At 34.7% G+C, this 72089-nt stretch overlaps 5 protein-coding genes across 6 annotated transcripts; 2 read left to right on the top strand and 3 right to left on the bottom strand.

Annotated features, from left to right (window-relative positions):
• Positions 1 to 3969: 3969 nt before the first annotated feature.
• Positions 3970 to 8845, top strand: LOC130950627 (aspartyl protease APCB1). Its single transcript, XM_057879179.1, has 9 exons — positions 3970 to 4662; positions 5194 to 5311; positions 5533 to 5765; positions 5875 to 6105; positions 6562 to 6712; positions 6812 to 6897; positions 7216 to 7330; positions 7414 to 7486; positions 8506 to 8845. Exons 1-9 carry the CDS (start codon positions 4073 to 4075, stop codon positions 8634 to 8636), a joined length of 1728 nt encoding a protein of 575 aa, XP_057735162.1. The 5' UTR covers positions 3970 to 4072; the 3' UTR covers positions 8637 to 8845.
• An 843-nt stretch (positions 8846 to 9688) lies between these two features.
• Positions 9689 to 12457, top strand: LOC130951645 (lysine-specific histone demethylase 1 homolog 1). Its single transcript, XM_057880342.1, has one exon. The coding sequence runs from the start codon at positions 9859 to 9861 to the stop codon at positions 12259 to 12261; it is 2403 nt and encodes an 800-aa protein (XP_057736325.1). The 5' UTR covers positions 9689 to 9858; the 3' UTR covers positions 12262 to 12457.
• A 2928-nt stretch (positions 12458 to 15385) lies between these two features.
• LOC130948681 (protein phosphatase PP2A regulatory subunit A) lies at positions 15386 to 22202 on the bottom strand. The gene is made up of 13 exons (XM_057877522.1): positions 21996 to 22202; positions 21327 to 21754; positions 20588 to 20834; positions 20287 to 20399; positions 19176 to 19255; positions 18861 to 19002; positions 18668 to 18748; positions 17793 to 17897; positions 17497 to 17679; positions 16770 to 16862; positions 16178 to 16317; positions 16035 to 16101; positions 15386 to 15788 (listed from the first exon to the last, which is right to left on the bottom strand). The coding sequence occupies exons 2-13, from the start codon at positions 21720 to 21722 to the stop codon at positions 15669 to 15671; spliced, it is 1767 nt and encodes a 588-aa protein (XP_057733505.1). The 5' UTR covers positions 21723 to 21754; positions 21996 to 22202; the 3' UTR covers positions 15386 to 15668.
• Positions 22203 to 35738: 13536 nt separating this feature from the next.
• Positions 35739 to 36851, bottom strand: LOC130949052 (uncharacterized). Its single transcript, XM_057877883.1, has 3 exons — positions 36840 to 36851; positions 36161 to 36322; positions 35739 to 36005 (listed from the first exon to the last, which is right to left on the bottom strand). The coding sequence occupies exons 1-3, from the start codon at positions 36849 to 36851 to the stop codon at positions 35739 to 35741; spliced, it is 441 nt and encodes a 146-aa protein (XP_057733866.1).
• A 12369-nt stretch (positions 36852 to 49220) lies between these two features.
• Positions 49221 to 54691, bottom strand: LOC130951723 (aluminum-activated malate transporter 9-like). Of its 2 annotated transcripts, none has more exons than XM_057880432.1 (6): positions 53990 to 54691; positions 52427 to 52564; positions 51784 to 52053; positions 51521 to 51657; positions 51284 to 51430; positions 49221 to 50109 (listed from the first exon to the last, which is right to left on the bottom strand). In XM_057880432.1, exons 1-6 carry the CDS (start codon positions 54384 to 54386, stop codon positions 49441 to 49443), a joined length of 1758 nt encoding a protein of 585 aa, XP_057736415.1. In that variant the 5' UTR covers positions 54387 to 54691; the 3' UTR covers positions 49221 to 49440. The 2 variants fall into 2 exon arrangements, with proteins under 2 accessions (XP_057736415.1, XP_057736416.1); XM_057880433.1 differs by lacking the exon at positions 53990 to 54691 and adding an exon at positions 52758 to 52882.
• Between the last annotated feature and the right edge of the window lie 17398 nt (positions 54692 to 72089).

The raw sequence follows: 72089 nt of genomic DNA, 5'->3' as shown, positions 1-72089 counted from the left end.
ATGCACCTCACAGTGGATGGCATCCTCCCTCGGCATATCATGCATACTGCATTCGGCACATGACTTCAAACTTCAATTTACGGTTCAAATTGGCCGAGGGTAAGAGCTACCTTATTAATTTAGTGTATAGTCCAAGAAAGGAGGGTTGCTATTGGTACTTGGATGCTTTGGGTACATTATCCCGTGAGATGTTGGATTGGACTCTTCGTTTTAGGAAGGATTTATGACTTCAACATTATGATGAAGGTCGTCGGTATTTTGGAATGTATAAATGCGGTGCTGAAGGGAACAAGGAACCTTCTAGTAGCTGCAATTGTTAAGGCCACGTATGAGAGGTTGCAACAGCTATTCGTGCGCAAAAGTCATGAAGCACATGCTCAATTACAGAGTGGAGAGATATACTCACAGTGACTGTTGGCAGCTATAGAAAAGAACAGAGAGAGCCTGCTGATGATGTGACTCACCCACTGTGATCGTAGGACATCCATCTTCAGTGTCGAGGAGGTGAAGCTAGTGGATAGATAGTCCCAAACTTCATATTGCGTTCGTCTTAACGCGCATACATGCGACTGCGGTCTATTCCAGTCTTTATATTACCCATGTCGACACGCTCTAGAGGCATGTGCATCTGCGACCATCAAGTGGGGGCTTTTTGTCGATCCCGTGTACAAGATGACCTTTGTTTTCAAGGTTTATGAGATGGAGTTTCTTTCGATACCAGACGAAAAGATGTGGCCCACATGGTACGGTGCACGCCTGAAGTCAAACCCAATATGCAACGGAAGGCAACGGAAAGATCGGTCTCTACTCGGCTACGGAATACGATGGATGCCGTTGAGCGTACAGAGAAAAGATACAGTCTATGCTGAGGGAAGGTGGAAGGGGTGGGTCTCAGGCCTCTACCACTCGACAAATGCAGAGATCAAAGAATTGTCAAACATGAAATCTCACAACTCTACTGCATGCCCAAATTTTGCCTCCCTGATATAAGGCAATAAACTGTCCAGCGGGAGGAAATCCAAGGTCACATGGCAACAGTAATCGTGGTATCTGCAATAGGCATAACATTTACTCTCACATATTAATCTCGTCTAAACTATTAATTGTGTTTAATCAAAAGATCCTAAACTAAATAGATAAACATCGATAATAAAATATTGTATATAGTACGAATATAATTTATATTGCTAGTATGATAATACTAACTAAAGAGAGGACTATCAAGCAATATGTAGAAAAATAAATCATTAATATTGCACTATTCTAACCTAACTGTCATATTCGACATGAATTCAATCCAACATAAGTTTAAATGCAAAATTTGAGTGCACAAATATTTTATTTAAATAATGTATTTATTTAATTTCACTAACGTATTAATTTATAGTTACCTATTTTATTTATTTAACTTAAGTTACAATTAGTTACAATCAATTATACAAAATATCAAAACATACTATACCTGAATAAATTAATATAAAACTTTTAACTTAGTCTGCTCAAAATACCTATCATATTAACTAAGTTACTAAGGCTTAAACATCTAAATTAATTATTCACTAAAAATAAAACAAGAAAGAACTACTAACCTTAAAATCTAAAATTTCAGCTTTGTGCCAAATAGCATTTAGTTTGTTGATGTTTCCATCCTGAACATTTTCTCTAAGGACCATATGTACTCAAGGAACTCGAATTTAAGCGGTTAGAGAGTCACAAAATTTTTAAAAGCTATTTAAATCAACGCAAATCTCGGTTGTTAAGGCCCAAATTAGGCATACATGTATCTCGGGTACTGAAACCTCCATCTGAATTTAAACGTATCTCGAATGCTCAGTATCCGATCTCCCATATAAAACATATTCTAAGTACATTTAGGATATGTCTCGGTGTTGTCTGGTCACAGAATGGTGCTTCAGACGCCGTGATATGCACATTTTTTTATCTTACCCTTCAGCATTCAAGATGCGTAAGATTATGCATTTAAGTAATTATTTTGTATTTTATATATTTTCATAATTTATATATTTATTTAATTTAAATAAAAAAAATCTTTTTTTCGATTGTTATTTCTTATCTATATTTTTTAATTTTAATTGTGTTAATTATATTATAGTACAAGATAGAAATTCAACCCTATTAATGAAAGACAAAAAAATTTCACATAATGAAAATTTTTCAACGTAACTATAGAGGACTGGCAAATTTTAGAAGCATTATATTTCTTAATTTATTATATTCTTAGAAATTAAAATCAAATTTAAAGTATTTTTTAAAATTTTTATTTATGCATATTGTAGATAATTAATATTTAATTATCATTGAAATTGCCAATGAGTAATAATTCAAATAGCATAGTCTTCTCATACTCAATTAAGAGGTTGCAGGTTCGAGTTTCTTATCTTTGAAAAAAAAATTATCATTGAAATTTTTTAGTATAAATAATATGGTTAAAAATTTAAACAAAATTAACAGATGAATTAAAATTAAAATTTATTTTTAATATTAAAATAAAATTAAATCAAATAAAATATAAAAATTTTCTAAAAAATTTTCAAAGAATTTTATGATCAAAAGATATATCTTAAGCGTAAATAAAATATAAAATGCGGCAGTTATCCTAACTTAGAATACACAGAGATGGATGATTTTCAAGCATCGACATTTTGAGCGTCCGAGTGACACATGGTGACTTGCTTACTTGGCTATTTCCTGCGTGGTTCCTGGATCCTTCGCCCTTTGACCAAGTTTTTCTTCTTCTCACATTCACAACCAACATTTTCTTTGGATACATGTGTTACTAGTGTTAAACTTGTAAGAGGCACGAAATTAGTCAAATTACATCTTAATTTAAAATACATAAATTTATTATTTTTAGTTATTATTTAATTATTAATTTATTTTATTTTATTTTATTTTTTTAATTTAATAATCTAATATTATATTTATTTTATACTCTTAAATTTTAATAACTAATTGATAATAAAAAATAATAAATTTTGATCACATTCTAACATTTTTGTTAATTATTTGTATTCAACTAACTAGCAGGAGGATTAATAATGAAAATAAGACTAATAATAATACATTTTGAAAAAAATAAAAAGTATATTTTTTTAAATTCTAAAGTTTAAATATAATTTTAAAATTTTAAATTCTAAATATTAAAATGTTAAATATTAAAATTTTAATTTTAAATTATAAATTATAAATTTTAAATTTAAGTTGTTGATATAAATTTAATATAAAAATTAAAATTTATTTAATTAACAAATAATGTAACACCCCTTACTTAATAAGAACTAAGAAGTATTTACGAATAGTCTGTAAATAGCCTTTAAAAAAAAATTTAAAAGTATGCGTTAATTTAATTTTTAAGATATTAAATATTTTAAATTAGTCTATCAAAAATATAATTGTAAATCATATTAATTATTTTATTAATTAATATAATTTTATAATATTTAATAACTATATTAGATATACATAAAAAATCAACTATTAAATTTATTAACGGTATAAAATACACATAAAAAATAAATTAAATAATATTTATATTTATATATAAATACATAATAACTAATTTAGTAATTAATTTTTTGTGTTTACATAACATTTTAAATTATTTAATTAATAAAGTAACTATTTTAATTCACTATTATATGTGGAAAAGAGACCCATTTAAAACAATTAATTTTAAAAAATTTAAATTAAAAAACACTTTTTCTGTAGATCATTTTAATTATTAATCCCTAAAAATATATTATTTTAATAACATTTTTAAATTTTAGTAAAAAAATTTTAAATATTAATATTTTTATTAAAAAATTTGATCAATACTTAATTAATAAAAAAATAAATAATTTTATATTATTAAATATAATTTTATATTATTAAAAATATTAATAATAAATAATTACAAATCACAACATTTAATGCCAAATACTCTTCATTCAATCAATCAAACACACAATTGACTCAATCTAAGTCATATGTAAGACCATTTGGTGGCACACTATTTCCATGCTCTGCTATTCTTCTTCTCTCTTACCCCAACATTGCAGAGAACAGAGCCATGGATTCCGATGATCAATCGCCACAAATCAAAGGTGTTGTTATAATCTCCCTTCCACCACCAGATAACCCTTCTTTGGGTAAAACCATCACTGCTTTTACTTACACTGAACCTCAATCGCAATCTCCTTCTCTTCAATCTCAACCCCAACAACAAAATTTTCACAACAATTCTCAATCTAGTAGTGATCATGATAACAATAATGACTTTCATTCTAACCCATCATCAAGTCCTGAGCTTCAATTCTCTTTCAGGAAGCTCTTCTTTGGAACCCCAACAAAGATCTTCACTTTCTTTAGTGTCCTGCTATTTGCTCTTTTTCTGTATGGTTCCTTCTCTTCTAATACACTTCAGGAACTGAGTGGTCTTAGGAACAACGACGATCATGATGATGGCCCAAACTCTTTTCTATTCCCTTTGTTTCCTAAAATTGGGGTTCATGGTCAGAAGGATTTGAGACTCAAAGTGAGGAACTTTGTTGACACGCAAAAAGAGAATTTTGTTGTGACTCAAAGAAAAGCCGATGTATATCCTAAAGTTGCAGATTCTTCTTCTGTTTTTCCAATCAGTGGCAACATTTTTCCAGATGGGTATGCCAAAAAGTCAATTTTTTTTTTCTTTTGCTGAATTGATTGTTGGATTTTGAAGTCAATCTTCAAACCTTGCTTTGTTCAGATGAATCCTCGTTTAGAAAAGAACGAAAAATGATATACGTTCTACTTTTGTTTAACTTCTAAAATGTGAGATCAATAAAAAATAAGAAAACATAAAAATTTGTCAGATAAAAGGACAAGAAAGTTGCCATGCAAATCATTTCTGGCTAAAAAGATTGAAAAGGGCAAAAGGGGTTTCTTTTAAGGTTTTTCCTTTTTGCTGGATGCTTTATTAATTAATAGGGACATTTTTTTGCTTTATAGGTACTCTTGTTTTTCTCTGCAGTAGCTTACATAGTTGTGAATTTGACCCAAAATTGGCTTTTCTTTTTTCATCAGATAAACTAGGAAATAGTACTAATTTGTAGGAATCCAAATTTACAATATTGCATTAGAGGCAGTGGATTTCTGTATATGTTAGTAGATTTTGATGATGATGACACCCTTGCAACATGTTCTTCTGTTCAGGTTGTATTACACATATCTACAAGTAGGAAATCCTCCAAAACGTTATTTTCTTGATGTGGATACAGGGAGTGACTTAACTTGGATACAGTGTGATGCTCCATGCAGAAGTTGTGCAAAGGTAGGTTTACAAGTTGAATTCTGAATAATTATTATACGTATCGATCCAAATCATTCAGAAGAATGTATAAAATTATAGATGGATTATGTGCATTGAAGAACTGACTTTCAAATCTATTAATTTAAATGCTATGTTGTCAAGTACAATGTGGATAGTACAAGTCTGATCATGTTATTTCTGCTTAAAAAACTGTGTAAACTCAAAGGATATAATTGATTTAGGGAGCACATGTACCGTACAAGCCGGTAAGATCCAACATAGTTCCATCTGTGGACTCTATCTGCTTTGAAGTACAGAAAAATCAGAGGAATGAATATCAAGGAAGTCTTCAGCAGCAGTGTGATTATGAGATCCAATATGCAGATCATAGTTCCTCCTTGGGGGTTCTCATTAGAGACGATGTTCATCTTTTGACTACTAATGGATCGAAAGCCAAGTTAAATTTCGTTTTTGGGTATGAATCCTTTTTTTTGTTTTTGAGACCTTTTCCTTTCTTTAAGACAATCGACAATATATTCTACGAAGTTGCTGATCTAATTTTTGCGACCTCTTTGTTATCTAAGGTGTGGATATGATCAAGATGGCTCACTTCTGAATACGTTGGCAAAAACAGATGGAATCATGGGACTTAGCAGGGCGAAAGTGAGCCTGCCGTTCCAGTTGGCGAGTAAAGGGCTTATTAAGAATGTGGTTGGTCATTGCCTAAGCAAGGATGGAGTTGGTGGTGGATACATGTTCTTAGGTGATGATTTTGTGCCATATTGGGGTATGACTTGGGCTCCTATGGCCAATACGTGAGTATAATTCTAAACAGATCACATCTTTCCATTATGAACTTGGTTTGCATTTTTATTTGGGGAAGAAAGTGTATGCCTTGTAATGCAAACTTTTTAAGTCCAATTGGGAGAATGTAAAAAATCAACTGGTGTTTTATAGTAATTGTTTCTATTTGATGAACTTCACCTTTTCTTTTTTTCCCAAAATATTCATGGCATAGAGCCATGAGAATGCAGTGCTCTCTTTATTTTTTTTAATTATTATTTTATGCTTTTGTTTCCTTAGGGTGTGTTTCTGCATTTCAATTTTTGAAGGAAAGGTGGAGAAGGGAAAATTTTGAAGTGTAAAGTTTTAGTTTAACACTTTAAATTCTTCCCTTCTATTGTTTTCCCTCCAAAATCAAAACTCAGAAACATACTCTAAGAGGTTTGTTCTTACTAGTCATTAACTAATGTAGAATGCGATCTATACAGAGATTTATACCAAGCTGAGATTCTTGGGATGAATTACGGGTATAGGCCCCTCAGTTTTGATGGCAACAGCAAAGTAGGAAAGGTGATTTTTGACAGTGGCAGTTCTTATACGTATTTTCCAAAAGTTGCATTCTTGGATCTTGTTGCTTCTGTGAGTTCTTACTCTAACCATCTAGAACATCTCTTGTGCATTTCTTCTTGAGTCCTGTATTGAATTTTATATTTGTTAATATCTTTCATTTTGGTGCAGCTCGAAGAAGTTTCTGGATTGGGACTCGTTCAAGACGAGTCAGATAAGACCTTGCCTATTTGCTGGCAAGCTAATTTCCCTATAAGGTAAGAGAAATTATCTAGGTTCCCTAATTCCTCTTTACGATGATTTTTGAAACACTAGTTGATAATAACAACTTTGTATAAAACTTTTACATTGTCACCCAATCGAAGTTTGCGTTTATATGACTCATGATATGTATAAAGTCGTTACTCAAGTCGCAATGCTATTATTAATGGCTCATGTTATGAGATACATGATATGTTTTCTATTTTCTTGCATATATTTTACTTAAAGGAGTTTTCATGTCTACTACTGTTTTCTTGCATCTTTTTAACCAACCTTAAGAGCGTGCTCTAACGTCCATGTTATTGGGCATGCAGATCTGTCAAAGATGTCAAGAATGTATTCGATACCTTGAGTCTTCGATTTGGAAGCAAGTGGTGGATTTTGTCGACGGTGTTTCAGATTCCTCCGGAGGGTTACTTGATTATTAGTGTAATTTACTCTTCCTATTCAACTTTTTGTCCCTATTGATTTTTATTATTACTAGAATTTCTAATTTAACTCCTTTGATGCAGAAAAAAGGCAATGTATGCTTGGCTATCCTTGATGGTAGCAACGTACATGATGGATCCACCATTATACTTGGAGGTATTCTCATCCTCAAGAAAACTATTGAAAGCGAATTGAAATTTATGATGCAGTTTTGCCTGCTACATTTTTTTGTACTCTCTTGGTTCCACAATATTCGCTGCTTTGGAGATTTGGTTTTATCTTAGATCAACCATGCGATGTGTATACAAAAAGGCAGCTACTAAATGGTTAATTTTTTTGAATATTGGATGATATTTGGTGTAATGCGTGATTATGATGCAGCTGTGTGTTTTATTGCGATATTGGAGGCTAACAGAAATAGCTCCCCGCGGTTTGTAGACAGCAGCAAGAAGACAAAAAAAAATAGCAGAAAAGAAGAAAATAGAGGGGGCGACTAGAAGTATGGTGGGGTGATTTGTGAGGGAGATAACAAAATTTGAGACTTATAGCCACTAAGGCTAAAATTTTTTAATCTCCCTCACAAATTGCCCCACCATGCATCAAATTGCCCCCACCATACTTCTAGTCGCCCCCTCCATTTTCTTCTTTTCTCCTTTTTTTTGTCTTCTTGCTGTTGCGTACAAATAGCAAGCATCGATTATTGCTAACCTCCAATATCACAGTAAAACACACAACTCACAACTGCATCATAATCACGCGTTACACCAATTGGCAGCCAATATTTTAAAAAGAAAATCGTGTAAAATATACACAAATACATAATGGTTGAGTTGGTGGCTGATTTTTTATATACACATGCCATTTTTTATCTTCAATACATTGATTTTTTAAAGTAACAAATTTCCTATGCGAAAGATATTGTGGAGTGAGTAATTTTGGATAATACTATAGCGAAAAGTGTTTTTTAATGAAAAGTGAAGATTGCTTTTTTATTATAGAAAAAATATTAAATAATAAAAACATCCTCCAATAAAAAATGTAGTTACAGACCTTACTATTCACCAAAGAAATTCCCATATTTGTGTCCTTTGGTTGTCCTTCATAACTCACTGTCTTGCATTTCATCGGAATTTACACACTTAATCATTGATTATGGTTAAATCTAAATCTTGCAGACATTTCATTAAGAGGATATATGGTTGTGTATGACAATGTGAATAAAAAAATTGGTTGGGAGAGAGCAGAATGTGGCATGCCAAGAAGAATCAGAAAGAATCAGAATCTCTTGACTGATAGCATGCTATAGTTCTTGCGGATTTCTTTTTTTTGATCTCTTACATGGCAGTTTATGTACAGAAGAAAAAAAATGGTTACAATATTTGTTTATATAGAGGTTTAAATATTATTTTGTGCATGAATTATGAATACCTAGTCTGACATGTTATTAACTTATTATACTATGGCAAGACTTGGTTAAAATTAGTGGTTATCTGAATGACTTGGTATCTTGTACTCCATTTAAGCCTATGATGCATGCAATCATTAAATTGTCAAAATGAATAAATTGGAAGGGAAACGAATGGAACTGAAATGAAAGAAAATGAAGAAATACAAGGACTAAAATTTAACTTTCAGGTTAACGAAAGGTCCTAGGTTATCAATTATCATAGTGAGGTGAGAATTTCATATATGGTTAATGATATGATTAACTTTAAAAAAAAAAAAAGCAAGCCTCTAGCAGTATCTTTAAACACACTGTAATTTGGATTAACTTGAGAACAAAAATTTAAGGATTTTTTGGGTATTTTAAGTAATTTTTTAACAAGTGAAAGTGTATTTGCTATCATCTCATCAAGTATATATCCTTAGTACAATCAATTTAGGTGTATCCAAATTATTCTCAAATATTAACCACATGTTAGCAAAAAAATATAATACCCCCTTTAATTTAAAATTAATTTTGATAAAGTAGAAGAGTTAAACTATTCTGTACCAAGCAATACTTGTCTTTTGATGTAATAAATTAATAATACATAATCAAAACACTTGTAAAAACATTTTTATATAAAAAGAAATAGAATTTAATTTTGTGTAAAATAATTTTATAAGTACATCTAAATTTAATTATGTAGTATTATATTAATAGAAATAAATATTTTATATATTGACTGTATGAATAATTATTTAATAAAATTGATATAATTAAATAATTGTATAAAATATTTTATATTGTAAATATATTAAAATTAAACTCAAAGGATTATTAAATATTTAAATTCCATAAATAACAGTATAAAAAAAGTGACTTTTTTTTTTCCTTTTATACATAAGTTCACACAAATAGTGCACTTCGCCACTTCCTTTATAGGCAAAGTACAAACTGCGAACATTTAAAACGAAAACATTTCAACAATAGAGCTGTCTCTATTAGCGGATATGGATATCAATACTAATTACTATTAATCTCTGAATATTTGAAAAAATTGAATAAAACAAATTCAAAGTCCATCAGGGAGGGAGGAACCAAAATGGAAACGACGGCGGACCCTCCACCACAGCTATCACCGCCGCCCCCACCACCCATCTCCGACCCCATATCGCCGGAAAACGACGTGGCACTGTCCCCACAGCTCAACAACTCCTCGGAAGACCAATCATCCTCCCTCCCAAAGGAAACGACACCAGAAACCGCCGTTTTGGAATCCCCAGAAGATTCTTCTTCATCTCACCAACACGCCCCACCCGACCCCAACCCCGCGGCTCCCGGTCCTCCCCGCAAGCGCCGCCGTCGCAAGAAATTTTTCACTGAGATCAACGGCGCCGCCTCCATCGCCGCCAGGAACCGCCGTAACGATGTTGCCAAAGACTGCGATGTCGAGGCCCTCATCGCCATCTCCGTCGGTTTCCCCGTCGACTCCCTGACGGAGGAGGAGATCGAGGCCAACGTCGTCTCCACCGTCGGCGGCTCCGAGCAGACCAACTACATCGTCGTCCGAAACCACATCCTCGCACGGTGGCGCTCCAACGTCGACGTGTGGCTCACGCGCGATCGAGCCCTCCAATCTATCCGTTCCGAGCACAAAGGGTTGGTCGATTCCGCGTACCGGTTCCTCCTCGAGCACGGGTACATCAATTTCGGCATCGCGCCACCGATTAAAGAAGTGAAGTTGAAACCTTTCGATGATTTCGAAAGAGGAACGGTGATTGTGATTGGTGCTGGGTTCGCAGGTTTGGTTGCGGCGCGGCAATTGGTGTTTCTAGGGTTTAAAGTTGCGATTTTGGAGGGAAGGATGCGCCCTGGTGGGCGCGTGAAGACAAAGAAGATGATGGGTGATGGAGTTGAGGCTGCAGCGGATTTCGGTGGGAGTGTGCTTACCGGAATCAATGGCAACCCTCTTGGGGTTTTGGCGAGGCAATTGGGCTTGCCTCTTCATAAGGTTAGGGATCTTTGCCCTTTGTATATGCCTGATGGAAGGGCTGTTGATTCTGATATTGATTCTAGGGTTGAAGTTTCATTTAATAAGCTTTTGGAGAGGGTTTGTAAGCTTAGGCAGGATATGATTGAGGAGGTTAAGTCGGTTGATGTGCCGTTAGGGACCGCGCTGGAGGCATTCCGGCGGGTTTATAAGGTTTGTGAGGAACAGGAGGAGAGGATGCTGTTGAATTGGCACCTTGCTAATTTGGAGTATGCTAATGCTACTCTGATGTCGAATTTGTCCATGGCATATTGGGATCAGGATGATCCTTATGAGATGGGTGGTGATCACTGTTTTATCCCCGGAGGGAACGAGATTTTCGTTAGGGCGCTTGCGGAGGATTTACCAATTTTCTATGGGCGGACTGTGGAGTGTGTTAAGTATGGATCTGATGGGGTGATTGTTTATGCCAGCGGGCAGGAATTCCGGGGGGACATGGTGGTTTGCACCGTGCCATTAGGTGTGCTTAAGAAGGGGTCTATTGAGTTTGTCCCTGAGCTTCCTCAGAGAAAGAAAGATGCAATTCATAGGTTAGGGTTTGGGTTGCTGAACAAGGTTGCTATTCTATTTCCATATAATTTCTGGGGTGGGAACATTGATACGTTTGGTCATTTGACTGAGGACTTGAGTATGAGGGGTGAGTTTTTTCTGTTCTATAGCTACTCTTCTGTGTCCGGAGGCCCACTACTCGTTGCCCTTGTTGCCGGGGATGCTGCAATTAGGTTTGAGATGATGTCACCGGTGGAGTCTGTGAGAAGGGTTTTGGACATTCTGAAGGATATATATAACCCAAAGGGAATTGTTGTTCCGGAACCTGTTCAGGCAGTCTGTACACGGTGGGGGAAGGATCACTTTGCTTATGGATCTTATTCTTATGTTGCTGTTGGTTCATCAGGAGACGATTATGATATTCTTGCAGAGAGTGTTGGAGATGGGAGACTGTTCTTTGCCGGTGAGGCGACCAGTAAACAATATCCTGCGACAATGCACGGAGCATTTCTTAGTGGAATGAGAGAGGCTGCAAACATTCTGAGGGTCGCAAATAGAAGATCTTTGGTGCCAGTTGACAGAACAAGAAACACCAGAGAGAGTGATGAATTGAACAAATTGTTTATGAACCCTGACCTCAAATTTGGGAGCTTCTCTGCTTTGTTTAATCCAGAGCCGAATGATCTTGATTCTATTGCATTACTACGCGTTAAAATTGGAGAAGCGGTCTTGGACTCTGGCAATCTTTATCTTTACGCCATGGTTTCGAAGAAGCAAGCCGTTGAGTTGAGTCAGGTGGATGGAGACGAAAACAGGATGAGAATGTTAAGCCACAATTTTGGGGTGAGTTTGGTTGGGAGGAAGGGCTTAAGTAGTGCTGCTGAATCTATTATTGGCAGCATAAAATTATCGAGATCCAATCTTATTGAAGCAGAAAATGGTCTGGTTCACCACATGAATTCTTAGAGCATCATGGAGAACAGAGGCTCATTGTTAACTGTATTATTAAACTCAGATGTTTTCTGTTAGAAGTTAGAACTACATAGTTTCTGACCATTTTTCCCGTCATTGTTACCCATTTTTAGCATTGATGTTCCACAAGGAACAAGGCTGTAGTCGCTTCTTTATGATTAAATATGAATGTAGAAATATTAATTTCCTAGTTGGTTACCAAGATTTCTCAAATAATATAATCTAGTTAGCTCCTTTGTGCCAAATAAAATGCTTCAAGGTAATGCGTTCAGAATTTCTGATCTAACAGTCATAGTTATGCACTCGTGAGTTTCAACTTTCAACATTATTTTTTTCCTCCCACAGTATCTCTTAATCCGGCAGGTCAAGGACTAATTCGCTGCAAATTTTAGTTCTATTTAAGGGTCTGCCATCGACTAATGGGTTGTTGCATACACGGGATTCGAACCTCCGAAATTTGCTTAAGCAAACGAGTGAATTGACCACTTGATCAACTCAAATTGGTTTTTAACATCATTACATTGTGTTTATTGGACAAAGCAGAGTAGTAACCCATTGAAGCAAACCAAAGCGCGCTCTCATTTACCATAGTGGTCCCCAAATAGGTCCTTTCCAGTGCTGAGTCACTGATGTGGTATCTTTTGCCACACTGGATTGTCCCAATAACTAGTTGACATGAATACATTCTAACTGGACTTAATTTGGTCACTCCCCAATGTATAACCCTAAATTAATCCCAAATATTTTGAAGCACTCAAATCATTTGCAATAAGCTAATGTTGAGAAACCATGATAGGAGGTGGTAGCACTGTTGTGGGTAGTTATCTCAGTCACCTTCTAATGGGTACTGGGCGAGGACACAGAACTGTGGGAGGTCAATGTGGGTGTCGGAAGGATGTGGTTGTGGCTGTCATCCGATTTTGAGGTGGTTTGGAACAGATTCAAATCCAAACAAATTTTTATTTTGATGTCTCAATTATAATATGAGTGAAGAAGTTAGTTCTCCTTGTTGATTTGTTAGGTCTCCCTTTTTTTCAGCAATTTTTTTTATTTCAGACAAGTGAAAAAGAGTGGTGTGAATTATTTGTGCGGACTGATATTGAACATGATAAAGCTGGAAAACCAAAACCTTACTAAGGCTTATGAATTAAAGATGAACTTTGCTTGGAAACTTGAGAAGTTGGAAGATGATGTTAGGAGTCAAAAATTGATTATCCATTTGGTTATTTTGGTTCTATTTCTAGTGGTAGTGTTCTTTATAGTGATGTTATGTAAAGCATGAATAGTGTTTGTTGTTCTTTAATTTATGGAATTAATGAACTATATGAAATATTCGAAGGGTAAAATACTATTTTGGTCCTCAATATTTGTTTTAAATTCTAATTTGGTCTCTAACATTTCAAAAGTCTTATTTTTGTCCCAAAAAATTTTAAACAGGTTCAAGGTGGTTCTATCATTAAATTTCACACTAATAGTTAACGGAATGAGTGACGTGGATGTTAATAACGTTACTAGTGAAGTCATATATTCTTCCGTGTGTTAAAAAAATATAACTAAACCTTCTTATAACACTTCTTCTCCTTAATTTTTTTTATACAAAACTCCAAATCCTAAAAACAATCATCACTGCTTCAAAATCAAAGGAAAAACTTTTATATAAGTGATCATTGATGAATTGATTTTATTTATATACTAAAATCAAATGCTATTCGCTCTTTAATATGTGAATTGTTTATATTAAATTTAATAGTCTGATAGCATTGAACCCACTTAAAATTTTTTTGGAATTGAAATATGATATTTGAAAATTTTAGGACTGAAATAGGATTTCTTATTTCAAACGTTAAGAACTAAATTAGGATTCAACCCAAACGTTGAGAACCAAAATAATACTTTACTCTATAAAACGCATGATGTTTGTTCATGGTATGCTTTACACTGTAATTGTTTTTGTCCATAACAAGATGAAAATGAAGATGATGATGAAGAAGAAGAAAAAGAATATACTCCCGAATATTTGAGATTGATTTAGGGTTATATATTTGAGGAGGAACCAAATAGGGTCTAATTAAAATATGTCCATGTCACTTAGGCTTAGTTTCGTAAAACTTTTACTTTTCAAAAGTAGCTTATAAAAATTAATTTTTAAAAGATGATTTTTTAAAAATTGTAGCATTTATATTTGGTAAATCAAATTAAAATAGCTTTTAATAAATACAAGCAACAACAATTATGTTTGGTAAAATAGTTTTTAAAATTTAAAAATACTATAATAGACATAAATACAAGCATTAAAATTGAAAATTAGTTAACATATAAGGTGATATTAGATTTTTAAATTTTAAAAAGTACAAGCCAACTTTAAAAGTTCTATCTTAGGTTTTTTTTTTAAAGTACCCTGATTTTTTTAAAGCTACAAGCATAAACACAAGCACATGTCTTTTTGATTTACCAAACACAAAATGAAGAGTTTGAGCTTTTAAAAAACACAAACACCTCTTCAAAAAATTTTACTAAACAAGCCTTAGTCGTTGGGACAATCTAGACAAAAGACAATCACATTAGCAGTCTAATAGTTGACTCAGCACCTAAAAGGATTTTAGGGACCATTATACTGTCCGAAACTCTATTTAGAAGACTACTAATTGTAAATGGTCCAAAACCCTATCTAGAAGACTATTAATAGTAAAATTGAGATCTCGATATCAAATTAGACTCGGAGACAGAAACCACTACGGCGATTTACTCAGCTAATGGCTGCGTTTCGTTATTTATGTTTCGCTGTTTATTTGCCAGTTTGGTGATTCTTTACACGCGTATTTAGCCAAGTATGTAATTCAACGTTTTATCTTGGCTTCTGCGAATACAGAAAATTATCTACGATTAGTAACATGTAATAACTAATAACCGTTTCATTCTTTTCCCATCATTGCTTGTCAATAACTTTATGTTCCATCCAAACACAATAATGAGAAGCAACATGCATATCTATCATGATTAGAAATGTCATTCCTTAATCGCGATCTTTTCAGATTTTTGTATGAATATCACTCAACTCAAACAACCGCTAGAATTCATCAATGTACATCTTTTATGCAGAATTTAAATATATTCATAGTATTGGAAATCATGAAAGTTCATACAAAATGATCACCTAGTGTGGCATGATAAAATTAGTGATTGTACGTCAAAATTCAACCCATCTTACTTCCGGACAATGTTCCATTACTACAAAGAACCTGGTAGTATAGATATCAGATACAACAAATTAAAAATACGATCTCAACAACAGAGATGTGATACAAAGGAATCAAGAAGCTGGCCATGCCAATCTAGTAAGAAATTGTAAAAAATTATAGAAGGGGAAAAAAACAAAATCTAAATATAAAATGCTGATTGATCTAGCTGGACATCTGGACTTGATCATTAGATTGCAATGCTTGAGAGGCAAAAAACCTCACATCAACATCTGGATCCTCACTGAGCTCAACCAAACAGGGACGGATGGTGCTCTCAGCAACCTTCATTGTTCAAATGGTATGTAATTATAATAAAGAATTTTGCATTCTATTAAAACACTAAGATAAAATAGAAGTATGGTGAGAAGTAATCGGATAACGTTTTCCAAGTGACAGTTACCAAGGAATATGTTAACCTATGCTAATTCAGTAACTACTAATTTAAACTTTTAAGAGAAACCAATTCACCATAAATGGAATTACAATCCATGGAAGTAACATAAAAACAAACTTAAATGGGCTACTTACCGACTCATCAACAATTGGAATGAGAGATTGCAACACTTTAGCTACATTGAATTTGATATTGGGTACCCTGCAAGACAGACATTCCATGAGCACTTGGTTCAAATAAAAGATACACAACAGCAGTGAGAATTCAGCAATTTTACCTATCTTTAGATGCATTAATGACCAGGGGAAGAAGTTTTGAAGTAGTGATTTCTGTGCCTAGAACAGGAGCTAGGAGTGAAATAGCATGCAGAATAGTCATCCGATACAGATAATGCGGATCATTAATCATGTCCAAAACCTGCAAATGTTATAAGCATTCAGATTGTGTAGTAAGATTATTGCAAGTTGCAACTCAAATTTGACACAGCAGAATTCTACCCTATGTACCACAGTCCAAGAATAGTACAGGTGCTATTGAATCAGCTATATATCACAATTAAACTACCCCAAGTATGGGAGCATATGCTCAATCCCCGATGTGAAAAATATGATCTCAGAGACTGATTGTTCCCTCAACATTATTAACATATGTTTGTTGGATCATAAAATCATTTAATGCATGATGAAACAACCTGACAAGTTGGTACAGTATTACCCCCCCCCCCCCCCCCCCCCAAAACCACAAAAAAAAAAGGGGGATTTAGACGAGGAAGTTCCATGACATCCTGGGACTAAAATATGCTTCTACATTTTAAGGTAAAACATATTGCTGATGCATATCAAATAATCAAAATTCATCTGCTAAAAAACCTGGGGAATGATATGCTGCATTGCCCACTCTGGTCCAAATTCTTCTGCTAAGCGTTTTACATTATTAGCAGCTGCATCACGAATTGAATATACCTACAACCAATCAATGCAATCAATAAAGTCGGTATTCTGCAGTTACTCTAGAGAACAATCAGCAACAACATAAATTGCAACTTTTCTGACTGGAATTAAGACAGTTATAATTGGCTGAATCAGTGGAAGATACTATTAAAATCTTCCCCCCAAGGCACGTCATCTTCCTTTAGTCCTTTTGCAGATGGCATTACCAATGAAATTGCAAAATGCATTTAATTAGGATGGGAATATACAGAGAATAAGCAGAGGAAAAGAAATCCTCCAAACTAAAAGAAAACAGAAAACCAAAACATTAGTGAAATGTGGCTTTCTAGTCTCAACATGTCTTAAAGAGGGAAAGTCTTCTCTGAGAATAACTGCCCTGTTAAAATATCTAGTTTCAAATTGGTACTTCTATCCCTCTTATAGTCTGTCACACCAGTATCTTTTTACCCTCATTTTTTAAAGCCAGAGAGACATTTTTTCAAAGCATATTACATAGAAATAACAGATAGAACCCAAGTACTAAGATATAAGAGTAAAAAAGAAAATATGTATCCAAGATGAAAGGTTTCAAGAGTTATATTAGTCAACTCAGTGATACCCAATAAAATGGGAATACATTAGATCACAATTTGGTTGCTTTACAAACCTTGTCCTTTAGCCACTGCATGCAAAGAGCTCCAAGCTTATCATCAAAAAAGCCTACACCCAGCTGACTTGCTAGTAAGGGTATATATTCTATGATTGCAAGTCGAACTCTCCAGTGCCGATCCTCAGCGAGTTCAACGATAGCTGGCAACAGGGATTGAGATAACAGGTCAATACCGATAACCTGCATTCACCATGTACATTACAAAGCATCATCAGAGAGAATAATATGACAGATAATAATGATTGGAATGACGATTGTGATTATGAAATAATAATCACTGTTGAGCCACAAACCTGGTTCACTTGATCAAGCTTGCTAATAATGTTTAACCTAACATCAGGAAACTCATCTTTCAAAAGAGAAAGGAAGATAGGAAGAAGTTGCTCAATTGTTGCATCCTACAACCATAAAAAAAACCGCATTAACTTCAACAAGTAGCATGCATCAACTGGTTTTTAACAAGAATTGAATTACATAAGGGGACCTTTTCAAGTGTTAGATTAAAGTATGTTGGGATCCAATTGCAGATTATGACATCAGTACCATAACGGAAGTATGGGATTTTAGTGGGGGTTTGATATGGCCATAGAATATCTAACACAATAGCTAGTTTTCATTCTGTGGTTATCCCAAATTCTTATCAATTGGTATCAAAGCCTTCCACCAACCTTCTGCCATGTCTTTTAATTAATATATGTATTGGTCTTGCACATTGGAGAGAACACAGACCAAATCCATCTTAGGACATATACTGCAGAAGTATTTAGGTATGACGATCTCACCTCATTACATGTTAATGGAAAATTGTGAATAAGAAAAAAACATAAAATTATGCTCTGCAAGAAAGCGTGAGGATCCAGAAACTCAGGTGGTGAGATTGAGTGCAAAAAAGTTGGCATACAGATATAAGGTACCTTAAACACCTAAAATTCAGCCTATTAATCAAGAAAGATCTTCCAAAAAATTTTGAATAAAGATGTCATGGGGCAACGTTATAAATGTTTAGAAGAAATTTAATGGTCAACAAACTTGAAAAGATTTTCTTAATATTCTAAATTATTGTTCCAACAAATGACCAAGCTATATGTTTTTTCCCCTTTATGGCAATGGAGTATAATAGATACATTTTAGGTTGCTATGACGTATGTGCTTGGAAAGAGATTAATACCTTCCCTAACACTGGTGCCATTCCCATTATAACGGAAGCCAAGGCAGAGCGAACATGTTGACTTGAATCTGTCGATAACTCCTATAGCAAGAAGACTTTATCAGTCAACACATCTTCAAACATTGAAATTGACTAATTGAGTACCAAGCATGCAAGGAATTCTGTTTCTGTGGTGACAGGGAGAAAACTGTACCTTCACACAAGGTAGAATATGCTGAATGGCAAGTTCAGGACTTAATATTCGGGAAAATTTAGTCACTTTTCCAGCAGCAGCAATACGTACTTCGGCCTCATTATCACGCAGTAAGCGCACATATGCAGGAACCAACTCTGACCTAAAAATGCATTACCATTATAAAGAATCAATTAGAATATTGGAAACAAATACATTAGCAAAATATCAGTGATCATAAATCAAATTGGATGATCTTCAGATAGCACCATCAGGAAAAAGCAAACAAAAGTATAATGACAACCAATCATTCATTCAGCTGGTAAGAAACATTACCTGGTGGGTTCAGGACCAACAGCTTCACATAGCTCATATAATTGATTAGCAACCATGTAACGCACACGCCATGACTTATCCTGGTCAAAAAGCAATTCAAATATGTAACAAAACATGCAGAATCACAATTTGGAAATAACACAAGCAAGACAAAACGAAAAGAAATGTTCTTTTTATCTATATTACAAATAGATATTGTCATATAGATGCCTTTAAAATGGAAAAACAATGGGACTATGAACATGAAATGAAAAATCAAAAGTAAAGCAAGACAAGCCACCACCCACAGACCTGCCACCCAGGTTTAAATCCATTCATTTATCAAATAACTCCAGACAAGGTAGCTATTCATAATTCATGAATAAGACACATTCAACTAATGAACACCGCCAGATGCAGTAACTCAACTAGAAAAGTCATTCAACTGTCAACAATTCTAGATGCAGTGGTTTGTCAGCTTTGTCAAGAAGGTTTCTCCTAGTCTTCCTCACAACACAACAGTATCCAAAAGAACTGGTGAAAAATTGCTTTTTAGCCAGCCAAAATTTGTATACAAGGTATGGTTCAAACTTCAAAAAACAATAAATAGCTTAAAAAATAAATGCAAATTGAAAAATACATAAATATGACAAACAAATGGAGAATTCTCCAACATATATATGGCCCTCCAAAAAATCCTCTGTCCCAGTAATTTTCTATATCGTAAAACAGAAATCTTATGTTGATACAAGTTTCAGATATTGTTCCATTGAAACGAAATAAATAGACAACTGCCAACATTATGCCTTAAGAACAAAGTATTCTACAAGTGATACATTTGATGGAGGGCATAGGATATTCTTGAATTATTGTAAACCAAATACAAGGAGAAAGCTGCAAGAAAGAGAGACGTCCTCTCATTGTGTAATGTGTTTACTAGTTCATGTCAAGGACTCAAGGTTGAATATACATGATTGAACAAGACAATAGACTTAACAGACATGGAGTTCAACCATGAACTTGTTATAATTGTTGGCAATTTCTTTTTCTTTTCTTCCTATTAAAATACCAACAAAATGGTAAGATACACTACAAATATTCCCATTTAATATATAGTCAATGCTCAATATACCTGAGAGAAATTGACTATCACAGGAAGAATATGTGCAACACAATCTTGAAGCTCCAACAATTTCCCAAGAGCTGCACAGCCCTCAACAGCAAGTAGCCGAACTGAATCTTGATCTGCAACAACAAGAATGGATAAACTAACAATAGGTTTGGTAATACTACCCAGTATATGAACACAACAAGATCAGACCAACTAAGCAGTAAAATATCGAAGACGAAATGTAATAAGTATACTTTTATGATTTTTTATTTAACATTAATGATGGGGGTGGTGAAACTAATTATATATAAATTTCACATACCATCATGTGTGAGGTCCTCAAATACAGACATGATATCTGTTTTCAAGTGAGCAGGTTCAACAGTGGCAGCAAACTTTCCAAGGTTTGTGGCAGCAGATCTCCTAACCATTGGCATATCATCTTGACACAGCTGACCATATATTGTCCTCAGTTCAGTTTTCATTGCCTCCGGTGCACTAGGGTAAGCAATATGAAACAAGCCACACGAGGAAACTCGTGCTGTGAACCACTCACCAGCAGCCAACCTCTACACATGGAAAATTACAGAAACAATATAAAGCAATAAATGCACTGTTTTAAATATAGAGGTCCTAACTTCAAATTGGACTTAACTGCTCTAAGAGTACCACATGCACTTTATGGAGTACATTACCAATTATAGCTGTTGAAGAGAAAATCAAGTGAAATGATTGTTTTACATTTATAATCTCTTGTTCGTGCATGTATCTTTCAAGATCCTACAACATTGATTCAATCCACGAATGGTTATAATTGTGTAATTTTACTCTTTAAAAGTGAAGAGTCTGCTTTGAAGCAAACAAATTCCAAACTCCTTGTACAACAACATCATGAAACAAAAGTGATAACAACCGTACACTAGTTACTACCTTAAATCAGCTTCAATTGGGCACTTTAGTTTCTAAAGATAAGAGTGCATTTTAAAGGAACCATTCTAAACTCAGCATCACAAACACAAAGGTAATGCATTAACAATAACAGCCATGCACATGGTTACTACCTTAACTAAAGGAATGAAGTGCTCAACCAAGTGTTGTTCCTTCATCTGAGCACCAATCCTACACAGAGACTCCACAGATTTGTCCCTAACACAAGTTTCCTCAACGGTGCATAGGGTTTCCAACGGTGGCAACAGGACGTTGGCGTACTCCACGCCTCCGACGTAGGGTACGAAGACGCCAAGCTCCTCGGCCATGGCGAGGAGGACCTCATCGTCGTCGTCATTGTTCTCGCTGAGGAAAGGGATCAGCTCCTTCCTGGTCCTCTCCTCACCGAGAGCGCGCGCGATCGTCGAGAGCCTCCGGATCGAGTTCAGCCTCAGCTGAATGTCCTCGTTCTTCAGCTCGTCGATGAGAACCGCGATCGGATACAGAGGTTGATCCACCATAGCCGCCATCTTCGCTCGGCACCACCAGATCCTCAAAGAATCTAAACAAGAAACAATAATTTCATTTTCTCAAAAAAAAATCAGAAATCTCGAAATATACGACTTTCGATCGATTTCCTTTTACCAAATCAAGAATCAGGTTCTTGATCTGAACCAATGGCGCGCAAATTAAGCGAGGTCTCAGCGTAATAGGTAAAAAGAGTACAAGAATATTAAAAACATAAAATGAAAAGCGAAAAATAAATGAAGGAGAGAGGAAAGTGTGTTGAGAAGTTTCAGAACCTTGAGATTGTTAGGGTTGGAGATGGACGTGGCTGGGGGAAACGGGAGAGAATTGAGAAATGAGAAGGGGGGATCCGGTGTTTGGAGAGAGAGAGAGAGAGTTGTTATTATAACTTTGGCTGGAAAATCACCATTTTCGACGGTATAACTGAGGATTTACTCTTTATTTTCTTTGTATTGTTCATCGTTGCCTTTTGGCTGGAAATCTTCAAGTCAAATCTAACTTGACCCGTGACTTTCTGCCCGACCCGTTTATAAATGTATTACTAAATTAAGTAAAATTTAATTTGTACCTTTTGATTTTTGAATTATGAAAATGTTTCAATATAAAGCTTGTCCTGTCGTCCCTAGTGAATTTGATTGTGTTCAAGGAAGTAGCTGTATTTTATATTTTGATTATTTCTTATTTATTTTTCTAATTTTAGTATTATTCTAACTTATTATTGAATTATGTAATTAACTAAATCATGATTCTTCTAATTTTATGTATGATTACATTTTGCATTTAGTACATGTAGCAATAAATTAATTTAGAACGGTCTAATAGCGCTTAAAATGATTAGTCTTTGATTTGTAGCTGGAGTTGGATCAACATCAATTTAAAAGAAATCCTTGGCCCTTTTTTTTGTGACAGCTTACTGCAATGTATGATACCAAAGAGATTGCAGAATTTTTAAGAACATAGACAGCAATTCAAATGCGTGTCTACATCACAGCTTGAGTTTAACAAAAGAGTTTCAGTCATCTATGGAGCTGCTTAGTGTGAACAAGAATAGAGTTGCTGGAGTTTTCCATAATTCATATTAACTTAGAATAATTGTATAAATTAAAATAAATAATTTCAATATTAAATCGATAGTGATTCGATTCTAATGGTCTATGAGCGAAACATACTCCTCTTTGTAGGTACCAGTTCTTCTAAAGTGTATCAAAGTGTCTTCCATTAGATAAATTTTAAGAATAATGATAAATTAAACTTTGTAAATTGAAGAAATCATAGAAAAGAAATAAAGTTTTCAAAAGGGAAATCGTTTATAAATAAAAAATAACTTGCATTGAAATTTAAAAGAAAGCAATAAAATGCCTTTGATTGGATCAAAGGACTTTAACATGAAAGACTAAAATACAAGAAGATAAATTGAACAATTGAAATAGAAAGAACTTAGAAAATAAAATTACTTGAAATGTCAAATTTACAGAAAAGTAAATTGAAAAGATGAAAAGATGGAAGGAACTCTACAGAAAAGTTACTCGATTGCAGACTCATGAATTCGTTGGGATGTGAGTGTGCTTGAGTGTTTTTCTGAGTAAAAGTTCCAACCCTTAATCCCTAATGCTTCCTAGTATTTATAATCTATCTATTGTAACTGACAATTGACTACAATCAATTACGAAATTACGACTTTGAATGCAATCCCTCTTGGTAACCGTTCCCGCCGCTTGATTATAGACGTTTTTCATGATTTCCTCACGTGAAAGAAACCACTAACTGATCCACTACCATGACTGTCCAACTCGCCTATTGAATGTCTTACTCGATTACCTGTTTCGAATCTCTTATTCGATTAGGCTTACTCGATTAATAAGCCAATCGAAATTCCATTTGCGCCAATCACTGCCAACCTTACTCTTACGCGTATAATTTATGGAAAAAATCAACTTTCTTTCATCGAAAATATTTTTTCGATCAACAAAGTGCCCCTTAGATTAATATATTTGCCTTCGATAGCATTATCGGAAGATAAAATACTTAATCCAAAATTGAAAATGTCAATTTTCAAATTAGTAATAATTATTATCAAAACTCCCCATTAATACTGACCTACTTGACACATCTTCCGAAACTGGCGCTTTCTCTCTCCACCACTTCATCTTCCTCGCGAAGTTACCTCTATTCGCATCCTTTTCACAGTAACGTCTACAGTAACACTTTAAATTCATCACTCTCTCTTTTGCTTAAATCTTTCGAAACTCATTTTTCTTTGAACCTTCCTTACACCAAGAACTTTCTCACAAAATCCCCAACCTTTAGCCTCCTTTTCTCTATTTAACAATGGTTGGTTCCTCTTCTCATATTACCACCCAAGACAAAGGTAAAGGTCTCACTGTAACACCGCCATCTCCACCAGCCCTTCGCATTCTCAATCAAGTCAATGATGAAGTCATTGACGATCCCCATTCACAAATTAATGATACCAGAATCCTAATCCCCTTCACAATCGGTACAGATGTGCACTGCTTTCTTGGACCAATTGAATCTCTTGAAAGAGCAAACAAAAAACTTGCTTTCTTCCCAAGCGCTGAAGGGGAAGATCTGCTGATAAACTAGGCTATCAAGATCTCTCATTTCATCAATCAAAAATTCTTCAGGAATAATGCAAAAATCAATCCTCGAGAAATCGATTTTACAGCTTGGTACTAACGCCTTGAACCCACAAAAAGTGCTGATTGGGGAGCTTTAGGAATACATGAACTATTAAGACTCTCTCATTTCTCACTTACAACATACCCTTGGATGATTGGGGTTGTAACTTGTTTCTGGAATAGAACAACCAACAATTTCCACCTTCCTTACGGAATGATCGGAATGTCTCTCCTCGACGTAGCTGCTATTACAGGGCTCCCAATAAATTCTCCAGATTGTACCCCTGACATGCAACCCAAACGCCATTATAATGTTGTCTTAACCAACTCCTACAGTGACTTCATTGCCCAAAACATGGGAGCAGACGGTACAAAAATCACAGATGACGAACACTTAGCCTTCTTGTTTTATTGGCTAAATGCAATTATGTTCTGCTCTCAAAGCGTACAAATGTCAAAGCTCTTCCTTCCTTTGGCTACCCTTCTTCATGAAGGAAAAGTTCTCAACCTGGCCAAACTCCTTCTAGGGCACATTTTTGAAGAGTTTGGTCAATTTGTTTTTGACCTTCGAAACAATAAAATAATCAGTACATGAGGCCCTCTGTGGCTCCTTCAATTATGGCTCAACGTCGTTTTTGAAACTTTTATGACAAAACCTGGAGGTGGCAGTACCGACAAACAACACATCGAAGGTTTTCGATTATCTAATTACAAACCCAATTTTTTGAACACCCAATCAGACGAAGACAGATTCTGGGCTGTTTTCTCTCTTTTTATTCCTGCAAAGATTTTGACATTGATCAACTCAATTTCACTCTTTTTTTGCGTCGCAATTGTGGCTCTGCCTGGTTTGATCGTGTGCTCTTTCCTAATACTAATGAAGAAAGTGAACTTGCAAATCGAAGTTGGGCGAACCTACTGGCTGTTCAAGTAATTCCGATAGGGCTGCCTTTACACAAAAAAGAAAAGTTCAAGATAACCCTATATGCTCCTCACTTAACAACCAGACAACTGGGATTTTCTCAAGCCATTCCAACCCATAACCTCAACATGGTGATCCATTCTGTCACATTGTTTTAACAACTCAAGAAGATTTCAATACTTGCCTTTCAAAAAATCAACAACGCAGGGATCGTTTCAATTCCTTGATCTACGATCGTAGCTCATATATCACCAAATTCTGTTTCGAATGGTGGTCTGCTTATTATTCAAGATACACTCGTACCTTAGAAGAAATTCAACAAACTACTATTCGAACAATCCCTGCTGCTGAGAGTTCTCCAAAAAGAACTCACATAAAGAAAGCTGACACTTCTCGACCACCACCTCATAAAAGTAGAAGAACTCATACCAGAATCTCTCGAAAGGTAACTACTTTTACTCACAACTTTTCCTTTTAACTTGGAATGTTTTACAAATTGTACTTTCTTAACCATACTCAAGTCTTAGCTCCTTACCAGTTAGTATTGTTATCATCAAGTGAGGGTTCTGATGAAAATGAACCAACCAATAAAGATGTTCACACTGCCTCTTCCCAATCAGAAGATACAGTCGATTCAGATCCAAATTCTCAACTAGTCCTGCAACCAAAACTTGCTCTGGTAACATTTAACATTTCTATATGTGTCTTATTCAAATTGAAATGAATTTTAACTCATAACTATGTATCTTTCATACCAGCCTTTCACTGCTGGTCATTCAATTACATCCCCTGTGATACCTGACCAGCCAATTCTGCAACAGCATCATGATTAAGGACATTCCTCGTCCCATGATTCCATCTAAGCTACAGGATCTACTCAACCACTTGACGCTCTTTTTCTACCTTCTCATATAACATCAGTGGTCAATTTGCCAAAAGATCCTCCACAGCATTCTCCAACTCAAACTCTCGTACTTGAATCAACTTCACACAACAATCAGGCTGTACTTTCTACGGAGAACCAAGTAGCTCCAGATTCTGACTCTCCCTCTCAAAATGTATTTTGAGACAACAAATTCAGATTTGTCTCAGTCCAAAGTCTTGGAAACCCCTCCGAAATTGCCTAGTCCTCCTCACCGAGTTGATTTTCAGACTCCTCTTGGACCAAGACCTGAAACCTCAAGTGCTTCCACCACTCCTACAAGTGCTACTTTAGCTGACTTGATCTCTGTTTTAAGCCAAGTTATCCAAGAAAATAAGGTACATGTACCAGTGCCTACGCTCTCAAGACCTGCCACATCAAAGCCTTCATTCGAATTAAATGCTAACACTCGAGAGCAGCTTCGATCACTCATAAAGCTCTTGGATCATCCACCTACCACATGGGTTAATGATACAATTCTTAATCAACTCCTGGCTGATCTTTTGAATTCTTCCTTAGAGCTTCTGGCTAGCACACTAAATTCAGCCTCAATTCAAGGATTCAAACAACTTCTCAATGAGAGTGTAGCATCCCATTTTCAACTTCAAGAAACTGAGACTGAAGAGACCAATATTAAAACTAATATAGAAATTTGTTTGGCAGCCGCTCAGCCAATCCAAGCTTCTCGTGAAGAATTCGATCTGAGCATCTCTCATGCTATTTCTGTTCAAGCTTTTCATGATCAAGAAGAAGCAAAACTTGGAGCAGAATTGGCTCAAATCAATGAAAAGCTTGCCAAAGTGTGACAAAATCGAGCTACTGTAGCCAAACCCATGGCAGCTACCCAACAGGAACAACATCGCCTCATTCAAGAACTTGTTTCCATTGAGATCAAGCGGGAAGAATATGAAAAACAACTTGAAAAAGTCTAATTTGATAAGTTCAAACAAATCGAGGCACTTTCGATCCTGGAAAGCAAAAGGGCAAAGTTACGCTCTGACTTAGCCAAACTAGTAGCTCCTTGAATTTTCTTTCATTTCAAGTTTTACTTTATTTTGTAATGGTTCCTATCTTTTCTGGACTTATGCATGTTGAACTTCTAATTCTGCCAACAATAGTATTGCTTCAAGTATTTCTCATTAATCGAGTTAATCGCCTTTTCTGACTCGATATCTTTAATCTGATAGGAATTTCCAGAATATGTCCCTATTATTTGAAAAGGACCTTCCCAAACATGGGACCATTTACCCAAAAATCTCGATTTCTTTTCCATCGGTAAAATGACTTTTAAAACTAACTCGCTTATCCTGAAAGATTTTTCTTTAATTCGACAATTATAATTTTGAGCAATACTTTCTTTTGTCGAATCACATTATCGAGTGTCAGGATTCGCTCTGAATCTAATTCATTTAACTCATCAAACATTGCATTCCATAATCATCAACTGGCAAATCATTCTGTTTTGATACTCTTAAAGTATTCAAATTAATTTCTAATGGTAACACTGCATCATGGCCATACACCAATTTATAAGGTGAAGTCCTCGTTGATCCTCTTGGCGAGTTTTGATAAGCCCATAACACTTGGCTTAAAGTTTTATGCCATGTTCGTGCTTATTTCTGATGTGCTTTTTAATCAAACTTATCAGTATTTTATTTGCTGTCTCTACTTGCCCATTAGCCTGCGCATAATAAGGAGTTGAAGTAACCATATTAATACTCCTTGAAGCCGCAAAATTTTTAATTCTCTGGCCAGTAAACATAGTTCCTTGGTCAGTACTTAACGTTTGAGGAATTCCAAATCGATGTATAATATGTTCCTCGACAAAGTCTATTATTTCACTTTGACCAACTTCTATTAGGGGAACTGCTTCAACCTATTTTGTGAAATAATCAATGGCTACTAAGATAAACTTATGTTGTTTTGATGAAGGAGGGTGAATCAACTCAATCAAATCTAAAGCCCAACCTCTAAATGGCCATGGTTTTATTATCGAATGCAGTTTAGCCGGTGGAATCTGTTGTATCGAACCATGTTTCTGACATTCTTGACACGTCTTTGCATAATTAATACAATCTTTTATCATAGATGGCCAATATACATGATTGCGATATAACACCCATTTCATCTTCTTTCCTGCCTGATGGGCACCACATATTCCATTATGGACTTCACCCAAAGCATTGTTATGATCATCTCGACCTAGGCATCTCAACAAACTCTCATCAATCCCTTTTTATACAATTCATCAGCCATTAAGACAAAATTTATTGCTTGTAACTTTATCTTTCTATCGACTACAATATTGGGATTTTTTAAATAATGAGCAATAGGCCTTCTCCAATCAGAATCCTCCCATTCGTCTATACACAAAACTTCTCTTTCATTTGCTGGCACTAAGATTTGATGGATACTAGATAATCTCTTAATAGTTTCTGGACCGATCCGATACCTCGAAGCGATTTGGGCTAACTCATTAGCAATTTCATTATGAATTCTAGGGATATACACCAAAGAAACTTTTCGAAAAGACGTTAATAATTCCCAAAGTTACTAAATATTTTTGTAACGTCTCATTATTACACTTAAACTCCTTCGATAACTGCTTTAAAACCAACTAAAATTTGAACCTCTAAAGCTCCTTTGCCAATTAAAATTTCAAGACCCAAAATCAAAGCCTCATATTCGGCCACATTATTGGAACAAGGATACTTTAATTCAAACAAAAATTCTGATGGAATATCTTCCGGCGAAACAACAAGGATTCCAACTCCTGCACCATCATTATGTTTTGATCCATCAAAATATAATTTCCAATAGTTGACTTACACATTGATTATATTTGCCGTCTGGTCATGCAGGTCTTTCGAATTACCCACAAGAAAGTCTACAATGACATGTCCTTTAACAGCCTTTGCTGGTATATACTGTAAATCGAATTCTATCAATGCTAACATCCATTTTCCTAAACGTCTCCTTAACATAGGAAAACTTAACATATATTTAATAAGATCAGTTTGTGCTATAACTTTCACTGACTTAGCCACCATATAACACTTTAATTTCATACAAGCCTGATATAAAGACAAGCACAATTTCTCGATCGGGGAATACCTCGTTTCAATATCGGTTAAAACTCGACTAAGATAATAAACTGCCTGTTCATGCCTGTTTTCATCATCTTGAGCTAACATACATCCTATAGTAACTTCAGACGCTGTAATATATAATTTTAAGGGCTTAGATGGACGAATGTTCGCCATAATCGAGGTTTTAGACATATAAGTCTTAATCGAATCGAACGCCGATTGATGTTTCGTTGTCCATTCAAATTGTGAGTCGTTTTTTAGTTTCACTAGAGGTGCAAACACTCTAGTTCGATCTGAAAGATTCGAAATGAATCTTCAAAGATAATTTACCTTACCTAAAAAGGATTGCACTTCTTTCTTTGATTTGGGTGCTGACAACGCCAATATCGCATCTGCTTTATTTTTGTCAATAGCAATCCCTTTTTTATGAACAACAAAACCCAAAAAATTTTCAGCCGATACACCAAAAGCACATTTCAAAGGATTCATTTTTAACCCTTTCTTTCTCATAGTAAGAAATGCTTTTCTTAAATGATCAATGTGTTGACTTACTGAAATCGATTTGACCATAACATCATCGATATATACTACCATGAATTTCCCAATAAATTCATGGAAAATTGCATTCATTGCTCGCTGATACGTTGCTCTAGCACTCTTCAAACCAAAAGACATAACTACCCATTCATAAGTACCTAATGCCCCAGGACAATGAAAGGCAGTTTTGGCTACATCGTCTTCTGCAATGAAAATTTGGTTATATCCAGAATAATCGTCCATGAAACTAAGGATTTCATTTTCTGCTGCAGAATCGATTAACATATCTGCGATAGGCATAAAATACTCGTCTTTTGGAGTAGCATTATTCAAATCTCGAAAATCGATGCATACTCTTAACTTCTCATTCTTCTTCATAACGGGAACAATATTCGACACCCACTCAACATAGCGTGCAGTTCAAATAAATTTTGCTTTGATCAAGCGTTCTATTTCTTCTTTAATTTTTATATTAATTTCAGGAGCAAAATGTCTTGGAGTTTGCTTCACAGGTCGAGCATTGGGTTTCAATGCTAATCGATGTTCTACTATTGAACGATCAAGACCAGGCATCTCATGATAATCCCAAGCAAAACAATCTTTAAACTCATGTAAAAGATCGAAGAGTTCAGTTCGAAAGGGATCAACAAGATCTTTACAAACATATGTAATTCGAACATCATCAAGAGTCCCCAGATTAATTTTCTCTAAGGGATCTGGTGATTCAAACCCTTTATAATAATCATCATCTTTTATTGAATATTTTTCAAAACCCAATGGTTCTAAATCATAGATGCAATCAAAAGTGAAATCAATAGAATCATCAGAAACAGAAGAAATTTGATCATTAATTTAGTCTTCATTACTTCTATTTTCTACACAATGAGCCTCTGCTATTAAATCGGCAGTCCGACTTGCATCGTTATTTTCATTACAAGAAATAGAGAAATCATAACTAAATTCGACTGAAGACGTCGAATCGAACACTTTACAACTAATAAGATTATTAACCCTATCTGATTCAACTTCATCAGAAGAATCATCTTTATTTTCTAAACACTAAAAATTATTTAAATAATTATGCAATGTTACCAGGTAATAAGAAACTTCCTCAACCTGGTCCATAGAGTAGTTTTCTTCAAGAGCTTTAAGAGAGACAATGCCAACCAGTCGGCTCGAAACCCACCTCTGGGTAACGCAACTTCACCGAAAGGCCTTTCGAGGTCAAATAGCACCCTTCACAATTATAAGGATTCAGTGATCGATCGAAATTTAAGGGATTTAACTTACGATTATATATCCTGAAATCGACATGCATTTGTTCGACATATAAACTCGAATCCGCTTTGACAATTTCAGGTTTACCCTCCTTAGTCCACAGAAGCACGCTCTGATGCACATTAGAAGGTACGGCTCCCACACCGTGGATCCAATCTCGCCCCAACAAGGCATTGTAACTGGCCTTCAATGGTACTACCACAAACACTGAATGCCTTTCTGATGGCCCCACCTTCACAGTCAAGGTGACCAGCCCTTTCGCTGGTGTAGAAGTCCCACTAAAATCAGTCACAGCAATATTTGTAGGAACCAGATTATCAGGATACTTTCCTACTTTTCCCAACATTCTCTCAAGCAGAAGACTAATTGCTACCCCACCATCAATCAACACCTTGATTATCTTAAACCCATTCAAAATAGTGATAATATGAAGTGGGCATAAATGAGACATTTGTTTTTCAATGGGCCGAGAAAAGTACTCCGGCTCATCTTCAATTCGGATAAAAGAGAAAGGCCCCTCATCTTCCTGATCATAGTCTTCGTCTGGATTACTTTCACATTCTCCAAGATATTCAGTTGGGATGATCGAAATCGTCTCTATCATGTTATCATCTCCTTCATCAAAATACTCTTCATCGACATCGACATCTTTATTTTTGTCGACTCCTAAGGACTGGGCCACTGCTTTGCCTTTTTCCATCTTTGCAGGCGATGGAATCTCCTTGGGATAAGTCTCTCCATCAAAAGGAAAGACAATTCAAGAATGCACCGAAGGCGTTGCCCCCCTTGCTTATCTCATTGCCTGCCTCTAGCTGAAGTTTCTTATTCTGATTGAAACTTCTCCTTCTACCTCTACCTCTTGGATAACCCCTGGCCCGGCCTCGATAGTATGAAAATTGATTTCAAGAAGGTACTTGATGCCACCATTGAGGATTACGTCGATACAAATAATCACGCCTCTAGAATTTCTGACAATTTCTAATCCACTGAACAACTATAGCCAGGGATCGGCTTAAAGGTGCAGTCACATTATGATGAGGGATCTTTGAACTAGAACCCTCCACGCGTCGAATTGGCTGCCTCTGGCATGATTGCTCTTCCCTATGAACCAATTCTTTCTTTATCCTTTCCTTTTCAAAGATTGTTGCCGCTTCAGCATCAAAAATAGCATTGCACCTTGGACACAGAGATACATCTCGGTCTTTAATCTTTTGCTGAACTAAGAAATCCAGCAAGCCATCCCCTGTTCTGGGGTATACACATCTCACATGTGACTCAAAATCATCAAGAGCCACATCAAAGTCATAAGACATGCCAACCATATTCACCCCTAAGCAAGGTTCGACATAACTAGCATCAACCTCGAAAGGATCTACATCAACCTTCATCTCTTTCTTGCCATCGTCGAATTTTAGCCGTCCTTCCATTATTGCTTCTTGAATCAAGTCCCTGAAATGGACACAACTGTTAGTCGAATGACTTGTTGCTTGATGAAATTTACAGTAAGGCTTTCCTTTTAAATCTTTCACGGAAAGTAAAGTTCTACCCTCAGGCAAAATTAATTGTTTATCTTTAAGCAACACATCAAAAATATGATCAGATTTCAAAATATCAAAACTATATTTCTTTCCACTTTTTAGTTTTGAATCATTCGACTTTTCATTACTAGGAAGTTTCTTGAGTAAAGAACAAACATATGGAGGACCTTTCTTCAGTTCAGCCAAAGCGACTTCTGTTTTGAAATCGAATTCCTCCTCTGAGGGCTCCACGGTTACATAAGCAACCTTTTCTTTTCGAGTAAAAGGTTTACTTTTTGACCTCTGCTCATTTCTATACTTTTCTTTCTCTTTTTTCATGAATTCAGTCTGTCGAACCTTTTCAGCCAAATGGGCCAAATTAGGAATATGTACATTAAGCAATTTTTTACGCATATAGAATCCTAACCCCATGGTTGCTATTTTCACTATCTCACTTTCGGGTAATGACACATAGCATCTACTTCTAGCATTTTTGAAACGTATTAAATAATCATCGATGGTTTCTCCATCTTCACGTTTCAAAGCCACTAGATCACTAACTGCTACATTTATCTCCCCTCGATAAAACTGAGCGTGAAAAGCAGTTTCTAACTGATTCCATGTTGTAATCGAATTTAGTCTGAGATTCGAAAACTAAGTAAATGCATTCTTCGTCAATGAAGAAGAAAAAAACTTCATTTTCAAATTTTCATCATTAGCTAAGTTCCTGATCTCGACCAAATAATGAGCAACATGTTCAGTAGTTGATTCTCCAACTTCACCAGCAAATTTTGTGACTATCTTCGGATTCTTTACCCCTCTTGGCACTTTAGCCATCTGAACAACTTGGGAAAAAGCGGACACAAAATGTGGTTGATTCATAAAACCAACATTCAGTCCAACCCTATTTAATATTTCTTCCACAATTCTAGTGACTTGATAACGTTCACCGCCACGTAATTTGGCTAAAAGGTCATCAGCATTTTGTCCTCGAGGAACTACATAAGGATTTTCTCGATTCAAAATATTGTTTTCATTTTGAAAAACATTTTTTGCTCCTTCGTTATTTTCCTTGGCATTATGCCTTTCACCTTCATTATGATTGACAATTCGAGCAATCCTTTCGACTTGTCTAGCAAGAAGCTCGAATTTCAATTCATGATCAGTCATCATGGGATTCAGAATTGTAGTCATTTGTTGGGTCAATAAATTGACTAAGTCATGATGACTTTCCTCCACTTGTTGTCGATATACTGCCATCGAATCAACAGCATTCGAAGTGGAACCCACATTATAATCACGAGAATACTCGGAATGTTTTTGTAGGTTTTGAGTATTATTCACTCCATTTGCAATCCCAAAATGGATAGGCAGAATAAAGCCACCCACCGGTGGGGTATAACCAAGAGGAAGACCATAAGGAGGCCAACCAGCAGTTAATGGAGGTTGATATGGTGGCACAAGGCCACGTGGACGAGTATTACGTCCCACGTTTCCAGTCTGAACAATCGTAATTGCTATACTTTCGATTCCAATTGTAGCCTCCGAACGTGAAAACACGTCGGCTTGTTGCACAGATACTGGTATACTTTCATTAGTGGATGAACCACCATTCACAATTGATATCTCATCAGCCATGTGAATGATTTTTCCACTCTGTAATCGCATACACCAAGTAATATTGGAAAAAGTTATTTGACACACTTCGATTTAAAAACTGTTCCACTGGGCGTGTCAATTTGTTTTGTCGATTTTTAGCAAATCGATGGTGGTTCGATTCTAATGGTCTAGGAGCGAAACCTACTCCTCTTTGCAGGTACCAGTTCTTTTAGAAGTGCATCAAAGTGTTTTCCATTAGATAAGTTTTGAGAATAATGATAAATTAAACTTTGTAAATTGAAGAAATCATAGAAAAGAAATAAAGTTTTCAAAAGGAAAATCGTTTATAAATAAAAAATAACTTGCATTGAAATTTAAAAGAAAGCAATAAAATGCCTTTAATTGGATCAAAGGACTTTAACATGAAAGATTAAAATATAAGAAGATAAATTGAACAATTAAAATAGAAAGAACTTAGAAAATAAAATTACTTGAAATGTCAAATTTACAGAAAAGTAAATTGAAAAGATGAAGAGATGGAAGGAACCCTACAGAAAAGTTACTTGATTGCAGACTCAGGAATTCACTGGAATGTGAGTGTGCTCGAGTGTTTTTCTGAGTAAAAGTTCCAACCCTTAATCCTTGATGTTTTTAGTATTTATAATTCATCTATCGTAACTGACAATTAACTACAATTAATTACGAAATTACGACTTTAAATGTAGTCCCTCTTGATAATCGTTCCGCTCCCTTGATTATAGACATTTCCCATGATTTTCTCACGTGAAAGAAACCACTTAACTGTTCTACAATCATGATTGTCCAACGCGCCTATTGGATGTCTTACTCGATTACCAATCTTTTAATCGATTAGGCTTACTCGATTAATAAGCCAATCGAAATCAATACCAACTTTACGCTTACGTGTACATCTTATCTAAAATATCAACTTTCTTTCATCGAAAATATTTTTCGATGAACAATAACAATAAATATATTTACTTATTTATTTTTTTAATTAATTAAAATGTGTTATAAAAAGTACTATTTAAAAAAAGGTTTAATTACTCTGTTGGTCCCTATAGTTTAGCGAATTTTTCAATTAAGTCCCTACACTTTTTTTCCTTTTAATTGGGTCCCTATACGTTAATTTTTTTTTCAATTTAGTCCCTATTAACGTTAAACGTCAAAAAAATGTTAGTGAATTGTGAAATTACTTGTATACCCTTGGGGACCTAATTGAAAAAAAATATAGGGACCTAATTAAAAATTTAGTAAAACTATAAATATTCAATGAAAGATATTCCTATAATCCCTATTCACACTACAAGAAATTACCGGAATAGCGAAATTGGGAATTCAAAATCAATGTATAATCCCCATAATCTGAAATATAACTAAGTTATAATAGAGTTGTGAAAGATCAAATGGACCATTCAAGAAAAATGGGATGAAAATCACTAGTTAAATTCTTTAGTGTGACAGCATATTCATATGGTAGGTACTAGGTAGTAGCTAGTTCCTTGAAGTTCTCTTAGTTTTGGTGCTGATTCTGAGCAGGACATCAAGTAATGTGGGTATGCAAATGCCTCCAGACACATCCACTTCTTGTACCTTTGAGTTAGATGAATCAGAACAAGAAGCATCTCCTAATATTTTCTTCTCAGTAGTGTCTTCAAACCTCAACGTGTTTGGCAAGTACAATCGTCCTCTCTCCCCTCCTCTTATTCCTATAAGACGCCCAAGGGATACACTCTTGTCTTGGAAGAAAGATGCTGTTGACTGCTGGTTTCCAATGCAAGAAAAGGCAGTTATAAACACCAATTCTTCTGCTTAATTCTTGATACATTCTTATATTGGTGTCTTTGGAGACTAATTAACTTGGTGTATATATTTCAATACAAAAAGGGGACAAAAGTAGATTTGCTTCATTTTACCTCAGTATCAAGGTTGGAGGATGAGAATGAGGAGAAGCTGGTGGATGGCATCTGCGTCGATGAGAAAGGCTCCACCGGTGCAGCTGCGGGTGCCTCTGTAACTCTAAGCTTTATATTCAAAAACCCAAGACCCAGTGGCCATCCATTCGGCATCTCATCATTCTGAAAGTATGTGGCAATGAAAACAATATCAACATTATTACAAATTACTTCAACTTTAAAATAAGTCTTAATCAAAGGTTAGCAAGCAATAAGCATTTAGAAAAGGGTAACAGCATACATCAGCAGATTAGTCACAAGAATTCCCAAAAGAATTTGGCATCTCCAACACTATATAGTCAACTTCTATTCATGGAATTTTCTACCCAAAGATGTACATTGATTTTTTTCCTATAATCCCTATTCACACTACTATAAATTTACCTTGTATACCCTTCGGTTTTTACTGCCTAATTTTGCAGAAACAGCTTTGGTGTATTTTATTGATTCTCAACTATCCTTAAACTTAATCTTTCATATCCTTGGTTCTCTTATCACTTTTCATCATTTAATCTCAGCCCCAAGTGTTTGATTAGCATTCAATCATCACAAATAAAATCACATATTCAGAAGATCAATTAAACATTCGCCACAACATAATCAAGCACAAATTCAGAAGATCAATTAAATCACAAAGAACCTGGAAATCCATTGTTAACCATTACTAAAATTTTGCAATTTGCATCCATATATTCTGTTTAGCTTTGGCAGGGAATAAAATACTGCTAACAATTCACAAACATTGAATAAATTGATGCAGTTAATTTCTGTTTTGCATCACTAGATTCTATACAAGCACAGCCACATTTCTTCAATTTTTTTAATGATCCTATGAACAATGAAGTTGCTGAAGTGAAATATCTATGCTTTAACAGTATGCTAGAACTAGAAACCTGGTGCTATATCTCAACATCAGAGTAGCATGATGAATGAACAGGAACAAAATTCAAAGCTAATTAAAGAATTTAAACACAAGGCAAGGCAAATACCTGGTGCTTGGTGAGCCCTGCGAATGGTTCTGGTCTTCTTACTTCTTAGGATGGAGATCAAGAGCTTGACGTGTACTCTTCTTCTTATAAACTTCCCTCAAGATAGCCTTCTACTTTTGATGAGTCGACTGTTTAAGGCCTTGCATTCTTGGATCACCTCCTCTTCGTCAATAAGCTCTTCCAAAGTGAACGCAGAAGACCACAGAACAAAGCAACGCAGAACAGAGCAGCGCAGGAAGAAGGATGCGACAGACGGCCGACCACCACGGCTTTGAATGAAGATCACGGACCGACGGCTATGGATGAAGATGCCGAAGCCTATGGATGAAGAAGACAGACCCCTGGAGGAGAAGCGCACTTTCCACGATTTTCAGAGAGAAAATTAGGGGCTGGCTAGGGTTTTGTTTTCCTTTGTGACCAAGGAGTTTTTGGGTATTTTGAAAAAATAGAGATATGTACGATTGGAATATCTAACTCAAATAGAAGAATATTCGTTTTTTAAACAGAATATTCCGTTATCTTAAACGCTATTCTCACGGCAAGGACTTAATTGAAAAAAAATTAACGTATAGGGATCCAATTAAAAAGAAAAAAAGTGTAGGGATCTAATTAAAAAATTCGCTAAACTATAGGGACCAACAGAATAATTAAACCTTAAAAAAATCATTCAATAGTATAAATTAATATTAATCACTCAAATTTTAACATTTATTTTTTATAATAAAAGAGTTCATTTCCTCTTCCTTCACAGAGCTACTCTCTTTTCGGTATAAAATTTAAAGTTGTCCTCGTTCTTATGGCTAAACAAACAGAACAGCCAGCAGAATCAAGTTATGATTGTGTTTATTATCCGGTGTCAGTTTCGATCAGAAAGAATCTTTAGAACAACACTTGTTACAATAACATCACAGATATAAACATGTAAGTAAATAATGTGAAAATCGTTTCAAAGCAAATATATAAAGAAGTCAGGACTAGAATTCAGTGAATATTATATGAGTAATTCTATTGTGATTTAAAATACAATGAAACATTCTTTGAAATGATTATAAAAAATTTCCTGCAGTTTATAGCGCCAATTTGAGAACTGCTTCATCACTTTAGTCAAATTATAGGCTATTTTTCTAAGTCTATCTATTTTTTTTAGTAGGACTTTATCAATATTTAAGTAAAAATAAATTCTAGAATAATTTTAAAATTATCAGATAATCTGCATGTTTGCCATGCTGTTTTTCTTATATTAACAGTAATTTGTAGATGGTTGGCTATGGAATAGAATATGTCAATGTGTCATGTCTTTAGAAAAAGAAATGGTTGTGCTTATTGTTTAGCAAAGTTTGGTCACTCCCAACTCTTTTTGCGATTCATTACGAGACTTTGTCTAGTGTTATTTTTGTTCAATTTTATGCTGATTTTAGGGGTGTATCTTCTTCCATAACTATTCTTGTTTAATTTATTTTTCTACTCATTATCAAAAGAATTAATAAAATTGTGAAAAAATTTAATAAAAATTACACTCATTTGAATTTAAATGAAATATAAAAAATCAAAATAAATAATAATAAAAATTAAATTTTGTATTTTATTTTCAAATTAAAATATAATAATTTATTAAAATTCATTGAATATCAATGCTTAATTCATTTGTATCTAAAAAAAATCATTTTTATGATTTTTTTATTATAAAAAAATCTAACATGCATAAGAGTTCAAACTCAATTTTCTAGAATTTGAAGTAATAAATTATCATAATAAAAAAATTTAATTATTCTATTAGTCTCAATATTTTTACCAAATTTACAATTAGATCTTTATATTTTTTTTTCAATTAAATTCCTACACTACTTTAAATTTTATAATTAAGTTCTTTTTATGTCAAGAATATTAAAATTAATAATAGAATATTTTTTCCAAAAAATATATAATAAAAAATTTAATTAGGTTCTTAATTATATATATCTTTAATTTGCGAAAAAATATTTAGTTAATTCTAACCATTTTTATACTAGAAATGCATGATCTAGTTACAAAATTAAAAATAGTGTAAGGATCCAATTAAAAAAATATATATAGAGACTTAATTAAAAATTTAGTAAAATTATAGAGACCAACAAAATAATTAAAGAGACCAATCAAGTCTAAACAATATAATTTGAAAAATAATTATGTTATAATATCAATTAAATTATCATTTAGTATATGTTTGGTTTAGCATTTAGAAACATGATTTTAATAATGAAAAAACCTTGAACACTGAACCAAATTTATTTGGATAATTTCTTCTCAACATGATTTTATACTTAAAACATTATTTTATGACTTTTGCTTTCAGTTCTTACCATTGAGAATTGATTGCAAAATTTATTCTCTTAACCTGCATCATCATCTTTATTTTATTTCACAACTACTCTTTTTTACCTTCTTTATCTTCTATATTCATTTTATATTCATTTGTTGTAGTGCTGTAACATCCTACCATACAAAGTCTTATGCTTAAGTCATAATTTAAAGATGGTAAGGTATTACGACCTCAAAAATAAAAATTTAGTACGTATAGTAGTATGAATGATTGATTATAACAAGGAGCCTTTGTAGAAAAAGGGGTAAACAAAAAAATCGCAACTCATAAGCGCAACACTCTGATCGATAACATAACGAACAAGGATAAACCAACGCGAGATTATATATATACAAAGGAGTATCAAAAACAGGAATATCAAGACTCAAGATCCGACTGCGAAGATAACCGGTCCGAGCATAGCAATATATACATATGATAAAAATAAGGAAAACCCCAAAGGAAACCCAAAAGGGACACAAAAACATAAAACCTATTCTCCAAAATCTCCCATAAGAGGAGTCATCACAGTTTGTATTATTTAATGGAGATAAAAGTATCTAAGCAAAAATATAAACCAAAACATAGCCCCGAGAACAAAGGATCTTCGCAAATATAGAAGTCTCCAGCATGCCTCAGCGGGAAACCTCACGTCCTGCATCTGAAAACCACAAAATTCGCATGGGTGAGAACCAAAGGTCCCCAGCATGGTAACAGCTTCCACATATATAATACATAATAATAGAGGAAAGCCAAAGGCAATCCTAGAACTTCCTCCAAATAATATCAAAGCTTATAAATAAGCTAAACCATATAAGGGCATCTGACTAAAGATTCTTCAGTCTAACTAATACTTTCCTTTCCAATTCCTTCTCACCTCCCAACCACCAGCAGGAGTATAATGTAGCAAACACAGTTATATCAAACAAGGAATATACAAATAAGAACAATTAAGGCATTTAGACAATTAGCAAGTAATATGAAGTCAAATAGGCAATCTCAAACAATTCATATAGTATGCATATGATGAATGCCAGTCCCTAGTGGCCGATGATATCATCTGTCGGTTATAGAGCCAACCCGACAAGTCCTGGCAGTTAACCATTGGACTGTCCCTCTGTCGTGTCTCCCCAACTTGAGTCATACTCAATATAAACTTGATCATAATCATGATCCATATCCATCACCCTCACTGGTGAATATTTATCCATCACCATCACTGGTGAATATTTTTGGGGGTGAGCTCGTCCGGGAATTTCACAGTGCCCGGCCACCCTGACGACATAGGGTCAAAAGAGCTTCAAGTCTCGACCCAGGGAAACTCTCATCTCCGATAATGGAAGTGCAACATTCACAATTCATTCAACAGCATATATATATATGCATTTATTCTTAGCCATAATCATGGCTCCGCCGTAACACGGCAATAATCCAGCCATCCGGCTCACGGTTAAATCCATAACCAGCCACCCGGCCCACGGTTAAATCCATAACCAGCCGTTTCATTATCAATCACAGCCTTTCGGCCCATGGCATAACAAGCACTTCCACCACCATCCTCCGCCTCTCACATAATCATCTTTGATCCTCTTTGATCATTCATTTTTCCCTTGCTTCACTCGCAAGTTACCACATTCACTAGCCCTTCTTCTCATAGCTAGACATATCATAATGATTTAAGACATAAGTGGTGAGATCGGAGGCTTAGAAGTATGAGATTTGACTTTTAAAACTCAAAAATCAACTTTGGGATGAAAACAGGGCCACGCGTACGCGCACTCCACGCGCACGCGTGGATGGCCTCAAAGCTCATCGACGCGTAAGCGTCATGCGCACTAACACGTGGATTGAAAACTAACAAATCGACGCGCACGCATCAACCACGCGTACGCGTGGGTGCTCTCGTGCCCAGGCACAAAACTGGCACAGTCCTGGCACAACTCTCGGAAAAATGGCTGGGCATTGGGTGCAGCACAATCGGCGCGCCTGCACACATCACGCACACGCGTGGATGGCGCTTTCGAGAAGAACGGCGCGTACGCGCCAAGTGCGCCTACGCGCGTGGGGTCATTCTGCTAAAAATTTTCTAAGTTAAAACTGCAGAATTCACAGATTCAACCCCCAATCTTCCGACGGACATAACTTCCTCATTTTAAATCGTTTTTCACCCGTTCTTCGAACGACATGGACATCCCGGATCCAATTTCATTTCTAAACAGATTTGGCACAAAACAGAGATCCGTAGTCCAAGTTATGTCCCGTCAGAGTATGCCCAAAAAACCATGTTTTTCATAAAAACCACAAAGTGCCATTTTCAAAACAAGCCATTTTTAACTCTTTTCAAAATCAATCAAAACATGCCAATTTCATCCCTTTTCTTTGAAATCAATCAAAATATATCAAATTCAACATCAAGCCTCCTCAGCTCACACATTGACACTTTATCACAATTTACAAAATCACTATCTCATCATTTTAACCCACTTCACCCAAGTGGCTCAAACTCAAACATATTGACATATCATATGCTCTTCCTCATGCCAATTCTCAACAACACCAATTCCAATAAATCATCATTGTACAAAATCAATATCATACTCATCATCAACATGGTTCAACCCACAATTCAACCATAACCAATCATCAAGCATATATCACAACATGCATATTTCTCATACATCATACCACCAAGGCATCAATAATCATCATCACATATATGACCACATCATATACCTCAATCATTTAACAACATCAACCATTCAATGCCTATCTTAGGGCCTCTAGCCTAAGTATTTCCTACCACATTACATATTAGATACGGGAAACCGAAACCATACCTTAGCCGATTTCCCAAGCTCAACCGGAGCACTTCCAAACCACTTATCCACAAGCTCTCAAGGCCTCAAAACCTCCAAGAACAGATTTTTCACCACCAAATCCCTTTTTCAAACTTTTCAAAATCACCAATCAAGCTCCAATATTCACATATACACAACCTAAGCCACAATCATCACACCCATACCAAACATCTCAAAACCCAAACATCATAGAACCACAAATTACACTATGGTTGAGAATCTTACCACACCCAAGGTCCAAGGAGACAAGATTAACCTTCTCCTTCAAGAGAGTTGGGTCCTATAACATCAAAGAGTCCAAAATCTCAACATTTTTGCTCATAAAACTCAAAAACAAGGCTAGAATTTCGAAGAGTAAAACGTGGCTTACCTCAAGATTAATTGTATGGGTTTTGTAGAGCTCTACGCGGTGAACGCGTGACCGCAAACGGATCGGCAATCGGAGCTCTAGATCAAAAGTTATGGTGGTTTGAAGATTAAGTAAGAGAAAGAACTTGAGAGAGTGTTCTTCCCTCCATGGCCTCCATTTTCAGCATGGGAGTGTGTTTAGTGAGGAGAGAGAATGCTGAAAATTAGGGTTTTGGTTTAGTTATGTTGGGCCAAGGGCCCACTTTGGGTCCGATTGGCCCGGTTTGGCCCGTTCGGTCCAATCTTGGTCCGAATTCTATAAAATTGGTACCGAAATTCTCGTCTCGATCTCCTCTATCACATTTATGGGTTAATTAGCCGTTAATTAACCGAGTTTTACAAGTGCACTTTTGTATGTTATATACTTTATCATTATTTTTGTTTAATTTTATAAACTTGTTTGCTTTTTATTATAGTTTATAATTATAGATATTATTAATTATGTGTATATATATCTAATATTATGAGTAATTTATTATAATATTTAAGATAATATTTTATATAATATTAATATGTTATAATTTTAAATTTTTGTAATATAAAAATTATTAAAATGATAATATAAAAAGCTTAATATAATCTTTATCCTTTTGATAATTTTACATTTATAAATGATTTTGATCATTGTTATCCAAACAACTATCAATTATAATTACTTTTGAATTAAAGTATCCAAATATAAACCATCTTAAAACAAACTGAATCTTAATAAAAATCAATTATAGTAGAATCAAGTTGAACTCAACCTCAATTTACAAAAACTAAACCAAACACACACTTAGTTTGTCAAATAAATAGGATATAACAAATATCTTGATTGCATTGTTTATTACTTCAAACTTTAAAAAAAAATTCCTAAAATATATATTTACTTTATCATGTTTCAAATGTGTTCTATTAGAGTTTTTTAGTGCTTTGTTAGGATTTTTTAACGGAGTTCCTATTGCCGTCAAGGCTACATTGTCAACGTCAATTAAATCTTAATACAAGTCTCCGTAATCTGCATGGCTAAGACAACGAGGGATGAAGATCGGACCGAGGAAGACAATCGGAAAGGAGGTAGGAATGTGATTCTACTGGAAGAGGCAGACATATCAGAAGATATTAACGCTTGCTCCAATAGTCTCTATGGCAGACTCTTTGCTTCCAAAACCTTCTCAATTGGAACTATGGGGAATGCTTTAAAGGCTATATGGGAAAACCCGGAAGGATTTAGCGTGAGTGATAAAGGGGATAATTCCTTTCAAGTCTTTTTTAATAAAGAAGTGGATGTCTTACGTGTTGAACGTGGTTCTCCATGGCTATTCAAATATTATGTGCTCCATGTCAAGAGATGGAAGGAAGATCAGAACTGTGATGAAGAGATTATTTCCAATTTTCCAGTTTGGGTTCAATTTTGGGGTTTGCCAGAATCGTTTAAAACCCTCGAAGTTGGACGTAAATTGGAAGAAAAATTGGGCACAGTGTTGGAGGTAGGTAAATTTCAGATGCGAGGCAGAAAAACTAGGATTGTGAAGACCAAAATCAATATTGATGCTGCCAGGCAAGTGAGATATCAGTTAATAGTGGCAGGACCTAATAAAAAGGAGGTAAAAGTGGCACTGCGCTGTGAGAGACTTGGAAAGTTCTGTACCTATTGCGCAAAATTGGGGCACGAGGTGAAAAACTGCCATGATCTGCTGAAAGACACAGAAAGTGATATGGTAAAAGAGGATGACATTGGCGAATGGGTTAAAGCCAGCCAAGTGGGAACGCGAATCTACTCTGAAGGAGAAAGAGCATTCAACAACTCAACCCAAAACCAGAATAAGGCCACTCAACGTAAGAAAAAACCGGTCTTAAACTGCTTATTGGAAGAATTTGCAGGGATGTCAATGCAAGAAGGAAAACAAAGTTTGAAACCACAAGACACTGGTAATAGGGCAGCACCTGAGTCACCTCAATAAGCCAATTCTAGAACAGAATGCATGGAGGTTATCATAGCTGGTCAGTCCAATACCAAGGAGGATGAAGGGCAGCTTATGCAATTCACTATTGGGTAGTGTCTCACCACAGAGAAAGGTAGGAAGTGGAAAAGGTTAGCAAGACAAGGTGCTACAGAGTCAGATACTAAAAGTGAACCCAAAAAAAGGTTGATGAGTGGTATAGCTGAAGGATCTACAAAGAAAGCAAGAATAGAGGATGAAAATGCAGTTGAAGAGATGGTGGAGGGTGCCAGCCTACAAATGGCACCCAAGGCCCCATGAGAACTATAGTTTGGAATTATCGGGGTTTGGGGAGACCCCTGACAATTCACACCTTAAAAGGGATCTTTAAATCCCACTCCCCCGAGATTGTGTTTATAAGTGAAACAAAGAACCAATCTCGACAGGTGGAAGCAAAACTTCGGGTATGCGGCTACGAAAACTGGCATATTGTTAATCCGGCAGGAGTGGCGGGAGGACTTGTGCTAGCTTGGAAGGACAGCATCAGTGTTCAAATTATTAGCAGTGGAGAATTCTTTGTGGCAGCCGAAATTAAGGAAGTCGAAAGCAGTGAGGTATGGGCGTTCATTGGTGTCCATTTGAGTTGTTCGGAACAAATTCGATCCTTACAGTTTGAGGAGCTTACAACAATGAGCCAACACCTAGAAGGAAAAGTGGTAATAGCAGGCAATTTTAATGCTATAACAAGCCAAGCGGAAAAGGAGGGTGGAGGCCAAAAATCAGCAACCACCATTGCAACATTCACTAATTTTATTGACAGTAACGAATTAGTGGATATTGGAATGGTGGGGCACCCTTTCACGTGGACAAATCGAAGACAAGGAGAGGATTTGGTGAAGGAGAGGCTTGACCGCTATTTAGTTGGGATGGAATGGAAGTTGAAGTTTTCGAATGCAGTGGTGCACAGGCTCACAGAGTCAGGCTCGGATCATGCTCCACTTTTGATGGAAACCGAACCTCAATCCTGGCATAGTAAAAGGCAGTTTAAATACCAGGAACGTTGGTGTGGAGAAGAGGATGTCAAGAGAATTGTCAGTGAAGTGTGGAGAATGGAAGTTGTAGGCTCAGCTATGTTCTCCTTGGCCCAAAAGTTAAAAGTTTGTAGACATAGACTAGTTCAATGGCAAAAAACTCACAAAGCAAACTCTCGAAAAGAAATTGAGAACCTTCAAGCTAAACTAGAAGAGTTGCAGGTGGCTGGAATCAATGGGGGAGAGGAGGTTACCAGTTTGGAGAAGAAGTTGGAGCTGGCATATTTGAAAGAAGAGAGCTATTGGCGAGAAAAATCTAGAGTCAAGTGGCTAAAAGAAGGAGATCAGAACACTAGATTCTTTCACCAGAAATTTCAATCAAGGATGCGAAGGAACAGAATTTGGAGATTAGTGGGAGGGACAATGATTGCATCGAAACCGGAGGATATTGCAAAGATAGCTGAAGACTACTTTTGCGATATTTTTACTTCTTCTTGTTCGGCTGATCCGAATCCATACTTAGAGGATTTGGAGCCAAAGGTTACAGCTTCCATGAACCGTAGGCTCCAAAGGCCAGTAACTATGGACGAGGTCAAAAGAGCTACATTTAGTGTTCACGCTCAGAGTGCTCCTGGTGATGACGGGTTTACAGCTAAGTTTTTTCACTTTTTCTAGGATATAGTTGGAGGTGACGTTTTTAAGGCAGTAAGAAGTTTCTTTCACAGTGGCAGAATTCTAAAAAGCTTCAATCATACTCAAATTTGTTTGATTCCAAAGGTGCCAGATGCCAATGACATGACTCAGGTACGACCGATCAGCTTGTCTTCAGTTATGTATAAAATTATTTCTAAAGTTATGGTGCATCGATTACAAGGTATTATGAATAAAATTATAAGCCCAAATCATAGTGCGTTTCTCAAAGGTAGACTCATTTCAGATAATATCCTAATTGCCCACGAATGTATGCACTATTTGAAAAATAAGAGAAGTGGGGCAGAGCATGAGATGGCTATTAAACTAGACATGAGCAAGGATTATGATAGGGTCGAATGGCATTTTTTATGGTATATTATGGATAAGCTGGGCTTTGATGCTAAATGGATTAACTGGACTAAAGATTTGGTAACGACTGTTTCTTACTCTGTCGTTGTGGAAGGTCAACCTTTTGGCTATTTTAGGCCAAATAGGGGCATCCGACAGGGTGACCCCCTATCTCCATATCTCTTTCTTTTTTGTGCAGAAGAGCTTTCCTTCTTGCTACACAAGGCAGAGCAAAACAGATTGATTCAAGGAGTTCAAGTTAATCGGAGATGCCAAACAGTTAATCACCTTTTGTTTGCTGATGATTCAATCCTTTTTTTGCAAGAGCGCACCTAATACAAGCCAAAGTATTCTAGAATTGCTAGAGATCTATGAGGGTTTCAGTGGGCAAAAAGTCAATCTGAATAAGTCAGCTATCTTTTTCAGTCACAACACACCTCAGAACACAAGACTAGCAATTGCTCAGACACTAAATATTGAACATATCGGAGCACAAGACAAATACCTGGGACTACCCTCTATAGTTCAAAAATAAAAAAAAGCAACCTTTGGAGCTATCAAGGATAAAGTTCAGAAGAGGATTATGGGTTGGAAAAGAAGTCTATTGTCATCAGGTGGTAGGCACACACTATTGAGAGCGGTGGGGGAGGCGATTCCTATTTATACACTCTCTTGTTTCAAGCTCCCGGACACGCTGTTGACTGAGATTCATAGCATGCTCTCGCAATTTTGGTGGGGTCAAAAAGGCGTAGAACGAAGAATGGTTTGGATTAAATGGGACACATGACGAGACCGAAGAAAGATGGCGGACTGGGGATCAAGGACCTAAGGGCGCAAAATTTGGCTTTATTGGGAAAACAATGTTGGCATCTAATGAAATACCCTAATTCTACTCTATCAAGAATGCTCAAAGTTAAATATTTCAGATATACAGATTTTCTACATGCAGAGATAGGAAGCGTACCGTCGTGGGACTGTAGAAGTGTTCTTGAAGGGCGCAAGGTGATCGAGAAAGGCTTGTTATGGAAAATAGGCTCTGGCACTAATGTTCGCATCTTCCATGACCCCTGGCTCCCACCACCAGTGCCCTTTAATGTCCCTTAAAATGCACTCACAATCCCGCCAGATCTGCAAGTGTATTACGTTAGTGCGTTACTAAATCCTGATAGAAGCTGGAATAGAAATCTGATTGAGTCGATTTTTTCAGTTGATATATGCAATAAAATTTTTTCAATCAAACCAACAGAGGAGGAGGATGAAGTTAATTGGTGCTGGACAAAATCTAGTATATATGAAGTTGGGTCATGATACAAAATTGCTTATGGATTCTTTCATTCTCCTACTTCATTGAGGCCCAAGAACATACACAACAGAGTCTGGAATAGCATTTGGGAGTTGAAATTACCACATAAAATTAAGATTTTTCTATGAAAAAGTCTTCATGAAAAGCTTCCAGTGTTGCAACAAGTCCACAGCCGGTTCGCATCCACTCCTGCCACTTGTCCAAGATGCATGTTGAAGGCTGAATCAATTTCTCATGCTTTGTTCCAATGCCCCCTATCTTCAATAATATGGAGACTAAGCTTAATAACCCCTTACCTATGGATGAGAGAAGAAGAGACATTTTTCAATTGGTGGCAACGAGTCTTATCCTGGGCAGCGGCTCCATTAGACGGTAGACAAAAGACCCTCCTTATAGCGGCGCTGTGTTGGAGCACTTGGAAAGCGAAGAATCGGTGTGTTTTTGAGAAGGTAATAAGCTCGGCACCAGAGATAGTGAAAGAAGCCAGCAATTTAGTGCGTGAACTCGTGAGCCATACCTGATAGATGCTGTTAATTTTCTTTACTCTTACTTTATTCTTCTTTAACCTCTTAGTCTTTCCATTACAGTTGGTGATAAATGGAAATACCCAATTCTTTTTGTACTTCCTTTTGGAAACACTTTTATTTTATATTAATAAAATAACATTTATTTTTGAAAAAAAAAATTCCTAAATTTTGGTCTCTATTTCACTTTGGGAGCTATACGCTATATGTTAGATTCATCTTTTCAAAATAAAAAAGTTATGCCAACGAATTAATATTAAGTTTTAATAACTTTTAAGAAATCAATAATCATGTTGTTTTAATTTCGTAATCTTGTCAAAACACATTTTTCCTAAATTTAAAGTGAAACACAATTTATATTTCCATTCTTATTAGTTTTAATATTTTGAATTTTTTTTGGATTCAAACATAATTTTTTTATTAACATTTATATTTTAAATGGGATTTAAGAAATGTCCACATGCTTATTTGCTCATATTTCACTTATCGGGAAATACTTGAATGTATTTCACTAGCAAGCCAATATAATATAAGGTAAATTAATGAAAAAAAAGTAAATAATTGAATATTTTTTAAATAAATAAAAAAAAAAACATTTCTGGTAACTTTTTCATAAATAAAATATAAAATTTAACAAATTAAAAGGAATATAGTACAATTTGGCTTTCTAAGTTACAGGGAAAACGCTTTGTAATTTCATTAATCATTATAGACAAAATAAAAATGCCTAAAGTCGCACCAGAGGTATCTGTGCAAGTAAACATTATTACCCAAGTAAAAATGCTTAACAAGAATGTTAAAAACTTAGAATCATTGATACTGTCTCAATCCTTAGATCTGAAACAATCAAACATCCTTGTCCAGCAACCACTTCTCACATGTTCTTGCTCAAGAGGGTCTTTAAAGTTTGCTTTCTCACCTAACTCTTCAAATGAATCCACAAGGTTCTGGAGCCTTGCCACAAACTCAATCAAGAGGGATGTAAATGTTGCTAGAGACAGTGAACTAGCACTTTCATATGTCCTTGATTCCTCCTCTTTAAACACTGCATCCGTCTTGAAGGAAATATGAGCAGGCCAAGAAGGCTGTTTCTTGTATATGTTTTCTTCAACGAAACCTGGTGGTCGGGCCGCAGTTTGTTCATCCCAATTTTTTGGAACGTTAACTGATCTTAGGTCGAGGACAGCTTCGCTGAGAGACTTGTACTCCAAGAAACGTCTTTCATCGTCCATGTTTGAGAAATCTTGTTGTTCGCCCTTTGGTCTTGGCCGGTTTCCAATCTCCCAGCTCTCAGAATTTACAAGGATGAAAGACTTCTTATCAATCTTCTGTTGCAGTTCTTCTGCTGCCTCGTGTACTTCAAACAAAATGTCGTCCTGACCCAGCTTCTCCATCTTTTGAACTTTGTTTCCGAGTTCCCGAAGCACTTTTGCTGCTTCAGCGCCTACCTTCTTCAGCTCACTTTGGAAAACTTGCCTCTTCTCAGGTGGAGCCTGATAACCGAAAAGGAACCTTAATGACTATTAGAATCATTAGCATATCGTATTTATTATTTTGATTTGTTTAGCATCGATAAATACCTTGTATCATATTTCATACAATTCAGATACAAACCTTTATCCTCCATTCTCTATTCTGGTTTCTAACATTAACATTTATGTAATTCAGAAAAGAAAACAAAAATCTTGATATTGAAAATGAAATTTTGCGAGCTATTTAACAATTAGAAGCTTTCTATATCCCCCCAAGAGGGAAAAGTCCATAACATAGTGAGTAAAGGAAGCATCAAAGGAAATCTAACTTCCATGTGTCAGAATCAGAAATTTTCAATGCAGACCTCTCATTCCAGTTAAGTTACTCATGCGTGCAAATGATATTATATCGTTGACACAAATGTCAAGTACTCGAGTATATTCTCAAGTGAGGAAACGGGTATCAACCTTTCAGTATGGTAGTTACTAGTTAGTATGATTAAGGAAACATAAACTCAGGAATAAAAGCAACACTTGGTCTAACTGAAAATGCATATGGGACAAAAATGATTTTTTCTTCTGAGAGGTTTTAACAGAGACCAGGCTTAGGCATACCAATTGTTAGTGCTTGGTGGCAATCATGTATAATGCTTGCCCATCTTAGGTTTAAGCTTGTTTCATGAAACAAAAAATGATATATTGTTTGAAATAATTTGGAAAAAAAAATGAACTAGCAAATTGCCGTTGTGAAGACTTAATTTTGATGTGCAGAAGCAAAATCCTATACCTTACAAACCATAGTCATAATTAGGAATCCTAAAGATTAAGACTAACGCAGTGCTATTAACTTAGCACAATAACATTGCAAAGGGAGCCTTACTAGCTAAATCAGCAAGTGATTCAATAGATTTTCAATCCCACTTAACTAATCAGAAACTCTCAATGGAATCAATTGTTTTGGGAAAAGAAAATAACGGTATGCTTGGTTAGGGGGTAAAAATGGGGTAGAAAGTTTCATGAAAAAGTTTGATGTGTAACAATTATCAGCCTATTATTACACTCCAACCAAACATACCCTAAACTGAAAGAAGTAAATCATGAATATGAAAGAGCATTAAAATTGTAGAAAAGAAACATTAAAAAATAAAGGAAACACTCACAGGCTCTATAACAGAATTTGGCAGTTAAGAAGTACCTGTATTTCAGAAAGTATACATCCATGCATAGCCATGACCATAAACGCACAATGCCTTAATGCTCCACCTACTTTCACATAATTCTGCCAAGGATATTTAAACATTCTGTAGCGACCATGAGGTGGCTCCCAAACAGCAAAACCTAACTTCAATCAACAATATGTTACTATGAGTCATGAAGATTACCAATTATACTTTGATTAAACAGAGACGGTAAACTGAAGTAAACGTGATACCAATGCTTCCTCTTGGCTCGAAGATTCAACAGCCGATCTGTAGCCGCTGTAAAGTGGATCATCAGAAGCTTGGTAGGTAAGAATTTTTGAGGGTATTCTCTCATACTCAACACAATTAAGGTAGTTATTGACAACACCTGAAAAACAAGTCTAAAGAAAGTTATTCAACCCAAGAAATAACATTATGATTTATGAAGCAGCAAACCTATGTAGTAGCAATGAAAAGTTCAATGTGAAATCAAGAAAATGTTGTAGAGAGGAACCTTCCAAAGATTTCGCGACCCCCATGAAATTCTTCCCCACAAGATTATGCAGATCCTCACCAGCCCAGATTGGAAATATACATACATTTACTCCAACAGATACAGCAGCACCAATCGCAATGAGCAGAAACCTGTTTATAGACGTCTGAACAAACTCTCCAGTTCGATATCCGGATACAATGATGTAGCAAAATGTGATCAAGAACACACGGAAACCATATTCATAAGCCTTCAATGTCGGGTATAGTTTAGCATAGGTAGCACAAAATCCTATATCAATCACACATCATGTCATTAGTATTAGAAATATAACTATTCACATGTCCTTTTTATATCATCTTATGCTTTTCGAAAAGTAATTCCAATACATGATATCCGAGTTTTTATGACTTAAATGTCTAGAGTTCGATTCTTGTTGACCCCAAAAGAAAAAATTTTAATATAAGGCCAACAAAAAGATAAAGAAAGCATATGAAAAAAAATTCACTCAAAACCTAAAAGACGCATGAGAGGAAGGTTATAAAAATAATCATTCGTGTGTCTCTTCCTGTCAACTTAAGTTTTTGGGGAAAATAATTTCATAACAATCAAAGATAATCAATAACATAAGCAAATAGAAGCTACTATTGGAATATTATGCTACCTGCAATGAAGATGCTGATAATAGTATAAAGAACTTGCCAGTCACCACCCAATCTTGTTAATTCTCCTATTCCCAAAGCAAGTCCTCCAGCTGACAAAGTCCCAAGTCCTCTGTTAAGCCCTTTGCTAAGAGTTGCACCTGCAGAGAAGAGCATGCAAACTTGTTAAGCAAATCATATTCTTTAATCAATGATTTCTGAACCTAGCTTAATGAAGAAGTACGGAATTTGGAATATGCAGCAGAGAAATTTAATTTATAGACTCTGGTAAAATATGTTAATAACCATAACATCTACAACATTAAAAAGGAGGGGCATTATGCAATAACTAACCCATGAAAGTTCTAAATAACATAAATTTAGACCAGAAAGACATGTCAACTTAATCTGTTGATCACAATGTTTACTAAAGGCAATTTTATGTGAGTTTCTTTTTATAATATTTTAAAAAATAATCATGATATATTCATGGGCCAACCAACACATGAACACATTATTAATGAACAGTGATTCTGGCCCCAGTACCAAATTATTATGACATGTACATTTAAGCTATCTCAAAAGAAAAATGCCAGAAAAAATCATTTTTGTCAAAATCTCATTTGATAAAATAGTTTGACATATTTATCATGAATTTATTTTGAATAATACACTAAAAAGTATGACACTTTTATTAATTATTCCCAACACTAATACTGTTAATTTATTTTATCAAATGCGTATACTTAAGTTCCATGAAAAGTTAGTTGTAGCTTTTTTAATTTTAATTTTTTTTTTTCATTTGATACCGAGTGGCATCTGCCCCACCGACCAAACTTATTGTCAACTACCAAGACTTATAACAAAAGAGCTTAATTTTGACATGATAACTTCAATCAATTTAAACTGTTGATGTTTGTATAAATTCTCTTCACACATTATACGAAAATTAAATTGGAATAATGTGTTTTTTTAGCATTACGTTGTTGAAAGATTTTCTATCCAACAGTTTTTTATTGTCAGTTGGTTAGATTTTAACTTTGATGTAAAATATCTTAAGCAGTAGTACAATCACATATGTTACTTTTAATAATTATTTATAAAGTCAATATAACAAAATATTTTTTTTACTGTTATATAACTAAATATCATATAAAATTGTTTTCTATTGAACATTAAAATTAAATTCCAATTTAAATACTAAATTCTTTTATATTTGATCAATTTTTATAAGTATACATAAATTTTATAATAATATTTTATAATTTTTATAAAATAAAAATTTTTGTGCAGCTAATAATTAAAATTTATTAAATAATAATTTAATTAAATATATTAAATTATTTTAAAAAAATTATTTATAACTTCACTTAAACATTACTGTAGGCGAACTTCTACCTTTAGAGAGTCTTCCTGTAAAGTTAATAATCAAAAACGGTAATAATTTAATCAAACATATCAAATTATTTAATCGATTAACAATTTTACCTGAACACACATGCACATGAGTTTTCGGCTTTCACTATTGGCTAAATTGACTGCATGTTAGGAGAAGAAGAAGGAGAAGAGGGTAAAGAAAACGTCACCAATGCTGAATTCGAAGACGACAACGACGGTGAGAATGGCCCAAACGGAGTAGCGACTAACACTTTCAAATGGTTCCTTCAGAAATATGAGAAGCGATATGAGAACCAAAGCCAGTCCCATCTTCGCGGAGAATATAAACTTCCTTGGATCCGAACACCCCATCTCCCACGCCCTCGCCGCCACCTGCTTCGCCATCTTCCAACCCTCCACGATCCCGTCCGAGCACCGCCTCCACCACCACCTCCCCGTCAGCCGCTCCTCCTCCTCGTCGGATTCCACCAGCGGGTCCCCAATCTGTGAATAGCCATACACGTTCCTCGACGACAGCAGCCTCTCCTTCTTCTCCCTGAAGCTGTAATGGAACGAACCCATCTTCGGCACCCCCCTCGAACCCATTTTCTTTTGATCGGATCCAATCGTTAGGGTTTCGAATTTGGATTTGGAGGGAGAGAGTGTGGTTTGTGAAGAGTGTTTGTATGTCAGTGAGAGTCCCAAAGGAGAAATTAAACGACGTCGTTGTTTGTTTTGATTTGATCGGAAATCGTGCGAAGCAGTTAGCAGTTAGCGCCAAGCAGGATCGTGTGTCTCAAGCATGATTCATGAACGTGTATATAATGAATCATGATAGATAGATAGATAGAAATAGATTCCATTATGATCTGGATCTTCTTCAATACGCTTTTATTTTCTTACATGTATTATTGGTTTCAGAATATTCTATAATTGGTTTTTATCGTGCACAAGAAACCAAAGAAAATGATTTTGTTTGAATTGAAAAATGATATATTTTTTGGGTTATTTTTTTAGATATTGAAAAAAATTTAGCGTAATGTTTTAATATTGAAAATTAGGATGTTTTACAACATTTTTGGAGCTGTAAAATTTACAGAAGATGAATTATTAAAGCATAATTTTTTTTTAATCATCAATAATGATACGTAAGCGCGAATTTTATTTTTAAATATTTATGAAAACAATATGTAAAGTGCGTAAAGGGTCAGAAAATATATGATGGTGCTCTCATTGCTTGTGAGACGGTCTAATGGCTAAAGCTACGAAGGAAGCAAGCGGCAATTGTCAAACTAGACTTTCAGAAAGCTTATGACAGGGTGCGATGGAGTTTTGTGGATATAATGTTACAGAAGATGGGTTTTGGTCTTAAATGGAGGACATGGATGAAGGAATGTGTGACCATAGTGTCTATGTCAGTGTTGATTAATGGGTTACCATCCAAGCCGTTCAAGATGAAGAGAGGACTCAGACAAGGAGATCCCCTCTCTCCTTTTCTTTTTGTTCTTGTCGTTGACGTTTTGCACATGATGGTGGGTGAGGCAATAAGGAATGGACGTATTTCTCCATTGCTGGTGGGTCGGGACAACATAGAGCTGTCGCATCTCCAATTCGCAGATGACACGATATTGTTCTGCCCTCACGATACGGAGACAGTGTTGAATTATAAGAGACTCCTGCGTTGTTTTGAGCTAATGAATTGCCTGAGTATTAACTACGACAAGTCAAGCTTGATTTCAGTCAACTGTGAGAAGGCATGGGTGACTAATATGTGTGGTCTGTTGGGATGTACCGAAGCTGCGTTACCCATCAGGTAATTGGGAATCTCCTTAGGCGCAAATCCTCGGTTGGTGAAGACCTGGAAACTGATCATAAACAAGGTGGAAGATAAGCTGAGCCTTTGGAAAGCTAAATCTCTTAACAAGGCTGGTAAGTTGGTTATCATCAAATCGGTTCTAAATAGCCTTCCGGTTTACTACTTAAGCTTGTATAAGATACCAAAAGCGGTTGCAGAAAAGATTATTGGACTACAAAGAAGGTTTCTGTGGAGTAAAGAAGATGGGAATAATGGTATACCACTTGTAAAATGGGAGGTGGTTCAAGCTCCTAAGAAGCTAGGTAGGTTGGGTGTCGGGGATGCATTACTCAGGAACGCGTCACTTCTGTTCAAATGGTGGTGGCGATTCTTTAAGGAGGACAGCCCGTTGTGGAAGAAGGTTGTTTGTTCTTGTAATTAATTGAACCCATCTTTAATGCTGTCACAACAACCTTTACCATCTAAAGGGGGACCATGAAAAGATATCTGCCAGCTTAATATGAAAGATCAACAGGTGAGATATATGATGATTAGTGGTTTGTCTATGGAGGTGGGAAATGGCAGACGTATTCGTTTTTGGGAGGACAGTTGGTTATAAAGTGGCTCTTTGAAGGATAGTTTTCCAAGACTCTTCTCTGTTTCAAACCAACAAGGATCTGTAATAGGAGACTGTGGACTCTGGGACGGGTTAGAGTGGGTTTGAAACTTCGAATGGAGGAGAGAACTGTTCCAATGGGAGTTAGAGTTGCTCAACCAACTTCATGACCGTTTATGAGTTGTGAAGTTGTTGGTTGATAGAGAGGATTCTGTCATATGAAAATTTGACAAGAAAGGTATTTTTTTCACTAACTCATTTATGCAGGTACTGCAGAAAGAAACTATCTTAGCGGACATCACAAGTTACAGTTTCACTAGTACCCTTTGGAGAGGCCTGGTTCCTCCAAGAGTTGAACTGTTTGCATGGTTCGTTTTAGTTGGTAGGGTCAACACGAAAGAGAGGCTGAGTAGATTCGGAATTATTAATCATAATGATAATATCTGTGTGTTGTGTAGAAAGGATATAGAATTTGTGCATCATTTGTTCTTTGGCTGTGAGTTTACATGGCAGGTGTGGTGCGCTTGGCTAACATGTGCTGGTAGAGACTGGACTATGCCAGGAACTGTTAAAGAGTTTTTTGAGAGCTGGATTGGAGTACCAGGCTGTAAGTCTCAGCAAAAAAAGTGGCTGATAGGCTTCTTTGCAGTTGTTTGGAATATCTAGTTGGAACGAAACAGTAGAGTTTTTCATAATACTGAGACAGGTGTTGAAGAGATCAAGACTAGATCGTTTTTGAGCTACAGAGTTTGGGGCGGTGTTGATCCGTTTAGTTGTTCATGGCAATGTCGGAGATGACAACGGAGTATACCTTTTATTGTGTCTAGTGTGTCGTGTTTATTTGTTCTTTCTTTCTATTTGCTCCACTTCAGTGTGTTGAGCTCTTATGGTTCAAAAAAAATATATAGAGTGCGTATTGTATTATTTAAACTAAAGTCACAATACACAGATTATGTATTGTCATTTTCTCACTAAAAAGAGGAACGGATCTATTAGATTGATCGAGTGTAAGAATGCTTTATTTTCTTAAGAATGTAAGAGTATAAAAATGGAGAGAGATATTAGTTTAAAAATATATTATAATGTTCAAATATTTTTCCAAATATTTGATGGTGTGAATTTTGTATGTGAAAATTCATGTGATATTGTTGTTTCTTTTGCAATAATATATGAAAAATTTAAGAGTATCTTTGTTAATGTGTTGATAATCAAGTATTAAAGAGAGTGTAAATATTTTTTATAGACAACTTGTTTTAGTGTTTGGTGGTTTCGTTCAGTAGGTACTGTCACAAATTGTATCATGAATTCATTTTCGAGGTTACTACTGCTGTTATCTGTAAATTCTGACACCGACAAACCATCTGTTGAGAGTCCAAAAATCATTGCAACATCTTTTAAGGTAATCGTGCATTCACCGCGTAGAAGGTGGAATGTATGAGTTTTTGGGTGTCACCGCTCAATCAAGGCATTGATAAGTGTGTTGTGTAAAGTAAGTTTCTCAAGTATTTGAAATATGTGATAAAATCCACTATCTTATAACTTAATTTCAATTCGGAGATCATCCACATCTTGGTGGAGATATCTTGATACCAAATCTCTTTATTTTTGAACAATGGGCTGGTTATTTAGTCCAATAGGGATAAAAAATGAAAACCACTCCATAAATTACTCTAAATCCAAAAATTCATATTCAGTTATTTCAGAAATAACCATACAAACCCTAAATTATAAACCGTTTTCATCCTCAAATCACTCTTCCTCCCCAGCCAGCAGCCACTCCTTCCTCCCCAATCGACAGCCACCCCTGTAGCCTACTCCCCTGTCACCTCCGTGGGATCGTCATCAGACAACCATCCACGTAGTTATTAAAATAATCTCCAGCATTTGTTAATTGTATATATTTAAACTTAATCTAACAAAATAATCATCCAATTAAAAATTAAAATAACCATCTACATACCTAGTGAATTAAACATCACATTTGCATGATGGAGAGAGTCGACAGCGACTAAATTGTGAAAGAGAGCAGAATTAAATTAGATGTGTTAAAGAGGAGAGAAAAGAGAGCTACCAACAAATTTTTTGCTGCCATTGATTCTGTATCTTCATTGATTATAGATATGTGGATATATAGCACAGGGATAATGTACGTCTCGAACGGCGCAATGGGAGACGGCGGCGGTGGGCAGCAATAACAAAGACGCACGGAATTGTTGCGGCGAGATCTCCCATTACTACGACGCACAAGCAGAACTCAAATAGGTTAGGCGTCGTTGGTAGGGAGTTGAGCAGCGTCGGGTGGTGTTTTGGACGGCGGCAGCTGAGTGATGGAAAGAGAATGGGCGAGAGGAAGGCTCTGCAGAACGAAAATCACACGCGGAGAGGAAAAGTTCCCGTATACGTAACTGCACCATTTGTAAATCCTTATTTTTTTGAAATTCAAATAGCAAAATTATTTGAAATTAATTAAATTAATTATTATCTGATTTTAATTTCCTTTTTAACGTTATTGCTCACATTGTTCATTAAACTTATTGTCTCCTCATACTTTTTTCTAATAATAATAATAATAATAATAATAATAATAATAATAATAATAATAAATAATGAATAAAGACAAAAAATAATTACATACAATAGACTATCAATGTATTTAACAATCTAATTTTTAAGACCCAAAATATCACGAATCATATTTTGTCGTTTATTTTTTTATGAAAAAAAATACATATTATATAATCTTTATTTAATATATCTCTCACCTTAAATAAATACGTTTGAAATATTTTATAGATTATTATTTTTTAATTCCTACTCCTTAGTAATTATTAAAATTTAATATATTCGAAACATATTTAACATAAATTGTTTCACGTACATACTAAATAATATTTTCTATAAAACATATAATATTTAATATATTTCATCAATGTATATTATATAAAATATATTTAATATATTTAAATTAAATCTGAATTTAAAAATTGATATTTAAATTAAATTCAAACTTAAATATTAATATTTTATTTAAATTTAGTATATTTAAGTATTCATAAAAAATATAAAATATATTTAATATGTTTAAAATATATTTAAATTCAAAATATATTTAAATTAAAAAATATTACCAATAAATTATAACTCAAATAACATATAGTCTTCTCATATTCTTCTACGTATTGTGCATTCTCAAAATCGCGCCCTCAGATCTCCAAGAAATACCATTTTTTCTAATAATCACGTAAATTTCACATTTCTCTTCAATAATAAAATAAAAAACTCACATTTTTGAAGCTTTTAATATATTGAATATAATATGTTAAAAAATGTTATAAATTTTTAAGGCTGGTTTGGCTCATGCTTTTGCTTAACTTTTAAATTCTTACTAGGAAAGAAATAAAAACTAGAAAAATAATATTTATATACTTTATTTGACTGTATTAATTATGAGAAAATTTTGAAATTCAATTTTTATTTTTCATTTAATAATTTACTAATATTTTTTATTTTTACTAACAAAATTATCTTTCATCTCTTCAATCTTGTTTATCCATTACATTGTCTTTTATTGTTGACAAAATCAATTAATTATGATGTTAATATTATCACCTAACAAGAATATATAAATTAAAAAAAATCATATCATATAAATATAGTAAGCAATCACTAGTTAACTATCTGTATAAAAAAAAAATTTAACTTTAACTCATCATTCCTTCTCCCTTCTTAGTTTTCATCCTCGTGTTTTATGAAATTAAAATATTTATTAACTTAAATAATTTTTTTGTTGCTGTAAAATATTTTTTTGGATTTATTTCTTATAAAACTTTTAAGTCTATATTTAAATTTGTAATTAATTTATTCTATTATATGTTAATGCAGCAGATTAAATATTTATGTGACAAGTCTTATTATATTTGCAATTCAACTTATTTAAAAGTTTATTTATTTATCTATTCTGGTAGAAAATGGAAAGAATATGTGTATCATCAGGGGCGGAGCTACATACTGGAAAAAGGGGGGCAACAGCCCCCCTAATTTTAATTTTTTATATGTAAATTATATGTAAATTTCAGTTTAGCCCCTCCCAAATTTTATTTTAATATTATTTTATTGTGTAAATAATTTTAGCCCCCTCTAATATTTTTTCTAGCTCCGTCCCTGTATATCATTATTCATTATGAATATTTATGTATAGTTTTTTTTATGTGAAGCTACTAATTTCGAATTGCTAAATAATAATTTACAATTATTTTTATATAAAATTAATAATGATAAATTATTAAATAATAATTTAGTTAATTCATTATGGTCACTATTACGCGCGATGGAATCATGTGACGGGCTAAGAAGAAAAGAAAAAAAAAAAAAATAGGACGTCACTCGTGATGTTATGGTTGGTACTTGGTAGGCAAAATTGATGCGTCAGTGTGTCACTCTCCACAGGTTTAAATGCATTTTTCCATGTATCGTGAATCAATCATCTACGATTAAGGAAGGGGGCCTGAATTGAATGAAATTTCCACCTTTTAAATTTGCCTTACCTGAACAATGATTCTATTTCACTGGATAAGATTGCAATCTTATTCGGTTTTAGATTTCTTGAGCTAAGCCAGCATAAGCTTGCGGTTAATCTATACCATATAATATAAGTATTATAATTAATACATAAATATAGATGAAATTATACTTTTGTAAATAATTTTCTCTTTGTTGCTTAGATAGTTATATTTTTTAATAAAAATATTTGGTTAAATTCTATAGATACAATAAATATATTTAGTTAAATTTATTTAAATATTTATAGTATTTGTTTTAAATGTACATTTTTTTTCTAGGTTATTGATATTAGTAACCTTTCTTTAATAAACTAAAGTCTTAAACTAAATTTGATAAAGTACAAGTATCTCATTTTTTATTTAGTAAAGCAAAAAGATATTTATGTTTGCAGCTTCATTGGTTTAGAACAAGATTCTCTTTATTTTGTTAGGATAAAAAGTTAGAAACTTCTTGGTCCAATGAGCCAATAATTTCCCTAATGGTTCTTTATTTGGGAGAGAATTTTCGTAATGGTTTTATCGTTTTATGTTTAACTTTTACTTCAGCGGCAATTCCCCCTAATGTCACTTGTTTTTTTCTTTTGTTTCTCCGGCTTTCCGTAATCTTATTTCAATAATGCGAGTACTTTTGGTATTGCAACAATGCCAGTAAACCTTTTTTCCCTGGGTTAGAAAGCAAGTTGTTTTTGTTCGTGGAAAGCACCTATAGTTTTAGTCTAGAAACAATGCCAGACCAAAAAAATAAAAGAAAGTCTAGAAAGTAGAAACAATGGAAGGTACTAAACTACTAGTAGAGATATGATGTATTACATCCATTTCTATGGGATCATCAAGGAGAAGCACAAGGAATATTTGAGGCCCAACAAAAACAAAATGTCCGCTGAGCTACTTCTGGAGCCCAACGGATAAAGTATCGAGACCCAAAATAATAGAGAAACTTGATTGGATTCTAAAAATGAAGAAAGGAGTTTACCGAAAAAAGAATGAAGTAAAGGAAGCTAAGCTATCCATTGAAGCTGTTCCTCAAAAAATAAATTCAAAGAAACAAACATAAAAAATTGAAGCTGTTGGTTTAGAGGCAAATCCAGATATACAAAAAGGGTTGTGCTCCTTTAAATCGAAGAAATCGGAAAAATAAAAAGGTAAAGACTTTTGTCACCTTTAAATCAAATTTACATGACAAAAGTTATAAACTAAATCTGATTAAACTTTTAGTTTTATTTTAGAATATTTTTTCTCACAAGAAGAGATGCTAGCATGAAAACACAGAGAAAATTATCTGCCTATATTATTTTCAATGAACTGCTTTCTTAGTGAAAGTGTGAAGGGTTTGAACTATTAAGTAGGATTTTCTCGTTAGTATTAATCTGCAAATTTACTCTCTATTTTTTCAGTTTTGGTAAGAAAAAGACGGATGATTTGGATTAATTGGGATATTATAATTTATCCACGAAAAAAAGAAGGCCTTGAATTTAAAGATCTTATAATTCAGAATCTGATATTTTTAGACAAATAATTTTGAAGATTTGTAACAAAGTTTGCTTTTCTATTATCCAAAATCTTAAGAAGTAAATACTTTAACAATGGTAATGCTATAGCTGCAGAAATTAGAGTCTTACCTTCTTGGGGATAGAGGAGCATACTAGAAGACTGAAAGAATGTTGAAAAAGGTCTTAACTGGACTGTAGGTACTGGAGAGAATATTTGAACCTTTGAAGATCCTTAATTGCCTCTTCCGTATCCTTTAATGATTTCTGACATGCCAAACAGACAAGCTATTTTCGAGTTAGTTCCAAGAGTTAAAGACTTAATTGCTAAAAACAAGAATCTGAATCAGAATCTCATTCAAGAATTATTTTCCAAAGATGTCGTAGACAGAATTTTGTTAGTTAAAATTTAGCAGAGTAGGGACAAATTGTAATGGGATTTAAACAAATCCAAACAATATGATACAACTTCAGGTTACAAAATTGGCTATTTATTTCACCATCCGCCTCTGGAACTTTGATCTAATTATATGCAGCAGAAAAAGCCGTGGATTGATGTATGAAAGTTGAACTTGGACGCTTAGTCGCACTATCATGCTTCCTACTTCGAATTACACACCATTCACACCACTTCTTCAAAACATTATGAAAACAAAAAGAATGCACATGGTTAGAAGAATGCGAACATGCATTCACCGAGATCAAGAATATTTTATCTTCTCCACCAAAACTCCAAAAGCCAGAACACGGTAAACCTCTATATTTATATTTATCTGTTACTAATCATGCTATTAGTTCTGCCTTGGTAATAGAAACAGGTAAGCAGTAACACCTAGTATATTTTGTCAGCAAATTTCTACAAAACATCAAATTAAGGTATTCAAAGCTCGAGAAGCTAGCCCTGGCTCTTGTTACCATAGCAAGATGTCTAAGACACTATTTTTAGAGCTATACTATCATAATCTGAACGGAACACCCTCTGAGACAAATCCTAACATGACCTGAACTTGCTGGAAGATTAATTAAATAGTCTATAAAGATCTCAAAATACGACATCCAATGTCAAGCACGAGGAGCTATCAAGTCACAAGCACTAGTCGACTTCATAGTAGACTCACACTTCATGAACTTTTCTCGCGTGAGGAGGTTTGGACGTTATACGTCGACGGAGCTTCAAACATGCAAGGCTCTGGAGCTGGAATATTACTTGAAATTGAAAAAGGAATGGCTATAGAACAATCCCTACAATTCACCTTTCATGCCAGCAATAACCAAGTAGAATATGAAGCACTCATATTTGGCCTAAAATTAACCCATACACTTCGCATAACACACATTGAGATTTCTTATTGGTCGTACAACAAGTAACAAGTAATTTTCACACGAGAGATATGCTATTAGAAAAATATAACTCTATTACCAAAAATCTTATCACTCATTTTATAAAATTTAAAATCTCCCACATACCTTAGGAGTAAAATAACCAAGTTGATGTCCTATCCAAACTAGCAACTACTAGAAGCCTAACTCATCAGCCGAGCTTATCATAATTAACACCGGATGAGTCCAATGTCACACTAACAAGTGTGTTGAGTATTTTACAGGAAGAAGATTGGTGAAGACCATTCATACAATATTTACAAACAGAAATCATACTTGAGAGCATCCAAGACAAGAGGCAATTCAAAAGAAGATCCAATTTCTTTACCATAGTTGGAACCGAGCTATACAGGCGAGGTTTCACAAGGTCACTCTTAAAATGTCTAGACAAAGAAGATGCCAACCTCGCCATAGAAGAAGTCCATGAAGGTGTTTGTGGCACACACATAGGAGGAAGGAGCTTGGCTTCCAAAATACTAAGAGTAGGGTACTATTGGCCTACACTACAAAGAGATTGCATGAACAAGGTCAAACATTGCGACCATTGCCAGCGTCACGCACCAATCATCCACAACCCAGCCGAGCAATTACACACATCAGAGGTACACTGGCCCTTCAGTAAGTGAGGGCTAGATATCCTTGACCCTTTTCCACAAGCATTAGGTTAGGTTAAATTCTTAATTATTGCTATAGATTATTTTACAAAATGGATAGAGGCTTTATCTTTGGCAAAAATCAATTCTGAAAAAATGATTTCTTTTATTTGGAAGAATATTATATGCAAATTTGGTATACCTCACTCCATTATCATAGATAACGGCAGACAATTTATAGACCGAAAATTCACAAATTTTTACAAAACTTTAGACTCATTCATCAATAAGGTCATATTGCAGGCACTTCGGAAAAAACTCGACGATTCTAAAGGACAATGGGTCGAGCTCTTTCTAGAAATCCTGTGGAGCTATAACACAACAGAACAATTATCAACAAAAGAGACTCCTTTTCGACTAGTATATAGTTGTGATGCAAAGATACCTATTGAAGTATCTCTCTAGTCCGTTCGAACTCAAAGAATCAACGACAAAGCAAACACCGAGTTAAGAGCAACCGAACTCGACCTGGTAAATGAAAACCGTGACAAAGTGTCAATCCAACAACACGTAATTCAACTTACTATAGCTTGGAAATACATCAAGAGAATCAAATCAATATCATTTTAAGAAGGAGACCTCGTTCTCAAAAAAACAGAAGAAGCACGCAAACCACCAGGACATGGAAAACTAAGTGCCAATCGGGAAGGCCCTTTTCGAATATTAAAGGTCCTCAGCCGAGGAGCATGCATACTACAAATATTAGAAGGCAGTAACCTTCCAAGTACTTGGAATATCTCGTCTCTAAAATTTTATTATAGTTAAGTCTATAAGTCGGACCCAGTAATGTACTTTTTTTCCTACTACCAGATTTTATCCCTAAGTTGAGTTTTGTTGGAAAGGTTTTAACGAGGCACCCCCTCCCCCGCACCTTCAAAATGTGAAGGTTTTTCTCATTATCCAATAATACAATCCACTTTTTCAACAATACTCTTTTCGTTGCAAATTTATTAACCGATTTATAGATATCAACACAAAACGTCAACGATGACTTCCAACAGTAAAAACCTTTACATAAGAATTAGTCGACCACTTTCATATTCCTAAACATACACAACATTTACAAAAATCATGAAGGATAATCACATAGCAAGCCTATGTACAAACGCATCCGAAAACAGATTACCAAGACAATCATTCGAAATATCAAACAAACTTTTTCAAACATATACCAAACATAAAGCTAAGTAATGCTTCCACATATCTAAACAAAACCGAAGGCAAGCATAAATAAATTAACAATTAAATAGTATTTTGGATGAGTTATACTCAAGCTATCAGTTCTCCAAATCAGTAAATAAGCAAATCAAAATATCTAACATAATCTATCTGATCTCATGGTGCATCAGGATTTTCAGCCTCTCCTTCTTCATCTTGATCCTCATCTTCTATCAGTTCACCACCCATGACGACTTTGCACGGATCCATTATAGTTAAATCCATATTTAGAGCCAGAAATTTCACTTGCTCCATAGCTCTTTGAAACCCATCAGTAAACATCTCCAGCCCATGATCCTCTTTCCCATCCTCTGATTCTTTTTTCTCAACACCCAATACCACTATCCTAACTTCCACATTGATCTTCTTTTTCTCTAATTTCATCATTTTTTTCCTCAACAGAATTCATCTTTTTCTCCAACGCCTTGATTTTCTCCAACGCTTTCCAAAGTTTATTACCCTTTTTAACATTTTTCTTCATCACCTAATCCATGCTGGCTTTGTCAAAAGCGTCTCTTGCATGCTTCAGTTCCTGAGTATGACCAATTGACATCAGACGTGCTCCCATAACCTACAAATCAACCACAAAAACATATAACACATAGAGCAAATTGACCAGAAATACAAAAATATATCAGCCTCTCTATCTTAACCTGCAAGTATTGTGCCATACCCACATCACCAATATCATGAACGAACTTTACTCGGCCGGACTATATCCATATTCATCAGCCACTATCATGAACGGAAAATGCCCACTCCATAACGATGTAAGGTCTTTATACCTGTGCAACATTTTCTGATTCTCAGTAAACTTTTTCACCTAATCCAGATGAATCTCTTTCTCGGCAAACTTATTTTCGGCCAAATCAACAACCTTACTCTTACTCACATCCCCCCTTTTTTTTGTAACTTACCTTCCTCGCCGGAGAAGGATAATTCACCTCGGCCCCTCCTTCAGCCTTCACATGACTAGTTGACCCTTCTTTATCCACATTTTTTGTTTGGAAAAAGGCACGCAAATTACTAGAGATAATTTTTGGCGCCTTCTTAACTATAAAACAGAAAACAAACATATATGACACATTATACTCACAAAAACCATACTTGAAATAATCTAACATTAACTATATACTCGGACATTACCTCCCAATCTGTGTCCCACTCAAGCAGCTCTGCAACAGATAACAACTTTGAAGATGAAATATTATTCACCAGAAATTCTACCACTATTTCATTCTTATACTCCATCCTCTTCATACCCAATATTTGTCGAGGCCTCAAACACTAATATAACGGAAATTTTTCTAATAAACACTCATCTACATACCACAGAAACTCATCCTCAACAACACTAACCTTCACATACATCACCTTAAACCCCTTAAAAGACGACTTATATAAACTAAATATAACTCGACTTGGTGCACTAGCCATGTTTAACCAACCTCCCTTCTTCACACCCTTAGACTGAAATAGAGCAAAAAATACTTCCAACGAAGGTTCTATCTCCAGGTAACTGATCAATACTTCAAACTCCCTTACAAATACCCCAGAGTTAGAATGCGATTGCGACAGTGCGCACTTCAACTGCATCAATACACCACACTAAAATTTTGAAATGGAAACCTACACCTAACTCCACAAATACACAGCTATACATAAAGAAAAACTCAAAATCATCACTCCTATGATATACGTGATCAACAACAGTACACAGTAAAAACCTAATTTTTAAAGATTCACCATCTCTAATCCAAGAAGACGAAACACCTAATTGAGATATACTATGTTCATCATCAAAAACAGAAGCCCATTCCTTGACAGAATCTGCAACCCATGAAAACAGATCATTTGGATCCCAAACATATACCTCCTCAATAATTTTATTCTCCTCCTCAACTATCTGCTTATTCTTTTTTCTATCTTTTTCCTTTCGATTTTCCTTTCTCTTTCATTACTCCTTTCCCTTTTTAATTTTTACATAACACAGTCAAATACAAATATACTACATAAAAAAGTAAATATACTAACATCTTTTGCACATTTTCAGAAATTTTTAAAAACCTCACTAGATAGCCAACAACAAGGAACACTCTAAATCCAGTTTTTTACACCACGATTTCAAGACAATGCCCGCTAACCCACCAAATCAATGACTCCAAAAGACAAAACCAAAATCCTAACCAATCGGGACCGTCAATTGTAATTATGGAGTTTGTAACTGGTCTCATTAACATTGGTAACTACATAAGTCTTCCTAAGGACATTCATTGCACATGTCTTTTCAGTTATTTCCTTTCTTTTTTTTCTAAGATTTTAATTTATTTACTTTGCAAAACAAAAAAACTTTTCACATTCCATTTTCTCATAAAAAATAATAAATAATTACCACCTTTATTTTTCCAAAAGAACCGTGTTGTCGAAATTTTATCTCACCCTTTTATTAATTTTTCAAGTCTACAAGTTGAGTTTGGGGGTTGACCAATATTTAGATTCTGAGTTATAGGTTGAAAGCTCAACCTATCCAATTGAAAAATTTTACAGATCAAGTTTGGAGTCTATAATTCGTTAGCAATAGCCCAGCCCAAATACACCTATAAATCAGAATCTAAATCAATTAACAGGTATTGAATAAAGTCAAAACAAACTAAATCTCCTAACGGACCTATTCACTTAGAGTCGGACACTACTTACCAGAAATCAGGATAATACAGCCCCACAAATCCGTAGATATTTATAACTATCTACAGCACAACAATTCCAAAAATACAAGTGATTTATTAGGCTATAGGTACGTCATTCACTTTGAATATCATCTCTATTATCTTATTCTCTCTAATTTGAGTATTGGAGTGTCTTTACAGGTATTTACCATCACTCTTTTTAAAAGAGTCGACATATAATTCATCTTATCTAAAAAAGAGCAAATTCAAATGTTAAATAGAATGAATTATACCTTAAAACTGACTATCCACATATAAACAAGTTTATTAGATTAAAAAATATAGTAAAAAAACGATTAGAGATGTGAAAACATATGTACAGATATATTTAGAAAAGGTTAAACACAAGAAGTGTATATATAATCAAATGTCATGCATACAATGTATTTGACCCAGGAATATGGAATATAGTAATTACTATATTAATTCCAACTAAATATGTATATTTGATCTTTTCCAAGTCAAATTTAATGTCTTAGAATAATAAAAAAGGATGTTAATAAACATGAGACAGGAACTTATTAGTAATAAATTAATAACCGGTGTAGTCTATGATTGTAATATTTATATTTAAAATTGTAAACATATTGAAGGGTTATTACTCAGAATAGAGATATAAGAGAGCATTAGTCAAACAATTAAACCGCATTTGTTTTAGACACAAAATATTAAAATAGAAACACAAATACAAATTATGTTTAATAGATAAAATATAAATAAAAATATTATATTTAAATATATTAAATTAATATATTTTAATATTTATTTTAATATGAGAGATGTAAAAATATTAATAAAAATATAATTTATTTTTATTTTTTTATATTATTTTTATTAATTTTTTATAATTATATATTTTATTATTATAATTTTTTAAATTTTTTAAATAAAAAAATAACAAAAATTAATCTTTTATAATTTATTTTAATTTATTATTAAATAAAATATAACAATATTATTTTTTATATTTTTATTTTTTATATCTCATCCTCAAAACCAAACCTAATCTTAAAAAAGGATTGAAGGATCATGTGCAATATCAAAAAACAAGAAATCTAAAAATAATAATCCTAATAATAAAAGAGAAATGGTTATCGCTAATTCACTAGGCTGTCTCGCATCTAGACACGCACTAACTGATCATTCTGAAATTTTGTCACAGTAAAAAGTTTATATTATATATTTTTTTATGTTATAAGAATAATTTTTATTTTAATTTTAAAATAAAAGATGTAAAAAATATAAAGATAAAATGTACTTTTTATTCTTATTTGACAAAAATTTAAACATATTCCTAAATTTTATTTTATTTAAATTTTATCTAAAAAATTTTTACTTTGCATCAAATATATTCTTCACGGCTAATTTTTCAAAAAATTTAAAACCAATTCAATAACAATTTTATAAGAACAATTCACAACACAATCAAATCAAATATAATTTTCATGCATTAGTAATATAAGGATAGCATATATTCGTGCAATTAAAGACATGTATGATGAAACCATAACTAGTGTGAAGACTCAAGGTGGTGTGACCGAAAAATTTTCTATTAGTATATAATTACACCAGGGATCATCATTAAGTCTATACCTTTTCACATTAGTCTTGGAAGTACTCACAGAGCACATCCAAGAGCCTGTGCCATGGTGCATATTTTTTGCCGATGATATCGTCTTTATGGAAGAGTCAAGAGAAGACCTAAATAAGAAGTTGGATTTATGGAGAGAAGCTCTAGAAGTGTATAGTCTGCGCATAAGTCGTAGTAAGATGGAATATATGGAATGTAAGTTTGGTCTGAGAAGGAAAAATCCTAATATAGAGGTGAAGATTGGAGAAAGCATCCTACGAAAAGTTAAAAATTTTAAGTATTTTGGGTACATCATACATGATAATGGAGAGATTGAACAGGATGTAAATCATAGGATCCAAACAGGTTGGTCAAAATGGCGAAGTGCATCTGGTTTTATATGCGACAAAAAAGCGCCTTTAAAACTTAAAGGTAAATTCTATCGTACTGCTATAAGACCAGCTATGCTTTATGGTACGGAGTGTTGGGCGGCCAAAGGGGAGCACGACATAAGTTGGGTATGGCAGAGATGAAGATGTTGAGATGGATGAGTGATCATACGCGATTGGATAAAATAAGAAACGAAGATATAAGGGGAGAGTTGGAGTAGCACCCATCGTCGAAAAGATGGTAGAATTACGTTTCAGATGGTTTGGACATGTAAAAAGAAGATCGACAGAATACCCTGTCAGGAGGGTGGATGAGATGGAAGATGAACAAGAGGTGAAAGGCAGAGGAAGACTTAAGAAGACCATCCATGAGGTGGTCAAACGAGATTTACAGGTAAACAGTTTCTTTGTAGATATGCTACATGACAGAGCTCAATAGTATCGTTTGATTTATGTAGCCGACTCCACCTAATGAGACAAGGCTTTGTTGTTGTTATTGTTGTATTATTAGATTGGTCTTAAATTTTTTTAAAAATTTAGCCATCAAAGATATATTTGATACAAATCGAAAATTTTTATAACAAAATTAAAACAAAATAAAGCTTAAGGATATTTTTAAAATTTTTGTCAAATTTCAAAGACACAAAATATATTTTATCTAAAATATAAAATCTATTAATATATAATTAAAAAAAGTCGTAGATGACTAGGTATTTAACAAATACACGCACCATCTATATATTTGACAAATATTTATACTAATTGATCAACACGTGTCATCAACTTAATATAATTATTTATTTTATTAAAATATTAACCTCTTTTTTTGGTAACTTAAAAGAAAAAAAAAACTAAGAGAGAAAAAAAAAAGAAACTGCTTAAGAAAGGCAGTCTCGTTGAATACTATTCTTAAATTCCTTTCAAGGCAACGGAAGCTCCACTTGGGGAGAAAGGGTCCTCATTGCAGTCTTTGCCATGATGTCTGCTACTGTATTTGCATCTCTTAAGATCAACCAAAAATCAGCACGCCATTTCCAAGACATGATATCTCGGATTTTTAACACCAAAGGATCAATAAACCTAGAGCAATCTTGTAAATTATTGACAATAGTAAAAGCCTCCACACAATCTGTCTCACATATAATGTCTCTTTGTCCCGAGTCCCATGCTAAAAGAAAGCCTCTCCAAATAGCAAACAACTCTCCTTGCAAAATGCTACAACTCTTAATTGTTCCCAGACAGCCTTGTTGCCACCTTCCATTCCAATCTCTGCTAACACAAGCAAAACCAACTCGAGCACCACTGCCAAGATAGCTAGCATCACAATTAATCTTAAAGGTACCCACTGAGGGGGGAATCCAAGAGCCACTAATGGTTGAGGGGATAGACCGTTGTTGTAACTCAAAAAAATTTCGAAACTCATTTTCCAAGGACAAAGCCATACCAAACACCTTGTCTGTGGTCCAATGCTCGTGATGATGAAAGATCTCATTATTCCTTAAACACCAAATCCACCAGAGACCAGAAAAGAATCTAAAGGGGGCGCTGTTTGTTATTATGTAAGAACCAACGCATCAAATCCACTGGTTGATCGGAGATTCCTAAAGCTTGCCAAACAAGTTGAGCTTTTGGATAATCTCGAATACAATGTAATCCGATTCCTGACCTGAGAAACATCGTGGACAGCTATTCGTGTGCGAAATGCCCCTCCTAAAACGAAATACAGCAGTAGGAAGAGCCTCCCGAAGACATAGTCAGGCCAAAAATTTGTGCTTTTTCAAAACATGTTGACGTCAAAGCCAAAGCCAATTACCCCTATCCTCCCAACTAAATATTTTCTTACCGAGCCACAAATAACCACAATGAGCATCATAAACCTTTAAAACAGTACCAGTCCAACACCAACCGACCTCAGA

This window comes from Arachis stenosperma, chromosome 9 (assembly GCF_014773155.1).
Source record: "Arachis stenosperma cultivar V10309 chromosome 9, arast.V10309.gnm1.PFL2, whole genome shotgun sequence".
NCBI lineage: Eukaryota > Viridiplantae > Streptophyta > Magnoliopsida > Fabales > Fabaceae > Arachis > Arachis stenosperma.
Note: the sequence above shows the minus strand (reverse complement) of the source record. Positions and strands in the feature narration are given on the sequence as shown.

What these genes read in the sequence shown, in the direction of transcription:
- LOC130950627 (XM_057879179.1), top strand. Translation starts at nt 4,073, where the DNA reads ATGGATTCCGATGATCAATCGCCACAAATCAAAGGTGTTGTTATAATC. An exon ending in CATGCAGAAGTTGTGCAAAG is followed by an intron (nt 5,312 to 5,532) that starts GTAGGTTTACAA and finishes TAATTGATTTAG; the next exon opens with GGAGCACATGTACCGTACAA. An exon ending in AGGGTTACTTGATTATTAGT is followed by an intron (nt 7,331 to 7,413) that starts GTAATTTACTCT and finishes CCTTTGATGCAG; the next exon opens with AAAAAAGGCAATGTATGCTT.
- LOC130951645 (XM_057880342.1), top strand. Translation starts at nt 9,859, where the DNA reads ATGGAAACGACGGCGGACCCTCCACCACAGCTATCACCGCCGCCCCCA.
- LOC130948681 (XM_057877522.1), bottom strand. Translation starts at nt 21,722, where the DNA reads ATGGCGGCTATGGTGGATCAACCTCTGTATCCGATCGCGGTTCTCATC. An exon ending in TGGCACCAGTGTTAGGGAAG is followed by an intron (nt 17,898 to 18,667) that starts GTATTAATCTCT and finishes TTATGGTTGTAG; the next exon opens with GATGCAACAATTGAGCAACT. An exon ending in TTCCAATTGTTGATGAGTCG is followed by an intron (nt 15,789 to 16,034) that starts GTAAGTAGCCCA and finishes TGAACAATGAAG; the next exon opens with GTTGCTGAGAGCACCATCCG.
- LOC130949052 (XM_057877883.1), bottom strand. An exon ending in CCTCCAACCTTGATACTGAG is followed by an intron (nt 36,006 to 36,160) that starts GTAAAATGAAGC and finishes GGAAACCAGCAG; the next exon opens with TCAACAGCATCTTTCTTCCA.
- LOC130951723 (XM_057880432.1), bottom strand. Translation starts at nt 54,386, where the DNA reads ATGGGTTCGAGGGGGGTGCCGAAGATGGGTTCGTTCCATTACAGCTTC. An exon ending in TATCAGCATCTTCATTGCAG is followed by an intron (nt 52,054 to 52,426) that starts GTAGCATAATAT and finishes TGATTGATATAG; the next exon opens with GATTTTGTGCTACCTATGCT. An exon ending in CGAGCCAAGAGGAAGCATTG is followed by an intron (nt 51,431 to 51,520) that starts GTATCACGTTTA and finishes TGTTGATTGAAG; the next exon opens with TTAGGTTTTGCTGTTTGGGA.